We start from the raw sequence: 59,285 nt of genomic DNA, 5'->3' as shown, positions 1-59,285 counted from the left end.
TAGAAATAAATAAAATAATATTCATACAAAATCAATAGCATGGTGTCTTTGCATTAGCATTGCATTTCCTTACACAACTATATTTAGCAACTTTTCCAGTTGTCTTAATTTTATACCCTTAATCTTCCCTTTCCCATTTAATGAAACAGTTAATTGGCACATACATGTTTAATGCCCTTTTTCCTAGCGTGTAGCCAGATGGACTCAGGACCAATCAGTATTGTGCTCTCCTGATAGCAGAAGGGAGATGGAGTCAGATTTCAAAGCTGACGTCAGCCTACATATATCCATGCAGCATGCTTAGCTCTTCAGTATTTCTCCGTCTCCATAGTAGATGAGGATACTATCCCAAACAAGAATAGTGTTACATTTACAGCAAGAAAGAAGAAAGAAAACTTACCTGAAGAAGAGAGCCCCGCTTCTCCTGCTGTGAAACAAACGGTTCCTCCCCCAGGTGAGACTTTCCTGAGGTTAATTCTTGATATCCCTCAGAGGCGAGCCTTGGTCTGACGACCGACTCCTAGCGTGGACTTAGCCCCTAGGGTGGCTGAAAAGCAGCGGGTGCAGATTCGAGCGCGGCGGTGAAGGTATTTCCCTCTCCCCCTGCAGCTGGAAACCGCCTGGCATGCGACCGGTAAGCACTGAGACCAGGTAAGGTAGAAACCTTTACTTCTAAGTCTCCGGTCTCCAAGGCTCAAATAGCCGTACCGTCCTTCCTCCGAGGCTTTAAAATCGGGTTGAGCAGCCCTCCTTGGGCAGGGCCCGATTCTGTACTAGGGTCCACACATGTGGAGACCCTCCGGGGGGGGGGGGGGGGTCACCATCTTGCCTTCGGGTTCGGCACCATTTCCCCCCTCGACCGGCGGTACGCGCGGGGCAGGCCGAAGGCCCGAAGCACCTAACTTAAACGCTCATCTACGGGGTGAGCGCACAGTGGCACGCACAAACTCTGTAGCCCGCATGCATAATCTGGGCGCAAATTCGTACAACCAAGCGCATCCGCGCACATAACTCACGCGTGGGCGAGTTTTTTAAGCACTAAAGTGCACAAACTATGGCACCGCCATCCAAGAAAGCCAAGGGCCCCTTCCTTTGCCCAGCTTGCCACTTAAGAGCCACACAGCCTGGATTGGAATCCCTCCTGTGCGATGGAATCCCTCCTGTGCGAACAGAACCAGGGTGAACTGAATCAAGATCCCTCTACAGCCAGGAGAGGTATCCGGAACCACTGATGATGGTATCCCAAACCTAAGTATTTCCAACTGTGCCCCCACAGGAAAATTCCTCAGAGGCTACCTCTACAACCCCTTCTGGGATCAACATGAATCCAGGAACCTTCTCTTGGGTGGAATTTTTCAAAGGGCTACAAACCTTTGTCCAGGCACAACCAGCCCCTGCCGCCCACCTGACTCAAACCCAGCTGGAAGCACAAGCCCATCCCAGCACCTCTCGGGCTTCTCGAGACATGCCTCTCCTAACCAAGAGCCTCTCTGATGGGGATCCAGATACCTCAGAGGACGAAACAGACTCCCTGGAAGGAGAAATTCCCCCAGGGATGGAGCCATATCGAACCGTGCTCTGATTCTTCCACAAGGACGAATTACCATCCCTAGTGTCCCAGACTATGAAGACACTGGGCCTTCCAGGCACGGAACCAAAGAAGAATCCCATGTTGGTGTACCTCCGTAAGGCCTCATGCTATTTTCCCATGCTGAAGCCCATTAAGGAACTGATTCACCTGGAATGGAATGCTCCAGAGGCCACTTTCAAAGGGGGATGGGCACTAGAAGCCCTATACCCGCTGGAATCCACGGCTAAGGAACTTCTATGTTTCCCCAAAGTGGATGCAATGATCTGTGCAGTCTCAAAAGGCACTACAATCCCAGTGGAGGGAGGAGCAGCACAGAAGGATGCCCAGGATAGAAGGCTGGAAGCCATCCTTAAGCAGTCCTTCGATGTATCAGCAATTACGCTACAAATTGCTTCCTGCTGCGTCTTAGTGGCACATTCCTGTTTGATCCTGGCCAGAGACGCAACCACGCTCGGAAAAGCGATGGAGCCTGCGGACTCCTTCCTCACCGATGCTACCACAAACCTCGTGCACACTTCAGGGATGTCGCCGCCGCAGTGGCGGCAAGAAGACAATTATGGTTCCGGAATTGGTCAGCTGACGCGACTTCCAAAGCAAACCTCACAAAAATGCCTTTTAAAGGATCCCTCCTGTTCGGGAGTGAACTGGAGAAAGTAGCCAACAAATGGGGTGAATCTCCAGTACCCCGATTACCTGAAAACAGGAACAAAAGTACATAGTGCTCCTCCTCCAGAAGAACCAAGGGCAGAGGATCGCAGCGCTTTAAACCATACAAGAATACACAGTCCCAGGCACCTCCTCTTTCAAGAAGATCTCAGTCCTTTCGGAACAGGCATATTAAAAGAGGAGCAAGCTCAGGGGCAGGCCCCGGCCGTACCCCACAATGAGAAGTCGCAGACCCATCCACAGGAACAAGACATAGGGGGCAGACTTACCCTATTCTACCAAAGATGGGTCGAGATAACTTCAGACAAGTGGGTCCTAACTATCATTCGAGAGGGGTACTCTCTGGAATTCCAAAGCATCCCCCAAGACAAATTTATGCGATTGCCGTGTCACTCCCACTCCAAGTGACTGTCAGTGGAAACCACACTAGCAAGACTACTCAGCCTGAAGGCAATAGCTCCGGTGCCCATGCGTCAACAAAATACTGGCCACTATTCCATCAATTTTATCGTTCCCAAGAAAGAAGAAACATTTCGGACCATCTTGGACCTCAAGACTGTCAACCGTTACTTGAAGGTACCACATTTCCGCATGGAAACCCTACGCTCCGTTATAATGGCGGTACAACCGGGAGAATTCTTAACCTCCCTGGACGTATCCGAAGCCTACCTTCACATCCCGGTCCATCAACTTCACCAGCGCTTCCTGCAATTTGCGATACTGGGCCATCATTATCATTATTAAGAAGTAAGATGGGAGAATTAGAATGTATAGCAGTTAAGAAGTAAGATGGGAGAATTAGAATGTATAGCAGTAAATGATGACATAGACTTAATTGGCATTCAGAGACATGGTGGAAAGAGTATAACCAATGGGACAGTGCTATACCAGGGTACAAATTATATCGCAATGACAGAGAGGAGCACTCGGGAGGAGGTGTGGCACTTTATGTCCGGGATGGCATAGAGTCCAACAGGATAAACATCCTGCATAAGACTAAATACAAAATTGAATCTTTATGGGTAGAAATCCCATGTGTGTCAGGGAAGACTATAGTGATAGGGGTATACTACCGTCCACCTGGTCAAGATGGTGAGACGGACAGTGAAATGCTAAGAGAAATTAGGGAAGCTAACCAAATTGGTAGTGCAGTAATAATGGGAGACTTCAATTACCCCAATATATAGACTGGGTAAATGTATCATCGGGTCACGCTAGAGAGATAACGTTCCTGGATGGAATAAATGATAGCTTTATGGAGCAATTGGTTCAGGAACCGACGAGAGAGGAAGCAATTTTAGATCTAATTCTCAGTGGAGCACAGGACTTGGTGAGAGAGGTAACGGTGGTGGGGCCACTTGGCAATAGTGATCATAATATGATCAAATTTGATTTAATGACTGGAAAAGGAACAGTGTGCAAATCCAAGGCTCTCGTGCTAAACTTTCAAAAGGGAAACTTTGATAAAATGAGAAAAATTGTTAGAAAAAAACTGAAAGGAGCAGCTACAAAAGTAAAAAAATGTCCAAGAGGCGTGGTCATTGTTAAAAAATACCATTCTAGAAGCACAGTCCAGATGTATTCCACACATCAAGAAAGGTGGAAAGAAGGCAAAGCAATTACCGGCATGGTTAAAAGGGGAGGTGAAAGAAGCTATTTTAGCCAAAAGATCTTCATTCAAAAATTGGAAGAAGGATCCAACAGAAGAAAATAGGATAAAGCATAAACATTGGCAAGTTAAATGTAAGACATTGATATGACAGGCTAAGAGAGAATTTGAAAAGAAGTTGGCTGTAGAGGCAAAAACTCACAGTAAAAACTTTTTTAAATATATCCGAAGCAGAAAGCCTGTGAGGGAGTCAGTTGGACCGTTAGATGATCGAGGGGTTAAAGGGGCACTTAGAGAAGATAAGGCCATCGCGGAAAGATTAAATGATTTCTTTGCTTCGGTGTTTACTGAAGAGGATGTTGGGGAGGTACCCGTAATGGAGAAGGTTTTCATGGGTAATGATTCAGATGGACTGAATCAAATCACGGTGAACCTAGAAGATGTGGTAGGCCTGATTGACAAACTGAAGAGTAGTAAATCACCTGGACCGGATGGTATACACCCCAGAGTTCTGAAGGAACTAAAAAATGAAATTTCAGTCCTATTAGTAAAAATTTGTAACTTATCATTAAAATCATCCATTGTACCTGAAGAATGGAGGATAGCAAATGTAACCCCAATATTTAAAAAGGGCTCCAGGGGCGATCCGGGAAACTACAGACTGGTTAGCCTGACTTCAGTGCCAGGAAAAATAGTGGAAAGTGTTCTAAACATCAAAATCACAGAACATATAGAAAGACATGATTTAATGGAACAAAGTCAGCATGGCTTTACCCAGGGCAAGTCTTGCCTCACAAATCTGCTTCACTTTTTTGAAGGAGTTAATAAACATGTGGATAAAGGTGAACCGGTAGATATAGTATACTTGGATTTTCAGAAGGCGTTTGACAAAGTTCCTCATGAGAGGCTTCTAGGAAAAGTAAAAAGTCATGGGATAGGTGGCGATGTCCTTTCGTGGATTGCAAACTGGCTAAAAGACAGGAAACAGAGTAGGATTAAATGGGCAATTTTCTCAGTGGAAGGGAGTGGACAGTGGAGTGCCTCAGGGATCTGTATTGGGACCCTTACTTTTCAATATATTTATAAATGATCTGGAAAGAAATACGGCGAGTGAGGTAATCAAATTTGCAGATGTTACAAAATTGTTCAGAGTAGTTAAATCACAAGCAGATTGTGATAAATTGCAGGAAGACCTTGTGAGACTGGAAAATTGGGCATCCAAATGGCAGATGAAATTTAATGTGGATAAGTGCAAGGTGATGCATATAGGGAAAAATAACCCATGCTATAATTACACAATGTTGGGTTCCATATAAGGTGCTACAACCCAAGAAAGAGATCTAGGTGTCATAGTGGATAACACATTGAAATCGTCGGTACAGTGTGCTGCGGCAGTCAAAAAAGCAAACAGAATGTTGGGAATTATTAGAAAGGGAATGGTGAATAAAACGGAAAATGTCATAATGCCTCTGTATCGCTCCATGGTGAGACCGCACCTTGAATACTGTGTACAATTCTGGTCGCCGCATCTCAAAAAAGATATAATTGCGATGGAGAAGGTACAGAGAAGGGCTACCAAAATGATAAGGGGAATGGAACAACTCCCCTATGAGGAAAGACTAAAGAGGTTAGGACTTTTCAGCTTGGAGAAGAGACGACTGAGGGGGGATATGATAGAGGTGTTTAAAATCATGAGAGGTCTAGAACGGGTAGATGTGAATCGGTTATTTACTCTTTCGGATAGTAGAAAGACTAGGGGGCACTCCATGAAGTTAGCATGGGGCACATTTAAAACTAATCAGAGAAAGTTCTTTTTTACTCAACGCACAATTAAACTCTGGAATTTGTTGCCAGAGGATGTGGTTAGTGCAGTTAATATAGCTGTGTTTAAAAAAGGATTGGATAAGTTCTTGGAGGAGAAGTCCATTACCTGCTATTAAGTTCACTTAGAGAATAGCCACTGCCATTAGCAATGGTTACATGGAATAGACTTAGTTTTTGGGTACTTGCCAGGTTCTTATGGCCTGGATTGGCCACTGTTGGAAACAGGATGCTGGGCTTGATGGACCCTTGGTCTGACCCAGTATGGCATTTTCTTATGTTCTTAATTCAGTGCCTTACCCTGCAGACTAGCCACCACCCCCAGAATCTTCACCAAAATCATGGTGGTAGTGGCGGCAGCACTGAGGAAAGGAGGAGTCCTGATACATCCTTATTTGGATAATTGGCTGATCAGGGCAAAGTCTCCAGAGAAGAGTCGCCACGCGATCACCAGAGTCAAGAATCTACTACAAGAACTCGGGTGGATCGTGAACACAACCAAGAGCTGTCTGCAGCCCGCCTAGTCACTAGAATACCTGGGAGTCCAGTTCGATACAAAACAGAACAAGGTCTACCATACTCCTCCACGGAAAAGGAAGCTGATGGGTCAATTACAAAAACTGTTGACCTCTGAGCGCCCCAAGGTATGGGACTACCTTCAAGTCCTCGGCCTCTGACATCAACTCTGGAAATTGTTCCATGGGCAAGGGCTCATATGCGGCCGCTACAACGTTCCCTACTGTCACGATGGAACCCAGTGTTCCAGAACTACTCACTTCACCTCCAGCTACCGACAGAGGTTCGGGAATGGCTTCAATGGTGGCTACAGGAAGAACACCTAAGCAGAAGCGTAAACCTATCCGCACCGAAGGATCTTGCTCACCACAGACGCAAGCCTGCAAGGATGGGGGAGCCCACTGTCAGGAACTGATGGCCCAGGGACAATGGGACAAAGAAGAGGCAGGGATGGAACATAAACCACCTGGAAGCTCGAGCCTTCAGACTAGCCTGCCAACGATTCAGCCACAGACTCCGAGGTGAATCCGTCAGCCATGTCTGACAACGCAACGACTGTTGCCTACATCAACTGCCAGGGCGGAACCAAGAGCCAGCAGGTGTCTCTGGAAACAGACCCCCTCATGGAGTGGGTGGAAATAAATCTACAAGGGATCTCGGCCTCCCACATTGCAGGAAAATACAACATCTCTGCGGACTACCTCAGCCTAGACCCGGGGGAATGGTCGCTGGCAGACAAAGCCTTCCAGCTAATAGTAAATCGATGGGGTCTCCCAGCAATGGACCTACCAGCAACTTATCACAATGCCCGGGTCCTCAGATTCTTCAGCCACAGATGAGAACCACAATCTCAGGAAATCGACGCTCTCATCCAGACCTTGCCGGAGGAAAGCCTTCTGTATGCCTTCCCACCCTGGCCACTACTGGGCAGGGTCATCCGCAAGATAGAACACCACAGGGGACTAGTCCTACTAGTCATCCCGGATTGTCCAAGAAAACCAGGGTATGCGGACATGCAAAGACTATTGGGGAATCCTCTGCGACTACCGCCACACAGGGACCTGCTTCAGCAGGGACCGATCTCCCACGAAGACCCTTCTCGATTCTCTCTTACGGTATGGCCCTTGAGAGGACTAGCCTAAAGAAGCGCGGCTACTCAAAAGCCATGATTGACACCCTGCTTCAGGCACACAAGTTCACCACATCTCTGTCTTACATACGGATCTGGAGAGTTCAAAGCTTGGTGTGAAGACCCGCGGTCTCCTTCCAAGGACAGCCAAGATTCCCATGATTCTACAATTCCTACAGGACGGCATGCAGAAGGGGTTGTCCCTCAACTCCCTCAAGGTCCAAGTCGAGGCACTGGCCTGTTTCAGGTGCGAAGTGGATGGTATCAGACTATCAACTCATCCTGATGTCTCGTTTCCTGAAAGGGGTCAAACAACTCCGACCACCACTAAAGTGGCCAGTGCCTCTATGGAACCTCAACCTAATACTAGACTTCCTAGCAAGGGAGTCCTTCTCTACGCCCTGTCTCTACGTCTCCTGACCTTAAAGACAGTGTTCTTGATTGCAATATGCTCAGCCTGGCACATCTCTGAGTTTCAAGCATTATCCTGCCGGGAACCATTCCTCAGATTCACTCCGGGCACCATACAGCTGCGTACAGTACCATCCTTCCTTCCGAAAGTGGTTTCCCAGTTCCATATGAACCAGACCATATCCTTACCATCACCAGATAAGCACAGGGATTCGGAAGACTCACGACTCCTTCGCCACCTGAATGTCAGCAGCATCCTAGTCCAATACCTGAAGAGATCAGAATCCTTGTGCAAAACTGACCACCTGTTCGTTCTTCACAGCAGGAAGAAACAAGGGGAAGCGGCATCGCGGACCACCATAGCCCGCTGGATCAAGGAAGGTATTAATGCTGCCTACATAGAGGTAGGAATACCATTAACTCTACAGGTAAAGGCGCATTCTACAAGGGCCCAGGCAGTCTCATGGGCTGAAACCAGGCTGCTGTCACCAGCCGAGATCTGTCGGGTGGCAACATGGACCTCCCTACACACCTCCAGATTCTACCGCCTGGATGTTCAGGCCAGGGAGGATACAGCCTTTGCAAGGGCAGCACTAAGTGGGCCTCGGGTAGCCTCCCACCCAGTAGGGGAGTAGCTTTTGTACATCCCATTGGTCCTGAGTCCATCTGGCTACACGCTAGGAAATGGAGAGATTACTTACCTGATAATTTCGTTTTCCTTAATGTAGACAGATGGACTCAGCATCCCACCCACGGTTGCTCCAGAAATAGAGAACTTCGGATATCAAATCTTGAGACTGAACAAGTACTGGTAAGCCACGGCCTACCTCTAATCCAAGACACCCGCAGTTGCCTAGGTGTCGGCGTTTATCGTTTCAGTACACTGGCAATCTCCAGTTTCAAAAGTTTTTTATATATATTAAAAATATATATCAACCTAATAAACGAAGGTTGACCGACGTGCCGCAAATGCGCAGTAGACAGCAGCTCTACCGCGCATGCGAGCACGTCGGTCACAGTGTGCCTCTTAAAAATAAAAATGGCGCTGTAGGAGCAGCGGCCCGAAGACCCGGAGCGGCAGCGGCACCGGCCCGAAGACCCGGAGCGACGGGAGCGGCGGCCCGAAGACCCGGAGCGGCGGGAGCGGCGGCCCGAAGACCCGTGCAGGAGCGGGCGGCACCGGCCCGAAGACCCGGAGCGGCGGCGGCATGCGCACGAGGGAGGGACAGACGGACGGAAGTCTGTCCCTCCCTCGCGCGCATGCCGCCGCCGCTCCGGGTCTTCGGGCTGCCGCTCCGGGTCTTCGGGGGAGATCGACTGAGGGAGGGGGGAGGGGGAGAGAGGAGTGACTGAGGGGAGGAGGGAGGAGTGACGGGGGGGGGGGGGGAGAGAGGAGTGACTGGGGGGAGGGGGAGAGAGGAGTGACTGGGGGGAGGGGGAGAGGGAGGAGTGACTGAGGGGAGTGACGGGGGGAGGGGGAGATAGGAGGGAGGAGGGAGGAGGGTGGAGGGGGGAGTGACTGAGGGGAGAGGGGAGAGAGGGGGAGGTGGGAGGGAGAATGAGGGGGAAGGAAATGATCCAAAAAAAATGTTAATGTAGCCCGTTTTAACGGGCTTAACGGCTTGTATATATAATAAGTTGAACCAGTTCAAGGTTAATCAAATATTAAGCACTATATATCCACACTGGCTTTTCGAAGACAATACTGAAGAGCTAAGCATGCTGCACGGGTATATATAGGTTGACAGCTTTGAAATCTGACTCAGTCTCCCATCTGCTATCAGGAGAGCCCAATACCCATTGGTCCTGAGTCCATCTGTCTACACTAAGGAAAACGAAATTATCAGGTAAGTAATTTATCCCAGGACAAGCAGGATGCTAGTCCTTGCATATGGGTGACGTCACTGACAGAGCCCTATCACGGAAAACTTTCTGTCAAAGTTTCTAGAAACTTTTGACTGGCATACTGAGCCCACTGAGCAAGCCCAGCATGACATGATCCCTCGAGCCACAGGGGTCTCCCTTCAGTCTTCGTTTTTCTGCACTGCAGTTAGCAACGCAGAGAAGGAGCCCTGTTTGAACTTCTTCACACAAACTTGTGTATAAAACAAATTTAAATCCCTCATTTCTCATTCCCCACATCGGGGTCTCTCTTCAACCACCAGCCGGTGAGTAAAATTTTTTCTTCGACTCGATTCGAGTTTAAAAAGTTTTTGGTCAGAAAACCATAGACGGCTGTCCTGGTTTTATTATGGCCAAGGTTTTAAAAGATGCCCTAACTGTAATCAAACTTTGTCGATTACTGACCCACACTTTGAGTGTGTCTTATGTTTATGGCAGTCCTATGACGTTTTTTCATGCTCAAAATGTGCGGAAATGATCGCCAAAGGAAGAAAGGCACGACATCCAGTTAATGACTTCCACGTCGACATCAACCCACTCGTCTCCGGCCGGAGCGTCGAAACGCTTAATTATCCGAAAACGTCGCGTGGAGGACTCGGGAGACTGGTTATCCCCGACCCCGTCTGCGGCATCGACAAAATCAACGTCCGGGCTTGAAAAAGCCACCAAACATCGTCTAAAGCATCGACATCGGCACACTTGGATTCCAGAGGTCCTGTTATCACCGAAACAACCAGTAGCCAAAAGACCTCGTCCACAAGAGCTACCGAGGCCTGCTACCCCAAGGCGTTCCCCCACCTCTAGAGGGGCCGGGCATTGAGCCCCCACAGGGCCCTGTGGTAGAGCCAATGACTCCTTCGCTGCCACCACCTATAGCTGCTCTGACTTCACCAGCTATAGCAGAGGAACTGAGCGGATTCATCCGCCAGGCAGTGCGAGAAGCGCTTCAGGACTTACATCCATCGACTCCGACTCCTCCGATGCCAGTGCCATCACCGAAGCCGACACCATTGTCAAGGCCGGTACCATCACAATTCCCAATGCTGTCCCCGATGCCGGTGCCTGTACCGCTACCAGGGACTCCAATACAACCAGATCTATCGATTTTTCAACCACTAATGGCAAAACTTGATGCCCTCATCGGTGCTATACCATTACAACCTGTCCCTACTAAACCAGCAGGTATGGGCGATACTTCTGGTACGTCCCCACTGTCTAAACCTCAGCCAGGACCTTCAGGACTCCAGACCAATTATACAAGCCTCTCCATCGATCCCAATTTTCTTACCACAAAAACCATTGATGCCACCGAGGCCTTCTCCTACTTCTCCTTCCAAGCATACACCATATGACTCCTGGGAGGATAGAGACACGGATTCCTCATCAGACAGTTTTATGTCTGAACCATCTCCTCCTGAAGGAAGAAAAAAGTCACCTCTAGAGGACTTATCTTTCACCACTTTTATAAAAGACATGGCAGACACTATTCCTTTTAAATTAGTGTCTGAAGAGGATACGAGACAGCAAACCTTAGAGGTTCTTCAATTTGTAGATCCCCCTAAGGAAGTCCTAGCTATCCCTATTCATGAGGTCCTGGTGGAGCTACAACACAGATTGTGGGAACATCCATGTTCAGTTCCATCAGTAAATAGAAGGATGGACACCACCTATCTAGTACAGCACATCCCTGGCTATCAAAGAGCACAACTACCACACCAATCAGTAGTGGTCGAATCGGCTCAGAAAAAATCTAAAAGAGTACAACCTCATTCATCTACCCCACCAAGGAAAGAACACAGATTCTTGGACACTCTAGGAAGAAAAGTCTTCCAAGGATTAATGCTTAATTCCAGGATAGCGTCTTACCAACTTTTCATGATGCAATACCAGAGAAATCTCTGGAAACAAATGCAACAACTCTCTGAATCCCTGCTTCAGCAGTATCAGGACTCAGCTAGTACAATTATCCATAAAGAATTAGAAGCAGGAAAACATGAGGTTTGTGCTGCATACGACAGTTTCGAAATTTCCTCAAGAGTGACAGCTACTGGGATCGGTGCATGCCGTTGGGCCTGGCTTAAAGCCTCTGACCTTAGGCCTGAGGTCCAAAACAAGTTGGTAGATTTACCTTGTGTGGGCGATTAACCTTTTTGGATCAAAAGTTCAAGACGCATTAGCCCAACTTAAAGAACATACAGAGACACTGTGTCAATTATCTGCTGTCCCACAAGAATCTTCCACTGTGTCACGCTGTCAGCCACATAAAGATACAAGGAAACCATACTATAGGCCACGGAGGTACTATCCACCAGCACCTCGGGGCAGATATTCCCGACCGCAACAAAGATCCCAGCCCAGACAACCTAGAACTGCTGGGCCTCAACCGCCACCGCAAACAGGCCCAGCTGCAGGTTTCTGAGACACAGCCAGAGAACAGCAGCCAACTCACCAACCCCAACCATACCAGTAGGAGATCGAGTCTCCTTCTATTATAACCATTGGTCAAGGATAACAGCAGATCAATGGGTACTCTCCATTATAGCAGGGGGTTACCAACTCAATTTCCTATCAATTCCAAAAGACTCTTCACCAAAGTCTCTTTGAATAAACAAAAATCATATCACTCTTCTGCAAGCAGAATTATCCACCCTTCTGAGAGCCAAGGCCGTGGAACCAGTTCCCTGGCCTCAGCAGGGCAGAGGATTCTACTCCCGTTATTTCCTCATTCCAAAGAAAACAGGAGGCCTATGCCCCATACTAGACCTTTGAAATCTCAACAAATTTCTACAGAAAGAGAAATTCAGAATGGTCTCCTTAGGCACCATGCTTCCCCTTCTTCAGACAGGAGACTGGCTCTGTTCTCTGGATCTACAAGATGCTTACACTCACATTCCAATATTCCCTCCTCATCGCAAGTTCCTGTGTTTCCTGGTGGGTCATCAGCATTTCCAATATCGGGTTCTACCGTTCAGACTTGCCTCAGCACCCTGAGTGTTCACGAAATGCCTAGCAGTAGTAGCAGCACACTTACACAAGGAAAGTGTACACGTTTTTCCCTATCTGGACGACTGGCTCATCAGAAGTCAATCTCAACAAGGAGCTCTTGCCTCTCTCAGACTCACAATCAATCTGCTCCACTCGATAGGTTTTCTCATCAATTACCAAAAATCCCACCTCATCCCGTCGCACCTACTGCAATTCATCGGAGCAGAATTAAACATCATACTATCAAGAGCCTTCCTACCCGAGGACCGGGTGGAAACAATTTCCTCATTGGCAAACTCGCTACAGCTCATCAGCTTCTAATTCTGCTAGGCCACATGGCCTCCACAGTTCATGTCACTCCTACGGCCAGATTAACCATGAGAATAACCCGATGGACATTAAGATCACAGTGAATACAAGCCATCCAACCACTGCCGTCTCCAATTCAAATAACCCACCAGCTACGTTCATCTCTCCTATGGTGAGTAAACAAGGACAACTTGTGCAAGGGCCTACCCTTTCAACAAACAATTCCACAGATAACTTTAATTACAGATGCATCCACCTTAGGTTGGGGAGCTCACATAGACAATCTCCAAACTCAAGGTACTTGGATGACACTCGAAGCAACCTTTCAAATCAATTTCCTGGAACTTCGAGCTATATGTTATGGTCTGCATGCGTTCAAGGACTGCCTTTCACACAAAACTGTACTTGTGCAACCGGACAACACAGTTGCTACATGGTACTTGAACAAACAAGGAGGTAGGGGCTTGTATCTCCTTTGTCAAGAAGCTGCACAGATTTGGGATTGGGCCCTGACACACTCCATATTTCTCCGGGCCACTTATCGGGTGGGCATTCACAACGTAGCTGCAGATCGCCTCAGTCGTCAGTTCCAACCTCACGAATGGTCTCTAGATCTATTAGTAGCGACCAAGTTATTCCAACGTTGGAGTCAACCAACAATAGACCTCTTTGCATCCGATCTGAATCACAAAGTGGACAAATTCTGCTCTCTGCACAAACACCAGTCAGCCAAGGATGCCTTTGCTCGCCCTTGGAACTCGGGACTTCTATACGCGTGTCCCCCGATACACGTATAGAAAACACTAGTGAAGCTACAACAGGACAAGGGGTCAATGATAGCCATAGCCCTGTACTGGCCTCGACAAATGTGGTTTCCCATAATTCTCGACCTCTCAATCACAGAACCAATTCGGCTGGGAATACATACCACTCTCATAACTCAGGATCAGGGCAGGTTGCGCCATTCCAACCTTCAATCCCTATCTCTGAAAGCCTGGATGTTGAAAGCTTAATCTTGCAACACTCACCCTTTCAACTCATGTCTCTCAAGTGCTTGTAGCTTCACGTAAGCCTTCCACACGAAAAAACTATATTTCGAAGTGGAAAAAATTCACCGTGTGGTGTGCACAAAACGGTATTGACCCTTTTTCCTGCCCCACAACCTCTTTATTAGACTATCTATGGCACCTTTCAGACTCTGGTCTCCAGACCTCATCAGTAAGGGTACACTTAAGTGCAATCTCAGCTTATCATCATACAATAGGAGATGCACCAGTATCCGTACAACCTCTTGTCAGTAAATTTATGAGAGGTTTGCTTCACCTTAAACCCCCAATTCGACCATCAGTCACAGAATGGGACCTTAATGTGGTATTAACAAGAACCATGCGTTCTCCTTTTGAACCCATGAACTCCTGCCATGTTAAATTTCTCACATGGAAGACTATTTTCTTAATAGCCATTATATCTGCTAGAAGGGTTAGTGAGTTACAAGCACTGGTCACATGCTCACCCTATAACAAAATTCCTGCATGACGGGGTGGTACTCTGTACACATCCAAAATGCCTTCCTAAGGTAGTTACGGAATTCCATTTGAATCAGTCCATAGTTTTGCCCACGTTCTTTCCAAGGCCTCACTCTCACCAAGGGGAGAGGGCTTTGCACACCTTGGACTGTAAACGTGCACTTGCATACTATTTAGACCGCACTGCAGTCCATAGGCCATCCACTCAACTTTTTGTTTCTTTTGATCCACATAAACCAGGTAAAGCAATGGACAAACAAACTCTATCCAACTGGCTAACAGATTGTATAGAGTTCTGTTATGAAAAAACAGGCCTTCTTCTCCAAGGGTGAGTAAAGGCTCATTCAGTAAGAGCAATGTCAACCGCAGTAGCACACTATCGTTCAGTACCAATGACTGACATCTGTAAAGCTGCAACATGGACTTCCCTTCACACCTTTGCAGCTCATTACTGTTTGGACAAAGAAGGACGACAAGATTCAGCCTACGGACAATCTCTCTTAAAGAACTTGTTTCTAGTATAATCCCAACTCCTTCTACATCCAACCTGCTGTGATTTCAGGCTGCCTCAATTTTTTCAAATACTTCACTGTGGTCCACTACAAAATGATTCAGCCTATAGCTTACTAATCACTCATATGCGAGGACTAGCATCCTGCTTGTCCTGGGATAAAGCAAAATTGCTTACCTTGTAATAGGTGTTATCCCAGGACAACAGGATGTAGTTCTCATGAGTCAAGTGCAATCTCTAATAGAAATACCTGGACACTGGTTAGATCTGCAAAATAAAACCCACAAATCACAGCAAAGGACCTGTTGAAAAGTTTTGCGGCCACTGGCATAGTTGTCAGGAGGCCCACAATACTGTGTTTACAGCAAAGATGAAGCAGGCCCCGGTGAGAGAGGGAGAGAGAGTATGTGTGTGTAAAAGACTGTGAGCTTGGGGGAGGAGGTAAGTGTAGATGCCAGAATGAGGGAGCCTATGTGAGGAGATTGTGAAGGTGAAGGAGTGTGTATATGTGTGAGAGACTGGGAGCTTGTGTGTGTGAAAAAAGAATTATCTGTATATGAGGGTCTTGTTTGTGTGTGTATGTGTGAGAGAAGGGGGCTGTGTGAGAGAAGGAGCCTGTGTGAGAGAGACAGAGGTAGCATGTGTAAGGGTGTATGCATAAGAGAGGGAGCTTGTATGAGGGGGTGTGTATGTACACTAGAGTGAGGGAGGGACAGAGAGAGCCTGTTTAAGGGGCAGGACTGAGAGAGGGTCAAACTCACCAGTGGAGATAGAGTGGAAGGGGTTGAGCCTGGAGGGGGAGGGGTCTGAGAGGACAAAGTGAAAGGAGACTAGCTAGGGGAGTGTAGAGAGACAGTGGAAGTGACACTCTTACAGTGAACTTCTAGGAAAATTCTGCATCTTTAAGTAATAACTTTTTTGTGTTTTATATTTTAAATGAATTACTTAGACTGTCATGTATATTGTGTTATTTTGACTAATATAAAATTTGCAGAATTTTAAGTTTTTGAGTGCAGAATTTTAAACTGATTTGCACAAAATTCCTCCAGGAGTAAGCGTTGCAATAATCTGCATGGGGGAGTACTCAGAAGGAAATCTTTACTAGGACCTCATCACCAGCTAAAGGATGCAAAATAAAACCTCGATAAGCCTGAAAAATTTTGGAACAAAGTGTTTTGGACTGAAGAAAATAAAATTGAACTATTAGGTCACAACCACATAAGTTATTAGAAATGACATTGTAGAATCAATTTCACAGATCGTTAACCTCTCTGTCATCCAATGTTTTGAGACAAGCATCAATTAGATCTACTTTAAAGAAACCTGTTGGTGTCAAGGATTGCTCGAATTTTCATCTGATCTCTTCTTTATCATTTCTAGTTAAAATAATTGAAAATGTAGTACTGAAACAGCTATCTCAATTTTTCAACAATAATTCAGTTCTCAGCCAGCACTAATTCAGCTTTAGACAATTCCACAGCACCAAAACTCTCTTGTCTAGTTGTGATTCCATACTGCATGGTTTTGAGGATGGGTCATCCTACTTATTGATACTATTAGATATCACATTGGCATTTGATATAGTGAATCATAACATCTTTCTTGCTTGTTTAAGTGACATTGGGATAGCTGGATCGGTGCTATTCTGGTTAAAGTCCTACCTACATGATTACTATCTACCTTGGGTGTTTCAAATAAACTCTATGCAGTTGACATACAGATTTATTTCTCTCTAAAAATTCACCTGGACAAACACTGCCAGAATTGCTTCTTTGTCTGTCTACAATTAGAGCATGGTTGTCTCACCATAAATTGTCAAAATCTTAAAAAAAAAAAAAAAAGACTGACATATTAATCTTTAGAATGTCCGATATATCAAATACCAATAATACCTCATTTCGACAGCAATGAGTTAACCATATCTAAGACTATCTGAAGTCTTGGTGTCATCTTGGATCCCTCTTCATCAATGCAACCCTGTATTAAAACTGTTTTATAGAGTTTATTTTCCAAGCTACATCTACTTAGACATATCAAACCACTTTTAGAGTGCCCCCGTCCCTGGAATTCAGAGCACTTTTACAATCTTTGGTACTAAATACCATTGATTATTGCAATTCACTATACATAAGCTTTCCCCTGAATACTAAAAAATCAAGTCAATTAATTCAGAATGCTGCAGCTCATTTCCTTACAGGAACCACTAAACATGAACATTCTTCCCCCATACTACACTCGCTTCCAGTGATTACCAGAGCAATGGCATAGTCAATACAAATTAGCTGTTCACAATCTTCTCAATAATGTAATATCTTCCTGGATCATTTCTATTTTGAGGCTATACCTTCCCTCTTGAGATTTCTTCCCCATGAGTTGCCTGCCTTTGTACTACAGGAGGAATATCCTTGCCATTGTCCAGGAACTCTGTGAAAAGGGGAGAGCAATGTATTGAAGAGTGACACCCCTTAAGAGGTGAAGAAACTCCATGGCTATCAATGTGTCCAAGAGAACTCCAGACATTGAGATGGCACCAACTTAGGCTTTGGCAAGTATAAGATGAATCCCAAACTGTGCATGAGGTGTACAATACCAAGGGCTCTGGACAGCGAAGCTTCGGAAGATGTCAATCATCTAGATATGCAAAGACGACAGCCAGTGTCAGGGTGTCCAACAAGACACCCTGACACTGGCTGTGTTTCGATAACTGCTTTATGACGTCAAACAGGTTCTAGCCTCCATAGCAAGAAAGCTCTGCAGCATTGTGTTTCTTTGTGCACCACAATGAATTCGTTTTTGTTTTTGTCTTTCAGAAGACTTATTGCGTAATATTTACAAGCATGATGTCAAGCAACATTTAAAGGTCTTTGCTCCATTGGCTCCCTGATGCAATTATTGAAACATGGCCAGTATTGGGGCATCTTTATGGACTTGCAGATGGCATCTTTAAGATAAGTTAGATCTAAATACCTATTGCCTTCTGAGGTGGACTTTAATATCAAATTTTATTTGCATAAGAAAATACAAAAGGAGGTGGAGGTGAGAGCGGTTTTCAATTAACTGAGGAGGTTGAAACAGGGCGCAGGAGCTACCTAGCCCAGTCAGAGCCTCTGAATTCTTTCCGGGACACTGACGTCATCGGGAAGGGACAGACCTGGGAGATATAAGGCCGCCCTCCCGTCCTAAGACTCTGAGGTGGAGGTGAGAGCGGTTTTCAATTACCTGAGAAGGATCCAAAAAATGGTGCCAATACCACGGTATGCAAGCCTGAGATGGTGACAAAGAATGGCACTGACAGTAAGGTCGCAAACCGGATAAGGCACCGAAGACTAGTGCCAATGCTAAACCACACAAGCCAGTGAAGGCGCTGAAGAATGGTGCCGATTTTCATGCCCACAGGTCTGAGAAGGTGGCAATGTTAAGGCGCATAAGTCTGCGAAAGCACCAAAAAATGGCACAAATGCTAAGAAATGGCAGTCTGATAAGGCACCGAAGGATGGTGCCGCTACCACGCTGACAGGAACTCATCTTCAAGGAACTCGTCCTCCCTTGGAGGCTGGGACAAGGCATGCTTTTGAGGGTTCAGTTTTCCTGCCTTTGACTTTTAAGTGCCTTAGTGTCCGGCAATGATACCATATGCCCAGTGGAAGACGAGGAAGGCTGGTGTGCAGAAGTGGACTTTTGCACCAGAATGTCAGTACCCTGTGAGTGCATCGATGAAGATTTCCATGCCTCCAGGACCTCAGAGGCTGTTAACTCCTTATCCCTGTTTTGAGACTTACTGGGGAGAGAAGGCGATCTATGGGAATGTCTGAGAGTAGACAAGCATGAAGCCAAATTGGCACCAAACTGCCTAGACCGGAAGATGCCAATTTGAAGTTTAGACACTGAATTCAAAGCCTATGTAAAAATGTGAAGAGTGTATGAAAACTCATTCAAAGTCCTTGATGATAATAAACAGATTTCCCTGGTACAGATCATGTTTTTCGAAACATGGACCTGTGTCGGGGTACTTTATGGAAGATCTGCTGACAACACTAACAAGATAAGTAGTTTTATGTTCCTAAAAAAAAAAAAAATGAAAAAAATATTATGGATGGACTGTACACAGAGACCTTATGATTATTTATAAGGCAATTGAAGGTATTTTTTAACCAGGAGAGCCTATTATGAAGGTCAGACCCAAGCCTTGGAGCCCAGGCCTTGGAGCACTCCATCTTCTTTCTTTGGTTCTTCAAGCTAACCAACATCATCCTTTGGGGGTCAAACATTTGCGAGCATTTTAAGATTGTGGAGCATTATTTGTTTCTCATACCTGGGAACTTTTGATTTCCAGTCATCCTGAGATTATCATGGAACAGGGGAGCAGGGCACGGGATGCAGACAAACTTGTTCATATGAACACACGCTAACACGCTCATATGTTCATCTTCATACTTTTTCACACGCATACATGCTCACTCTCACTCCTTTCATTCTCCCACACGCTCACTCCACAATCACGCTCATGCCAACAATCAAAGCAAACTATCTGCATTGCTTTGTTTTGCTTATTGCCATGGTGAAAAAATAGCCATAGAGCTTTGCACCCCCTTTTTCTGCGGGTATATTTTCCAGGGAAAATTACCCATTGTTGCCTCCATTCCCACGGGTATGGAGGCATATCCGTGGGAATGCCTCCATAGTATGTGGGTAAAAGAATACACAGTATATGGAACAAAACACATTCTTTTACCGGCGTACAGGGTGGGCGATTTTCAAAATGCCTATTTCCATATGTAAAACAGGTTTTAGCTACGGAAATGACTTTGTATATTGCTCTCATTATTAACAGGCATGAGGGTGGAACCAAAGAGCAAAGTATTAATCTGTCAGAACATACTGCACCATAAAATAAATCAACTGGACAGTACAACACTAAATAAACCCCGCAATTCTATACATTACAAAAATATAAAGACAAACTATAATCATTTAAAACTTTCAAGGCACATAATCCAGTATATAAAGTGAAAATAACATTTCATTTACCTTTGTTACTTTTCCTCTTCTTTCTTGACTCCTTTCTTGTTTCTCCTTTCCATTCTGTGTCACTTCTTCCTCTTCTTTCTATTCTTCCCTTCCATCTGTCAGACATTTCAATTCTTTCCATCTCCCTTTTCTCTGTATCTCTCTGTTCATTCCATTGCCACCTCTGTACTTCATCGTCTGCACATTTTTTCCTTCAGTTCCTCTCCTCTGACTCCCTTCCCCATCTCTCCATCTCCACCTCAAATCCACAATCTCCCCTTCCACTTGTCAGTGAAAGTGAGGATAAGCTCTGCTCCTATCCTACCTTTTCATAAGACCCTCCAGCCCTTAGGGAAGGAGTTTATTTTTTAGAGATGAGGGTTTCCCAATAGAGTTGTTTAAAAAAATAATTCAGTCTGGATGTATGAAAATAACAGTCTCTTTATTCAGATAACAGTTATAATCTTTTAAGGCATGGGATTAGCTTGAGAAGCACTACATTTTTCAAACATTATCTTAATCAAACAGTACATAGCTATAAGTAGAAGTATGATAACAATAGTTACTGAAATTATAGCAATCAGATAAATATCCACTAAAGATATTTTTCTTGTAAAATAAATTCTTTCTAGTACATGTCTTGCTAATACTAGCTAAGGTTAATTATACTAGCTAGGGTTCTCTTATGCAGAAAAAACTATAATCAGATGCTTACCAATATCATGAAGCGATTTGCCCTTTAATGTGTCTCTCTTGCGGTCAGACGGGGTTTATCTTGCTCCTCTCTCTTGTACTGTCCTTATCAGGGGTTTAAATAGACAGAATAGCCAGGTGGGGGCTAGTAACTGTAAGAAAGTTAACTTTTCTATACTTTTTGAGTCCCCCAAGGACAAGAATAGCCAGGTGTCTGAAGTTGGAAGCAGTGGCGTAGCCACGGGTGGGCCTGGGTGGGCAGGTGCCCACCCAACTTAGACCCAGGCCCACCCAACTGGCACCGGAACTGCAAAGCTGTCGCGGGATCCCATCCCCGCGACAGCGAACAAGAGAACCCACGCCTCGCGCGCCATCACGGCACACATGGGGAAGCGCTGCTGCGGCCGTATGGCCAAACGGTCTTCCTGTTCGGGGGGGGGAGCGGAAGCGCCGCGCGCAGCTTCCGCTTCCTCCCCCCAATGCAGGAAGATCAGCTGCCTCTTCTGCTGCCACCCGTTCTCCTGCTATCTTCGGACCAAACGGCCCGCCGAACTTCCTGTTTGGGGGAGCGGAAGCGCCGCGCACAGCTTCCGCTTTCTCCCCCAAAGCAGGAAGATCAGCTGCCTCTCCTGCTGCCACCGCCCTCCTGCTATCTTCGGGCATCGGGCAGTACTGCCCGCCGATCTTCCTGCTTGGGGGGGGGGGGGAGGGAGGAAGCGGACGTTGTGCGCTGCGCTTCCGCCCCCCCCCCCCCCCCGACAGGAAGTCTCACCCACACATGGGTGTGGGTGAATATGTGTGGGTGAGACTTGAATATGTGTGGGTGAGACTTGAATATTTGTGGGTGAGAATAGGAGTCTGGGTTTATGTGTGTGGGTGAGAATGGGTGCCTGGATGTGCGTCTGTATGTGCATAAGAATATAAGCCTGGGGAGGGGTGAGGAAGTGAGAACTTGAATGTGAGCTTGTGGGGGGGGGGGGGGGGAGAGCATATGAGAGTGACAGCTTGAGTGTGTGAGAGGGAGGCTGTGAGAGAAAGCGTGTATGTGTGTGTGTGTGTGTGTGTGTGTGTGGAAGGGAAGAAGACAGTAATAGAAGAAAGACACTGAAAAGGAATTAGGAAATGAGCTATAAGGGAAAAAATGGGAAAAAGAGACCAGGACCAACTGATTAGAAAAATACAAAGATCAGACAACAAAGGTAAAAATATATATCTATATTTTGAGATGTTAGTAATTTAAATATAAGCAACACAACCGCTCTCTCAAAATTTATGGACAGGTAGGAGCCGTGTATAAAATCGTAATAATAAGGCTAAAATACCACAAATCACTGTGAATTATGTTTGTATCATTAAGTAAACCTCATACTTAGGCGTAGATGTGAATGCTGTGCTGCATAATTTGGCATTATTTATCAGTAAAAAAACAACTAGTAGACCTGCATGCCTACAGCCCACCCATGTTAACCTTGTGCCCACCCAAAAAATCAATTCTGGCTATGCCACTGGTTGGAAGGCATCCCAGTTGAGGCCCTTATCTTAGTGGAAAAGTACAGGGAGTAAAAAAAAGCTTTCCTTATGCTTCAATATAAAACTGACTACACTGTTGTACAATTAGGACATTTTCTGACAAAGAAACACTTTTTCTAACACATTTTCTAACACACTATCCTCTATCTCATTGTCTCTTTCTCCAATCAGAATTCTCCTCTGTCCTTTCCTTAAGCTGTGTCCTTTCTCTCCCCCACTTTCTCTGCCTCCTGTTCTATCTTGTCCCTTCTGTTTTTTCCCTCACCTCTCACCTCAGCAGATCAACCAGGACCACCACAGGATTGCTGTTTCTTGAAGGGAAACCCCTAGCCCCAGTAGCAGAGGGAGGCTAGACAGGAGCAGAAATCCCTGGGCCTATGGCACCTCTGATTGGGGGAAGTATGGTTGTAGCCAGCAGAATCAGCTTCTCAGGCAGTGGTGGGTGCACGGGGACAGGGAAGGAGTCAGCGAGTGCTCCTCTTTCAGGCCCCGCCTCGAACCAACAAGGCCTAGAAAAAGAGCACACACTGAGTTCATTCCTGTTCCTGTGCACCCCTGCTGCCTTGAGAAGTTGATTTTGCTACAGTTGTTAAATTGAATGCCCTTGGCGTTGTCCCTGGACTCCAATTAAAAAAAAACAAAAAACATACCCAGGTGCCCATGCGTCTCCTCCTCTTGTGGCTGTGTGACTCGACGGATATCCTCCTGCTTCTTTCCGGTGCGCAGGACCCATGCTCCTTCTTCTGGCTGTATGGGCCCAACTTATCTCTGACTGCGCACCCAGGTGATTTTTTTTCCTGCAGGGTCTGCTTCTGCAGCAGGCCTGGGAATTTTCTGATGTTGGCCCAGAGACCCGGCAATTCCTTTAAAATTACAGAATCACTGGGCCAAATCCTGAGAGTTCCTAGGTATGCTGATTCTTATATTTTTTTTTACTAAATTAGATTATTTTAGTGGCAATATTATGAGTTGATTTCATTATAGAGTTGTTAGTTCTAGTTGTTTGCATTCTATTTGTTTTTTTCATTGTAAGCTGCCACTATTATATCTGTCCAAATCAGCAGGTAGGTAGACTTTGGGTTTAGTTTCCTTCATGATCCCGCTAGTCTCCATGCTCCCATGAAACTCCAGATAAAACCACAGGATTCACTCTCTTTCTCTGTCTCATATATTTTCTTCCACATAAATATCCACAGAAAGTGCGGGTTCCAGTTCAGAGGTAGTATGCGCCTTTCAATAAAGTTACAGAACTGCCTTCACATCAGTAAATGTTAATACTGTCGTATGCAATGTAATAATCCACCATCAAGCAGTGCTGCTCATACTCCAGAAACTTCACTCATAGCAGAACTATTGTAACCCCCATAGTACTCGCCTCAGGAAGATATGCCCCGTGCCTCAGCAAGAAAAGGAATCCAGGTAAAAAAAATTGGCATTTCCTCCCTGGAGCTTACAAGAACCCATTTGGGAGCTGGGTCCTCGTAAATTGAGCGTCCATTTTCCTAACCTGACCGCCGTCAAGATATTTTATTTATTTTTTCGCCTTGCTGCTTTCTGTGGTTCTTTCGACTTTATATTAAGTCGGAGGAACCACAGAAATGCAGTATTTTCTGTTTTTCTAAACAACTTTTGGGGCTCCTCAAAACAATGCCAGCTCCTGGGCTGGTGTTAACTTTTGAGGGTTAAAATGTGTGTCGGGCGCATGGTTATTTTTACATTTGGGTTAATAGCTAATAGCCTCAGCAACATGGCATTTTACATGTGATAAGCGCTATTAGCTACACCCTGGTTTGGATGCGCTAATCTCCTTATTGCATCAGGGGTTACGGACGTAAGTCCAAAATGCACGTCCAACCGTGGGTTATTCTGTGTGCTAGTATGAGTACACAGTATTGCATCAGCCTGAATGTTTTAACGCCCAGATGTCTGCATCAGCCTGTAACATTGGTGAATGCTGAGATAAAACTGAACAAAACATTAAACATGTCACAACAGGCCTCTTTAATACCATGTCACCTAGTAACTATGGGTTACATTACCATTCCTTTTTTGTTTTATAAGTTATTTTCTGTTACACATGTTTTTAACTTTATGCGGTAGGTTAGTCAATTTGTTTTGTTATATGGCAGTCTATGTAGTAAGATGTTTATTATTACTTTTATCTGGTGGTTCCAGTTTCCTATTAGTTTAGCCATATTTTTCTCATTTTAGGTTGGGCGCTAGTAGCTGCAGCTCTTCTCTAGTAAGCCATGTGTTAAATGGGACGATCGTTTGTTTCCGAGTTCTGCCTTTATCTGCTGCAGGCCCCTTTGAGCCTGCTCGGAGATTTGCGGCAAAAGAACCGAAAACAATAATTACAAAATAAAAACGAAGCATTTCCCCACTCACCCGCCAGAGGCCCGTAAGGCACCGGACGCTTTATCTGGCTCCGGGCTGGGAGAGGCCGAGGCTGCGTCACCTCCGCTTTCTCCGGGAGCGGGGGCCGGCGGGGATTAAGCTGAGGAGGGTCTCGTCGCACCGGAGGAGGAGGAGGAGGAGGCTGGAGGTAAGCGTGGGGATGGGCGCTGTACGAGGGAGGGAGGAGAGCCGGCTCCCCCCATAGCCGGCAGGGCCTTTCCTCCCCGTATGTCCCGGAACCGGGGAGTAGCGCAGGCGCCGGGCTTTCCTGCCCCGGCTCAGGCCCGGGAGCGGCGGTAAGGCCAGCGAGGTTGTACCGCAGGATATATTGCAGCCGGCGGCCACGTTTTTTTTAGGATGACTTTTCTTTTTTTTTTTTTTTTTTAAATCTAAAAATGCTGATCGAGGACTGGGAGCCACAAATAACCAGATCGGGCAACGCTTCCTTTCAATCAGGTTTTAAGTATTTATTGGCAATGTGGACATCGTTCCCCAAGTGTAAGGGTTTTTGGAAGCTTTCAGTTTGCCTGCTCCATCTCCTACAGAGACGTGAAGGGAAACCCAAGATCCTGCACAAGACTTTTCCTGCTAGTTCCATCTTCTTCTTTCCTTCATCTTTTTTTTTTTCTATAGTGAAAAGTTCATGATTTTTTTTTTTTGTTTGGTCTTCTTAGTTAGTGGCGAGGTATCAACCGCAACTTGTTTGCTAACCTTTTATTTCTTGTCAAGTTGGTATTTCTCTTCGTTCACTGTCCACCTAACTACCGTACTTTTAATTGATGAAACCTTATAGTACTGTACTGGAGGAGAGGAGAGAAGCTGCACTGCAACAACTAACCAGGAAGTGTGCAGCCCTGACCTGCATTAACCGAAGTTGCATAGAAACAGTGTGTGTAACATAAGAGCATTAGAAATTGCCATGCTGGGTTAGACCAAGGGTCCATCAAGTCCAGCATCCTGTTTCCAACAGAGGCCAAACGAAACTGGCAAGCGCTCAAACACCAAGAAGATCCCATGCTACTGATGCAATTAATAGCAGTGGCTATTCTCTAAGTAAACTTGATTAATAGCAGTTAATGGACTTCTCCAAGAACTTAACCAAACCTTTTTTGAACCCAGCTACACTAACTGCACTAACCACATCCTCAGGCAACAAATTCCAGAGCTTACTTGTGCATTGAGTGAAAAAGAATTTTCTCCGATTAGTCTTAAATGTGTTACTTACTAACTTCTTGGAGTGCCCGCTATTCCTTCTATTATCTCAAAGTGTAAATAACCGCATCACATTTACTTGTTCAAGACCTTTCATGTTCTTAAAGACCTCTTTCATATCCCCCTCAGCCGTCTCTTCTCCAAGCTGAACAGCCCTAACCTCTTTAGTCTTTCCTCATAGGAGAGCTGTTCCAGCCCCTTTATCATTTTGGTTGCCCTTCTCCATCTCAGCTATATCCTTTTTTGAGATGCGGCGACCAGAATTGTACACAGTATTTAAGGTGTGGTCTCATCATGGAATATATATGTATGAGAGAGAGAGAAGTCTGATCGGTTACACATTTTAAAAATATGTATACTCTCTCTCTCTATACATACATACATATGGAGAGAGAGAATACCTATTTAAAAAATGTGTAACGGTCAGACTTCTTTGTGAAGCCGAGGAAGTAGGTGATATTGTATGGAGAGCAATTATTTTACTTCTTGAAAGTTGTTTTGGTGAGAGCAGAGAGAAGGGTGACTAAGAGGATAAAGGGGAATGAAACAATTCCCATATGAAGAAAGGCTAAAGAGGTTTAGGACTCCTCAGGTTGGAGAAGAGACTGCTGAGGGGAGATATGATAGAGGTCTATAAAATGAATGGACTGGAACCAGTAAATGTTAATCAGTTGTTTATTCATTTGAAAGTACAAAGACCAGGAGACACACAATAAAGTTATTGGGGAATATATTTATTTATTTATTTATTTATTAAGGCTTTTATATACCGAATTTCTTGATACAAATCAAATCAATTCTTGATACAAATCAAATCAAATCAAATCAATTATCTTATTTAAAATAAATAAGATAAAATATTTTATTTAAAATAAATAAGATAAAATATTAAAATAAATAAGATAAAATATTTTTTCACTCAATGCATAAGTAAGCTCTGGAATTCATTTCCAGAAGACGTGATAAAAGCCAATAGTATGGCTGTGTTTAAAAAAAGGTTTGGACAAATTCCTGGAGGAAAAGTCCATTAACTATTATTAAGGGAGAATTTCAGAAATCCACTGCTTATTTTTGGGATAAGCAGCTTGGAATCTATCTACCCCTTGGTATCCTGCCAGGTACTTGTTTAACTGGCTTGGCTACTGTTGAAAACAAGATACTGAGCTTGATGGACCCTTGGTAGACCAAGTATGGCAAGCCTTATGTTCTTATGCCCAGATGAGCAAGACTCCAGTTGAGGAGGAATTGGTGCAGGTCTTTATGGCGATGGCTCAGTCCTACATCAGTGATGTGGGATCTAAAATCTGGAGCCAGCCGGCAGATTCTTTACTTTCAGCTTTTGTAGTCCATCCCTCTCCACGTTTATTAGTATTTACATTGAGGTTTGTGGATCCTGTAGCAAAAAGGTAAAAATATATTTTTAGGTATTTTAACAGCAAGTGAAGTGAACAGATTATATATATTTGGAAAGTGGATGGAATTGGAGATCCTCACCTATCATTGAATACAGTCAAACAGTTTCTGACAAAAATGATGATTGATTGAAGAAGCTGGTATTTATATGTCTCTAGCACTGGAACTGTCACAATTTACTTTTTTACACAGTGGGCATGTTTTGTCAAAGTTTGTCCTTTACATAGGAACACAAAGTTTTAGTGTTTTAGACAGGTGGATCCAGAACAAGTGGGTTATACACCTCTACCAGCAGATGGAGACGGAGCAAAGCAGACATCACAGTTCTCTTGCAATGGCAGCCCACCAGTATTCTCTGTCTCCAGCAGATGGTGGACGTGCATCTCCCTACTGGGAATTGCTTAAAGTTTTCAAAAGGAGAAAAGAAAGAGAAAATTAATTTGCCCTGCTGTCCTGTGGTGATACCATATGGTCCCTCCCACAGTTGAGAATTCCTGAGGTGATTATATATTGGATTTTCCCTCAGATGAGTGCCTTGGTCCAGTGGCATGGACTTAGCTCTGAAAGACAAGCAAGTGCAGGAAGCGGACTGCGGTGATCATGGTATATGCCCTCTCGCCCTGCAACCAAAGACAGATTCTGTACTCACCAGGACAGGCTGAGCTCAGGTAAAGCAAAAACAAAAAAACAGGAGGAGGGTTTTTTGTAGGGATTCCATCTTCCCCCGGTCTCCATGCTCGGCATGCCGATCCGACATTTGTTCCTGCCTCCGAGGGAGTTTAGGGGACATGAGCAACCTTTTTGGGCTAGGCCCCACTCTTAGGCTTATCACTGTGCACCGTGTGGTAGGCTGCGGCAGCGTTTTCACAAGTTTTCTTGCACATTGGGTTGCCCTCTTCAGGACCGTCAGTTCGTGAGAGTGCATCTGGTTGTGAGTCAGGTTTTTGGACGCTTAGTTGGGCGCCTGCTTGGGCAACCTGTTGGTAGTGGTGTCTATTTGAGGTGTGTGCTTCCCTATACGCACAATCTGAGTGGCAATGAGGGTGTTCATTTTTTGGTCGCTCATCAAGGCATAGAGTCATAAGCTTACGTTTTGGATGCTTAATTAGTTTGCAGTGTGAATACTGATAGACTGATGGTGCCTATAGCTAAGAAACCTAAGTGCTGCTTGTCATATTCGGGCATCTCAGCCTGGCGTTCTCTCTAACTTGTGTCAGAGCTGCATGGAAGCTCAGGGGGAATTGCCCTCGTCTGATTTTACTAAGCCCGGCTCTTCCCAGCCTGATGCGTGCCTGGGTAAAAGATGTGTAAGAAGGGGCACCTGACTTTGGAACTCCCCTAACTGGTTCATTAGTGGGAGAAAGTAATTCACTGAGCACAGGTCAGGTGCCTCCTGATTTTGGCATGGATCATGCTGCCTTTTCTTGGGTGGAATTCTCTTCAAGGATTACAGTCCTTTCTTCAGGTGCAGTCCTCGGCCCCGACCAATCTTGGCATATCAGTCGCAGGTGGTGAACTCTTGCACGCCTGGTGCTGCAGTTAAGTGTCAAAGTACACCTAGATTGGCGGCTGGTCTTCATGATAGGGACCCGGATGGCACAGATGATGAAGCCAATCCTTACTCCCTGGAGGATGGGGGAACAGGAAATAGGGGGGTCTCCTCTCTTTTATCAGAGGCGGGTTGAAATCATGTCAGACCAGTGGGTCCTGGAGGTGATACGAGATGGATTTGCACTGGAGTTTCACAGTGTTCCTCGGGGTGTGTTCATGGTGTTTCCCTTCCACTCCCTGCAGAAGAGGTAGGCAGTGGAGTGTGCATTGTCAAAGCTCCTCAGTCTGAGGGCTGTGGTTCCATTGCCCTCTTCTCAAGAAAATATGGGCTGTTATTCCATTTATTTTGTTGTGCCCAAGGAGGGCTCTTTGTCCTATCCTGGATCTCAAAGGGGTCAACCGTCATTTGCAGGTGACTCATTTTCGCATGGAAACCTTGCACTCAGTGATAATGGCCGTGCAGTTGGGGGAGTTTGATGTCCTTAGATTTGTCCTGTATATCCCCATTCAGCTAGAGCATCATTTTCTGCAATTCACGGTTTTGGGATGTCGTCATCGGTTTCGAATACTGCCTTTTGTTTGGCCACCACATCCAGAACCTTTTCCAAGGTTGTGGTGGTGGTGGCGGCAAAGTTGAGAGAGGATGGGATTCTGATACACCCTTACTTGGATGACTAGCGGATTCAGGCCAAGACTCTGGAAGAGTGCCTCTTGGTGCCGCACAATGTGATCTCCTTGTTGCAGGAGCTCAGTTGGGAGGTGCACCTGGCCAAGAGCAGTCTTCAGCTATCTCAGTTGCTAGAGTAGCTCGGTGTTCGGTTCAATATGAAGCAGGGCAGAGTGTTCCTGCTGGAGGGTTGTATTCAGAAGTTGATGGCACAGGTGTATCTATTGATAATTACAATATACCTGACAGTGTGGTCCTATCTAGAGGTGCTCGGATTGATAGCGGCGATCCTGGAAGTGTGCCGTTGGGGAGGGCACATATGCCTCCTCTTCAGCACACCCTGCTCTCTTGTTGGAGCCCACAGTCTCAGGAGTATTTGATTTGGTTTCATCTGCCAATGGAGGTCTGTGCTCACCTGCAGTGATGGTTAAAGGGGGTGAGGGGGATTTCCCTAAGCTCACCAGATTGGCTGGTACTCACGACAGGTGCGAGCCTCCAGGGTTGGGGGAATCACTGTTAGGAGCTGACAGTGCAAGGGCACTGGAGTATCAATTGGCTGGAAGGCTGTGTGGTCCAGTTGGCGTGCTTACAGTTCAGTGACCAATTGCAGGGTCGAGTGGACCGAATAATGTCAGACAATGCAACGACATTGGCTTACAACAATAAGCAGGGAGGAACCAAGAGCCAGCAAGTATCTCAGGAAATAGGCCAGCTTATGGAATGGGTGGAAGAGCATTTTCAGGAGATCTCAGCCTCGCACATTGCAGGAAAAGACAATGTAAGAGCAGACTTTCTCAGCTGACAGAGTTTGGATCCAGGAGAATGGGAATTTTTCAAAGGAGGTGTTTCAGCTAATAGTGTATCGCTGGGGCCTTCCATTTCTGGACCTACTAGCAACTTCTCGCACTGCAAATATTCCTAGTTTCTTCAGTCGCAGGAGAGATCCAAAGTCCTTGGGAATCGATTACCTTGTGCAGGAGTGGCCAAAATGCAAACTGCTGTATGCCTTCCCCTCCGTGGCCCATGTTGGGCAGAGTGATCCAGAAGATCGAGGGTCATAGGGGGATGGTGCTTCTGGTGGCACCAGATTGGCCCAGGAGACCATAGTACGCAGATCTGCGAAGGTTCCTGGTAGACTCCCCTGGCTTCCGGCGCACAGAGATCTGGTGAAGCAGAGGTCTGTTCTTCACGAAGATCTGACTCAATTTTGTCTTAAAGTATGGCCCTTGAGAGGGCTTGCTTACTGAAGCGTGGATAATTGCTACCTTGCTATGAGCAAGAAACTTCTTCACTTCCTTAGCTTATTTGCGAGTTTGGCGACTGTTTGAGGGTTGAGGAGTTGTGTGACTGTGTGAGGGTTGAGGAGTTGTTCCTCGTTCGGTTAAATTCCAAAAAGAGCGGGATCTTTTGCAGGATGGATTAAGTAAAGGGTTGGCCCTTAATTCCTTAAAGGTACAGGTAGCAGCTCTTGCCTGTTTAAGGAGTCAGGTGCATGTTGGACCCTTGTCAGCTCATCCGGATGTGGCCTGCTTCTTGAAAGGAGTAAAACATCTTTGTCCTCCCTTGCAGTTACCAGTGCCCTTGTGGAATCTTAATCTGGTTTTGGATTTTTTGGTGGGTCCCGCTTTTTGACAGAATCATAACTTCTCCTTGCGGTTACTGTCTTGAAAACTGTGTTTCTTGTGGCAGTTTGTCCTGCGTGTAGAGTATCCGAGCTGTGGGTCTTGTCTTGCCAGGAGCCATTCTTTCGAGTGACTCTGGGCGCAATACAATTGCGTACTGTTCCTTCCTTTTTGCCAAAGGTGGTTTCGGATTTTCACTTGAATCAGTCCATTTCCTTGCCATCTTTGGACAGGGAAAGAGATGCTGAGGAATATCGATTGTTGCGACCCTTGGATGTCAAAAGAAATGTTGTGAGGTATCTGGAGGTTTCTAAGCCTCTCAGGAAGACAGATTGCCTGTTTTGTTCTTCACATGGAGTTAATAGGGCGAGTTGGCCTCGAGGGTTACAATAGCTTGCTAAATTAAGGAGGTAGTCATATCCGTGCATGTGTATGTTCAACAGCCGTTGCCTAGTCAGATTAGGGTTCATTCCACTAGGGCTCAGGCAGTGTCATGGGCGGAGGTTAGATTGTTGTCTCCCATTGATGTTTGCCGAGCTGCAACATGGTCCTACTTACGCACCTTTTCCAGGTATTGTCTGGATGTGCAGGCTCGGGAGGACGCAGCCTTCGTATGTGCGGTTTGACTGTACCAAGGGAAGCCTTCCATCCTGTTCGGAAATAGCTACTACATCCCACTTGTTCTGGATCCATCTGTCTAAATGCTAAGAAATGAGAAATTACTACTTACCTGATAATTTCCTTTTCTTTAGTATAGACAGATGGATCCATCTTTCTGCCCTTGACTGCCGTGTGTTGTGCTGTTATCCTCCTATGTGGCTGCATGTTCCAGGGGTTACTGGTAAGTGTTAATCCAATCCCTAGACTAGTGTTAATACATTCTTTGTCTGAACTCAGTTTTTTTCCTGTTGGCTGAGTGCTGGAATGGTTATCTATTAATCAAGTTTTGCTAGTTTGTCCACAGTTGGCTTTTGCAGAGAATACTGGCGGGCTGATGTCACTGCAGGAGTATATATATACTTTGATGTCACCTTTGCTCCGTTTCCATCTGCTGGTAAAGATGTATAACCCACTTGGTCTGGATCTTCTTGTCTATACTAAAGAAAAGGAAATTATCAGGTAAGTAGTAATTTCTCAATTTGCCGTACTGAGTCAGACCAAAGTTTCATCTAGCCAAGTATCCTGTTTCTAACAGTGGCCAATCCGGGTCACAAGTACCTGGCAGGATCGAACAGTAGATAGATATCATGCAGCTAACACCCAAGGATAAGTTGTGGCTTTTCAGAAGTCTGTCTGGTTAATAACATTTTATGGACTTCTCCTTCAAGAACTTATCCAAGCCTTTGTTAAACCCTAACAGCTTTTACCACATCCTTCAGTATTGAATTCTAGAGTTTAATTATGCATTAAGTAAAACAATATTTTCTCCTATTTGTCTTGAATGTATTAATAACTTCATTCTGTGTCCCTTAGTCTTTGTAAACCGATTTGTGTTTACCTGTTCCACTCACTCAGTTTTACAGACCTCACATATCTCCCCTCAGCTGTCTCTTTTCCAAGCTGAAGAGCCCTAACCTCCTTCCTCTTTCTTAATAGGGGAATTGTTCCATCCCCTTTAGTTTGGTTGCCCTTCTCTGTACCTTTTCTAATTCTGCTATATGTTTTGGGATGCAGTGCCTAGAACTGCACACAATACTTTATTTATTTATTTATTTATTTATTTATTTATTTAAAGTCTCTTATATACCGATGTCCGTTCGCACATCACATCGTTTCACAAAGAACAATAACTTTTGGGCGGAGCCCTTACATAGAACAGATATAAACAGTTAATTTACATATAAATAGAGATAACACTAAAAATGGGGATGGGTGATATTGGCTAGAGAAAACAATATAAATGATTCAATGATACAAAAATCGATACAAGGAACTATAAATTATATAAAATAACTATGTACATAATTCGCAATAGTACATTGTACAAAGTAAGAGACATGCCATATTCCGTTATCATACCGTATTCATAGACGTAGATCGCAAATATACATTACAGATGAGATTTATGTGATGGGGGGTGACATGGGGTAGGCTTGCTGGAAGAGCCATGTTTTCAGTTTTTTTTTTAATTTGGGTGTGTATGTTTCCAGGCGAATATCATGAGGCAAGGAGTTCCAAATGGTGGGGCCGGCTAGAGAGAAAGCCCTGCCTATGGTGGAGGAGAGTTTGAAAGATTTGATGGATTGGGCACGTAAAGTTCCTTGCTGGGCGGGTGGGTCTATTGGAGGTGCGAGGAAGGAGAGGGGGGTTGATCCAATTGAGGTTGGAGTTTGATATACTTTTGTGGATGATGGAGAGTGCTTTATAAAGAATTTGTGAGTGTATTGGGAGCCAGTGTAGATTGATAAGTGTGGGAGTGATATGGTCCCTTTTTTTAGAATTTGACAATATACGAGCGGCGGCATTTTGTAATAGTTGTAATGGCTTGGTGTGTGAGGCGGGGATGCCAAGGAGGAGTGCGTTACAATAGTCTATTTTGGACAGAATAATAGACTGGAGTACTGTACGGAAGTCCGTGAAATGAAGTAGAGGTCTGAGTTTTTTTATCGTTTGTAGCTTAAAATAACATTCCTTTATGATGGACTTAATGAAAGATTTAAAAGTGAGATGATTATCAATAAGTACACCTAGACTGCGAACGTGGGTGGGAAAAGTGGTGGATGAGTGTGTAAGTGGAATGTCTGGAAGTGGTTGCTTATTGGATATGATTAATAGTTCGGTCTTGTTAGGGTTTAGAGCTAGGTGCATGCCATTAAGGAGTTGGTTGATGGAGGAAAGGCAGGATTCCCAGTTTTGTAGAGCAGTTTGGATAGAGTCAGAGAAAGGGAAAATGAGTTGCACATCATCAGCATAAATGAAATGCTTGATGTGTAGGTTAGTGAGCAGAGTGGTGAGAGGAAGCATGTATATATTGGAGAGGGAAGAACCTTGGGGAACACCCTGTGGCAGACTGATGGGGTCGGATTCATTGTTATCCACTATGACAGTAAAGAAGTGATTTTGTAGATATGATTGTATCCAGGCGAGGGCATTGCCAGTGATCCCGATACTCCTGAGGATGTTGAGGAGGACATTGTGATTGACTGTGTCGAACGCAGCAGAGATGTCAAGCATAGCAATCAGAAAATACTCAAGATGAGCTTGCACTATGGAGCAATACAGAGGTATTATCATATTCTCTCTTATTCTCCATTCCTTTCCTAATAATTCCTAGCATTCTACTTGCATTCTTGGCTGCCGACACACACTGAGCAGAGAATTTCAGCATATCCACAATGGCGCTTAGATCTTTTTCCTGGGTGGTGACTCCCAATGTGGAACCTTGCATTGTGTAGCTAGAATTTGGGTTCCTCTTCCCTATGTGCATCACTTTGCACTTGTTGACATTAAATGTCATCTTCCATTTGCATGCTCAGTCTCACAGTCCTCTTGTGATTTAACTACTTTGAATAACTTTTGTATCATCAGCAAATTTGATCACCTCACTCATTTTTTTCCATCTCTAGGTTATTTATAAATGTGTTAAAAAGCAGCAGTCCCAGTATAGATCCCTGGAGTACTCTACTAATCTTTTCACTGAGAAAATTAACCATTTAGCTAGCCCTACTCTATTTTCTAGCTCTAATCCAGTTCTCAATCCTTCATAAAACATTGTCTCTTCTTCCATGATTTTTTAATTTCCTCCAAAAGCATCTCATGAAGTACTTTGTCAAAACATTTTCTGAAAAATCCATACACTATATCAACTTGCTCAACTTTATCTACATATTTTTACTCACACCTTCAAAAATATGTAGCAGGTGGGATTTTAGACGAGAGCAAGATGGCAGCATGAGACCAGGTTAAGACACTGCTCCACATTTCTTAGTTGTTTGGGTTTTTCTTGGAAGCTATGCCATCAAAAAGGAAAGGGAAAGTTCAGGGTTTCCCTTTAGATGTACTCTTACTCGGGCAGCAATTCATTCCATCCTCCTTACCTGGTTCGGCAGGGCATTTGGGGACTGTTGGCTCCATTGCGATTTCAGGTGAGGGAGCACTTGCCAGGAGAGGTTACACCCTAATCACCTGGATCTTCAAATCCCACTGGCCGCGAGACCTCCCCCCGTTACCCATGGCGTCGCAGAATGATGTTCATTTGGTGCCGTTGCTATCTTTATTACCTGAAGATGCCAAGGAATTTGGTCTTGCTGACTGTTTGGCTTCCTCTTCCCCTCATGATTGGGAAGAGTTGATTGAATCGCCAGGCTTGGCACTTCTGTGACCTCGGATGAGTCGTCTTTTCTACTAGCTAAGCCGATGGTTGTTACTCTGGATGCTATTTGGGGCTTGATGGCAGGCTCTGGTAATTCTTTGAAAGCTTGCAGTATGAAGATGGACTGTTTATCATCTAAGGTGTACATTATGGGGAGAAATTACAATTCTTAACTAGGGGAAATGAAATCCAAGATTTTGGCTGTTGGGAATATCCAGATCTTTAATGCCGCTGTGGCTAAGGATCGGAACAATTTTTCCTCCTAGAATCAAATTTCTTGAGAACTGTTTCAGGCATATAAACTTACGGTTTTTGAATTTCCCTGGATTGGTGGGAGAGAATCCATATTACCCCCTTGTGGAAATATTTCCTGGAAGTTCTTCATTTCGATCCAGAAAAAATTCCCACTCAGTAAAGTTTACTTGCATCCCATTGTTAACACAGTGAGCTTTCAACAGTCAGTCTGCTCAAATACCTAATCCTATTGAAAATTTGACTGACTTTTTGGGAAATTCTGGTGCTGATATCATTGACTGCACCATGTTGCTAGTTTCTTTTGTTTCTGAACAGGATTTAAGTGAAGTGATGAAAAGATATATAAAAAATATTTCCTCTCTATTTCATGGACAGATGATTCACATTTTTCCTGATTTTTTTGCTCGCTTGTACCCAGGAGAGGAGAAAAGATTTTCTTGCTCTTAGTCCGCAGGCCATTTCCTTAGGCTGTTTTTTTTTGTTCTTAGATATCCCTGTAAATGTGTTGTTGGTTATCTGAACGTTTGCTTCGTGGGGGTTTTTTGGTTTGTTTGGTTGTTTGTGTTTTAACCTGAGCAACTTAAGTCTTTCATCAATTCCAGGAATATTTTAAATTCTTCTCCTGGATCCCAGTAGATCTAAGTTATCAATCCATGTTGGTGTATGACTGCATGAAGCTCATGTTAAGCTAGTTTCTGATCTTTTGGTTATTTATCCTTATGTCTCCTAATTTTTCTCTCCTTGTTTTTATATTTTCTTTCGAAGATACATGATTACGTGTTTTTTTTTATCTTAAACTTAATATTTTCTTTTATGTCTTTTTTTTTTTTTTTTCTGTAAGCAAGGAATATTCCTTTCTTTAATTTTGTAATTTCTGTAAATTCAAAAAAGAAAAAAAAGTATAAAAAAAAAAAAGTCTTGTCCCACCAATCTATACTTTGGCTAAATCCCTGTTGGCTTAGTTTAAATGAGACAATCTCTGTGTTCAATAATTTTGTTCTATATAATAGCTTCAACCATTTTTCTCAGCACTGAATCATGCTCACCAGTCTAGAGTTTCTTGGATCAGCCCTGGAACCCTTGTTAAAAACTGGGGTTACATTAGCCATCTTCCAATCTTCAGGTACCGTAGCTAATTTTAATGATAGTTTACAGATTACTAATAGTAGTTCCATATTTCATTTTTCAGTTCTTTCAGCGCTGTGAAATATATACAATTTGGTCCAGGTGACTTGCTAGTCTTTAGTTCATCAATTTACCCTATTACATCTTCCACATTCACTGAGATTTGTTTCACGTCTTCTTCTGACTCTTCACCTTTAAATATCTCTGGGTATCTGCCTTACATCTTCCTCAGTAAAAACCGAAGCAAAAAATTAATTTAATCTCTCGGCTATAGCCTTGTCCTTCCTTAGTCCTCTTTCACCCTTCAATTATCTAATGGTCTAACTGACTTCTTTCCAAGATTTTTGCTTCGAATGTACCAGAAAAACTTTTATTATGAGGTTTTGCTTTCAAGGCAAGCTTCTTTTCAAATTCTCTCTTTGCTTTCCTTATCAATGCTTTGCAACTAACTTGCCAGTGCTTATGCTGTTTCTTGTCGTCTTCATTCCGATCACTTTCCATTTTTTTTGAAAAAATGTTTTTTGGCTAGAATAATATTTCACCTCACCTTTTAACCAGGCTGGCACCCATTGGGCCTGCCTTCCAGCTTTTTTAAATATGTAGAATACATTTGGTCTGAGCTTCCAGGATGATATTTTTAAACAGTGTCCATGCTCGTTGTAAACTCAACCTTTGCAATTGATCTTTTCGGTGTTTTCCTAATCATTTTTCTCATTTTGTCATAGTCTCCCTTTTGAAAGTTAAATGCTATCACAGTAGCTTTCCTTAGTGTTCTCCCTCTAGTTATCAAGTCAAATTTGATCATTATTACTATTGCCAGGTGCCAACACTGTTGACTCTTGCACCGAATCATGCGTTCCACTAAGCTTTATTAAAAGCTTTGATAAATTGCACCTCCAAATAGCAATAGTGGTATTAGAAGAAGATGTGGCAGTTTGTATCAGACATTTCAGGGATTGGGCAGGAGAAGTGAATTAGCAGTCTGAATAGAAGGATGCCATGTCGTCATCTACTGTACCAACTCCTGATCAAATCTAGTAGAAGCATCATATTGTTCTCACAAATCTGCTACTGTTAGTTGTGTGTCATTCGTGGTTAACTAAAAGCTCTTTTATCATTGAAAGTATGTTAGGAAAGTTTTTTCCAATTCTAGAATGCTACTGAGTTTCTAAAAAAAAAAAAAAAAAAAAGGGTTTTGATGATTTTTTTTTTTTTTATGGCTGCACATAAACTTTTTGACATTTTTTAGTAGGAAGCCCTTCTAAATAGTGCTGGCCACCATCTCTGCACACTGAATTGATGAGCGGCAATGATGATGCCCCATTGGAGTCAACGTCTCCCACGTTTTAATATTTCTTGTGGCAATAACATCAACCAGAAGACTGGCAATCTTCAGACTTTAGATCATTATCTGCCTTAAATGCAGTTCTTCCACAACCACCCAAAGTTTCTGCATTCTTCCCGCGGCCACGTGCACATGAAGGTGAGGAAGTCCTTCATACATTAGAGTGTAAAAGAGCCTTGGTTTATTATAGAAGGTCTTGACCACTTCATCAGGCTTTGCAGCTATTCGTCTTTTACGATTCTAACAGACTGGACTTAGCAGTAGCTAAACGTAGATTGTTCAACTGGCTAGCAGACTGCATCATTCACTGTTATATGCAGATAAGCCAACAAATTACAGACACCATCAAAACTCAAGTCAGAGCTATTGCTGCATCAGTGGGATACAATTTGCATAGTCCGTTCACCCAGTAGTCTGCTCTCCACATTGGGGTCTGGGTTGCTTACTCAGTAAATGTTGCACTGCAACCCTTGTTTTGGGAATCTCCACATGTCCTGGCTAATTCAGCTCTGCTCATCGGTGGAGAAAGCGAACTTGCTTATCATAAACAGTATTCTCTGTAGACAGGATGAAGTGGCCATTTTAAATATCCATCTGCCTCCCTGGAGAATCAACTGTCTAGCTAGAATTGGCAATAAAATTGCCACGAGCCCCCTCAGTCAATGTCCACATATGCCTAGTAGAGCAGAAGTCCAACTAGCCAAGAGAGCAGTCCGCTTGGTGCTGCTGGATGATATCCAGACATCATGGCTGGCTATGGAGATTGCTATTTAGAGTAAGCAAATTTGCTTTCTTTATTTTATTTATTTATTTATTTTATTTAAATGCTTTTAAAATATACCGACATTCATAGGACATATCATGCCGGTTCACAATCAACATTGTAAAGGAGGAAGAGGAAATTACAAATAACAGGGAGGGGGGAGGTGGAGCAGTGAAGGAAAAAGGAGAGGATGGGGGTCAGGTGACAGTAAGCGCAGAAGTTGCGGGAAGGAGAAAGGTAGTGAAGTGCTAGGGGAGAGAGAAATTGATAGGAACTGTGTTAAAAAAACTGAGAATAAAAATTAACAAATTTACAAAATCAGCAATTCCCTAGGATGCATCAACGGATTAGAAGGGGTAAGGGAATTGGAAGTGGCAGTGGAGGGGGTTTAGGTCTGATTGGAGTCAGGGTATGCTTGTAAGAAAAGCCAGGTTTTGATGCCTTTTTTGAAGTTGGGTAAGGAAGGTTCAAGGCGGAGATATGTGGGGAGAGAGTTCCAGAGGGAGGGGCCGGCTATGGTAAAGGCTCTCTCTCTGGTAGTTGAGTGGTCTGCTATTTTGAGGGGTGGGATGTGTAAAGTGCCCGCCGTGGAGGCTCTGGATGGACGATTGGATGTACGGAAACGTGGTGTTTCCTTGAGCCATTCGTGGTCATTTTTGTGGAGCACGTTATGGAGTATTGTAAGGGTTTTGTATTTTATACGGAAAGGGATGGGGAGCCAATGCAGTTCTTTTAAAATGGGTGTGATGTGTTCTCTCTTACGAGTGTCTGTGATGATTCGTGCCATGGAGTTCTGCAGGATTTGTAGGGGTTTAATTGTGGCGTAGGGCAGGCCTAGGAGAAGTGAATTGCAGTAGTCTAATTTTGATAGGATTGTGGACTGCAATACAAGGCGAAAGTCTTGAAGGTGGAGGAGGGGTTTGAGCTTTTTGAGGATGTGGAGTTTATAGAAGCCGGTTTTAGAAGGGATTTGATGTGTGGATGAAAATTAAGGTGTTTGTCTAATACAACACCTAGGTCTCTTACAGATGGCAGGATGGGGAGGGTTGTGGGGGTAGTTTTAGTAGAGGCCTGTGAGGTAACCTCGAGTTTGTTGGAAATGAGGATGATTTCAGTTTTTGCTGTGTTAAGAGCGAGTTGGAGGCTGTCTAAGAGAGAGTTAATGGAGGCAAGACAGGATTCCCAGAAGTTTAGAGTTTCTTGTAGGGTTTTTTGCATGGGGATGAGGATCTGTACATCATCCGCATACATGAAGAAATTGAGACCGAGGTTAGAAAGTAGATAGCAGAGGGGAAGAAGAGATATGTTAAAGAGGGTGGAGGATAAGGAGGATCCTTGGGGGACACCCTGGAGGAGGGGTATGCGTGGGGACTCAGAGTTGTCAATGTTGACCAGGTATTCTCTATGGGTGAGATATGAGGTAAACCATGATAGTACAGTGCCAGAGATGCCGATTTCTGATAGCCGGGATAGGAGTATTTGGTGGTTGACAGTGTCGAAAGCAGCAGAGATATCTTTTCAGAGAATTTACTAAATAGTATTCATGGTGACCCATTGATATTTTGTAGTTAGTTGATTCAATTTGGGGGGAAGGGGGGTGTGAGACTTTCTGCAAAGTCTCTATTTAGATTCATGGCTACAATTCTGTGGCTTGTGCTAAATATGGTTGGAGAGAAAAAATTGATCTTAGAATGTAATCCCTTGCAGCTCCTCTCCCTTATTCCCCCATAAGAGAACTCTGATCCTCCCAACTGGCTCTGCTTTCTATCCTGCACTAGACTTCGGGCCTTCAGCTATTATGCCCCAGAGATCTGGAACATGCTTCCATTATCTCTATGCTTAAAGCCCAGCTACTTCACTTTCATGAAAAAAGCTAAAGTATGGCTTTTCACCAATAAAAGTTCCCATCCAGCGACCTAGTTAGCACAGAGGTATTCCTATTTCTAGAGCAGCAATGAAGAACCTAACTAGGAATCTGTCTTTAAACGTATAGATGCTCAGCCACTATTTTCTGTTGCTTTAACACTGTTGTAACTTGCATTAATTTTATTGTAATCCACTTTGAGACCATTCTTGATTTAAAAAAAAAAAAGAATATCAAATAAATAGATCTCAGGCCATTCATTTTTCGATGGTTCATGAAAGGTTGTAGTTTGCTACTGATTCTCTTAGAGGGCTGCCTTTTTCCATAAACTTTTCAGCTTGTACTGAGTGACTGTGATAAATAACTTTTTAATCATCTCTTTCCCATGGTAAAATGTGAATTCTGTTTCTGAGCCAACTGGAGCAGCGCAGTAAAGAGCTGAACTGCTAACCACTGGGCTGGAATGTTCTCCCCGGGTCTATGAGTTTACGCCAAGTGTCGGTTGAAATATGGCAGTACTCCCGGACTGTTCAATCACTTCATTTTTAGTGATAAAGATTCCTCCTCTGAAAAAAGCTTTATCCATTTTTATGTTCCCTTCATGGCATCATCCTTTTTGGGAACGGTACTTTCCATCCCATACCGAACACCCACCTGATTGTACTTGCTCCTAAGGAAATGCAGCTCGCCAGCCTGCGGAAAGGACAGGACCTAATGGTCATGGGGTGTTCTCCAGATCTCTTGACCCACTGGAAAACTGGCTATTTATTGAGGTCTTTGGCCCTTAGCGAAGGGTGGTGCCCCTGACTGTTCTTGACCATGACCTCCCGCACTATTGACTAAGTGACTGCTTGTTCCCTCCCAACAGTTTAACCCTCCTCCCCCCACACCTTGTTTCTCAGGTGGTGTCTCAGATATCTTGTTCTTCTTTCTGGTATTCATTGTTGTTGATTTAATATTCTATCTTTTGCTTTGTCATTGTCTTAGGTTATATCATTGTTGCTATTAGTGCACACCTCTTTTCTGCCGTTCTGTAGCATACTTTGATCTCACCTGCTTGAAAAGCATGTAATAAATAAACGATGACCACAGATTGCAGTAAAACATTAAATATTTGTGCACTCCAGATTTAATAGTGAGTTGTGTTTCTTTTTTTTTTTTAATGAATTTAGTTGCTAGCTGCAGTACATGGTATTTGTCCAGTCCGCAGCTGAAGGTCAAAGGCAGTTACTTCTGCTAAGGATGTTTAATGTTGTTGCTTCTAGCAACCCTCCCTGAAATTACAACTGAAGGAACTGTGCAAGTGTTGAGTGTGTTGTGTATTTTTTTTTTTTTTTAAACTGCATAGGAGCAGTAAATGTTAAGTACTTAATCTTTCATAAACAGATTTACCAGGGATCAAGATTTCTGCTTCCCAGATCAAGGTTTTCATATCCGCCATTAACACTTTTATGCCCATATGAAAGCAGTATACATAACTCCTTTTTTTTTTTTTTTTTTTTAATCCTCCATTTTTCTCCAGTTTTTAACCTCTCCTCCCATCCCCAACAAATAGCATGTTTGGATGACACAGAATTCCTTACAATCAAGAGCCCAAGAAATCTAGTGGATCAACTCTGTGCCTCTTTTTCCCCAGCAGAGTATGGTGCCCTAGCTGCAGTTGCATTTCCTGCCTCCTTTGGGGAACCTCTGGCCCTGTTACAGGCTGATTCAGTATGGTGCGCCCAGCCGAGCGCACCGTTTAGCACCCGTTTTGGCCGTGCTTTTTCGACGCGCATCTATTACCCCTTATACTGTAAGGGATAAAAGCGCCTTGAAAACGCGCGGCCAACCTTGCGAAAACTAATAGCGCTCATCACATGCAAATGCACGTTGATGAGCCTATTAGTTAGTCGCCCGGGATACTGAAAGTAAAATGTATTAACGCCTGCCCAAAGGCAGGCGTTAACCATAGAAAGCACCGGAAAAGTGTACAGAAAAGCAGAAGAAACTGCTTTTCTGTACACCCTCCGACTTAATATCATAGCGATATTAAGTCTGAGGCCCCAAAATAAAAAACAAAACAAAAATCTGCTCGCCCGTCGGTGGATTCGAAAACAGATACTCAGTTTTGCCAGCGTCCGTTTTCCAAACCCATGGCTGTCAGCGGGTTTGAAAACAGACACTCGTAAAATTAAGCATCTGTTGTCGGACCCGCTGACAGCCGCCGCTTCAACTAATAAGGAGGTGCGGGCCCTAATGTAAATACAAAATCGTGCACCCAGGAGAGGAGCCTGGGCGGCCGTCGGGAGAGTGGGTGCTCAACAAGGAGCGCCGGCTCTCCTGCACTTGTTAATGAATCAGCCTGTTAGGAGATTTGTGCATAGCGTTGCACCACCTGAGTCACAGTACTGGGCTTATTTCTTTATAGTTTTAATCAGATATAAGACAGTAACTTTCAAACTGGTGCGTGAGCGCACATGCACATATGCAAGAGCCTGCGCCCAGGGACGTGGCTATTTTATAACTTGTATATGTGTGCATGTTAAAAAAAAAAAAAAAAAAAAAAAATTGCCTGGCCGCATGCATGTGTGCACCAAAATTTAAGGGGAGTGCAAATGCCACTTCTAACCGCGTAAATCAGGAGATTTTAAAAGTGGCGCATGCAGTGCTATTCCCACTTTTACCAGTTTGTCCTCAGTTCGCCCAATTGAGAGAAATCTTCCAAACACCCTTAATTTAATAGTCTTTTCTCCCCCCAGTTAGCCCCAACCCTTAAAACACCACAGATCTTCCTAATTTTCTTTACATTTTTTTTTTTTGCACGACCATAGCAGACGTTAAGCTACGCAGCAGGGGACTTCGGTGCACGATGGATTGCGTCAGTATTTATGTGCACATCCCCGTCCCTTTTTTCAAAACTTTGAAGATGTACGCGCTCCAGGAGATGCACACTTATCTCAGAGGCTTGTAAAATCCGCTAGTCATGTGCGAGCCTGGTGTATTCGCTCATCCCCTAATTAATGTGAGCGTTGGGCTTTTAAAATTCACTTATGTGTGTTTTTGTCTGCTTTTAATGTTTAACCTATTTTTTTGAAAGAAGAGAAGTAGGCTTAGGCAATTGCCATGTCTCTCTGTGTAGAGTCTCCAAATTGATTAATTTTGCACATACTGTGACTGGCATGACCCTTTCCTTAAACCCAGGGTATCTTGGGTATGATCTTAATCTATGAAACGTCCTACTAATGCCCTTAATACTTGCATTGTGTGTGTGTGTGTGTGTGTGTGTGTGTGTGTGTGTGTCCTAATAACGTTTGTGTTTGGTGTCCTCTCTGCACCAAATTTTCAAGAGTGTCATGTTTAAGGTATTGTTTTGGATCCATGTCATCTTATTTATAGCAGTACACATTTTGATTAGAAAAACAAAATTACTTTACGAGTGTACTCTATACTTGAGTCTGAACTGCTCAGCTATGAAATACGATACTGTTTTCTGAAATGTATTCTTGAAGTAAAGAGGATTTATATTCAGACAACTACAAACAAGGACTGAATTGCACAGGCAGGGTAAACAAGCGTGGGAGTAGCTTGCTTATTACGGCGGTTACTACCCCAAACCAATTAGCTAGATACTTCACTTAGATGCAGCTCCAGCACTGCTGTCTGCATTGTTGGTGGGGGTGGAAGGGAATTGGAACCAAAAAGTTACAAATAAGGGCCCTGACCTCAGTGGTCAGAGTAACAGATAAGTATGAAAACAAATAGGTGTGAAAGCTTGCTGGGCGGACTGGATGGGCCGTTTGGCCGCCTTCTGCTGTCACTTCTATGTTTGTTAAAAATTTTGGCCTCTTTGTTTCCTGGAGAATTTGTGATAGTTATAGTATTCTAGTTAATTTGGATCTCATATAATCTGAAATTTTTATTTTTACCTGGAAAAAGGCAAGCTTTCACTGGGACCAGTGAAATTTACATTTTGTCTTGCTTGTTGAAACTTATGGGGTGAGACTTTTTTTTTTCCCCCCCTCCCTCAAGGTCTTATATGCCCACAATATTAAACATTAATTATGAATAGCAGAAAGAATGAGCTTCTAGTGGTGTGTGTGTTTGTTTGGTTTTTTTTTGGAATGGCTAACTTCATGTAAAAACGTTTTTGGTTTTTTTTTCTGTTACAGAAGTAATGTCATCAGTATGTCTGTGCATTCGATGCTTTGCGAAAGAATTGCTGTAGCCAAGGAGCTAATAAAGAGAGCAGAAGCCCTCTCCTGCTCTCGAGCTGGAGGCATTGAAGGCGGAGCCAAACTGTGTAGCAAATTGAAGGCCGAGCTAAAGTTCTTGCGGAAGGTGGAGGCTGGTAAAGTAGCCATCAAGGAGTCCCACCTGCAGAGCACCAACCTCACTCATCTCCGCGCCATCATCGAATCTGCAGAAAGCCTGGATGAGGTGGTCGGCGTCCTTCACGTGTTCAACTATGAAGATAGGTTTGGGGATAAGCAAACGCTGGTGGTGGATATTGTAGCAAACGGAGGCCATACTTGGGTAAAAGCCATTGGCCGGAAGGCTGAGGCCCTGCACAATATCTGGCTTGGCAGGGGCCAATATGGTGACAAAAGCATCATTGAGCAGGCCGAAGATTATCTACAGGCAAGCAGTCAGCAACTGGTACAGTACAGCAACCCTCATATCATCTTTGCTTTCTACAACAGTATTTCCAGCCCCATGGCTGAGAAGTTGAAAGAAATGGGCATATCTGTGCGAGGCGATATAGTTGCTGTTAATGCATCGTCACTTCACCCAAACGAAGACAGCTGCCTGAGTAACAGTGACTCTGATGACAGTCAGGAAAGCCTAGAGCTCATGCAAGTTAGTAAGGTAGATCGTGACAAAGTAGTGGCCAGCGTTGCTTTTCCTACCGAGATCAAGGTGGATGTGTGCAACAAAATTAATCTAGACATCACTACTTTAATTACTTATGTTTCTGCCCTTAGCCATGGAGGCTGTGGCTACATTTTTAAGGAACAAGTACTGACGGAACAAGCTACGCAGGAGAGGCGGGAACAGGTCTTGCCACAGTTGGAGGATTTCATGAAAGGCAAAGAGCTGTTTGCATGTGAATCTGCAGTTAAGGATTTTCAGTCCATTTTAGAAACCTTAGGTGGACCTGGAGAAAAAGACCGTGCCGCACTGCTTATTAAGAGAATTAATGTTGTGCCAGACCAGCCATCTGAACGTGCCTTAAGACTTGCAGCCAGTTCAAAAATCAATACTCGCTCTATAACCATCTTTGGGACAGGAGAGAATTTGAAAGCCATCACCATGACCGCCAATAGCGGGTTTGTTAGAGCAGCAGCTAACCAGGGAGTCAAGTTTAGTGTATTTATTCATCAACCCAGAGCACTTACAGAGAGCAAAGAGTCTGTTGCCACTCCATTACCAAAGGCCTGTGAAGCTGCTGACAAGTCATGAATGTATTATCTGGAAAATTCAGGACCAAACTGAGAGTGTCTAATAGAGCTGGCGACATTTTAATATATATTCAAGAAAATAAAAATCTATAATGTGCATAGGCTTTTGTATTTTTTTTTTCCCCCAGTGTGGTATAAATTCCCCAAATATTTTGCTGTGTCTCATTTAATAGGTAATACGAAAAAGTTTTATGTTAAGAGGGGGTAGTATTTTATTCACGTACCAAAGTAAATGCTTCCAGGAAATGTTTAATGGGTTTTCAGTTGCGGGTCCAATGCCTAATGCTGTCGCCGTTCCTGATGAGGGCTTTTCTGGTGTTTTAGTGAAGAATATGTGATTGAAATATATGAGAGAAGCTAGTATTGTACATGGAAGAAGCCTGTCAGGCTTACTTGCTGAAGAAAGCATGCATTCTAATTTAAGAACGCCAAATAGTGACAGTTTATATAGAAAATTAAGTGTCCATGGAGGGCAGAGTTTTTTTACTGACTTTTTAACTTGTCATTAAGAAAAAAAACTACTAGTGCAAACACTGTGAATGGAGTGCTACCAAAGTGCATAGTGCTTCTGCTGTGTATTATGTTCCTGTAAAAGACTACGGGAGAAAGCCGTAGGGCACCACTTTTTAAGCTGTGGTGTCATAAATTCTTAATTGAGCTCAATTTATTATGCTAAAATTCCGTTGTGATTGGCCTTTATTCTGTGAAGTTCAGAGATGTGCATAAAACTTATTCTCAGAAGTAAATCTTCACTGGACTTAGTCAACTATCCCATGAGCAAGCACACTTAGCATTTTTAAGCAGTGTGAAAATTCTGTTGACTAAATAGCCATAGTCACTAAACTATGGACATTGGTCAGGAATTTTGCTAATTCAAAGGCTCCTTATGCTTGATGTTTGCTAAAATTTCAAGAGTAATTTTAAGTTCTGACACATGGCTGGCTTGATGGCTTGACACTGACACGTGGAGAGACCTGGGTTTGATTCCCAATTGGGCTTCTGCTACTCAGACCTGCTGGAGACAATGTAGAGGGTCACTGAACTCTTGTTATGGTCATGACTGGTATAAAGTACCTCCTCTGGCAGCTTGGTCTGTAATATGGTACAGGCAGATGCTGCTTATGAGTGACACCAGAAAGGATCATTCACCAGCATGGGTTAAGGATGCAGTTTCTTAATTTAGTAGTGTAGTAAGCTATTTCTATGCTAATGCATTAGGAATTTAAAAATGCACAGAAATGCAATGATGTGTTTAAAAAAACAAACAAAATATATGATTCTTGTGCATGAAATATTGATTACAGGTCTCGGTACCAAAACTTCAGCTTTCCTAGCATGTAGCAGATGGACTCAGGACCAATGGGTATAGTGTAATCCTGATAGCAGTTGGGAGACGGAGTCAGATTTCAATCTGACGTGAGCCTACATATACCCGTGCAGGAAGCTTAGCTCTCCAGTATTTCTCCGTCTCCTAAGAAGTTAGGAACACTATACATGCTTGCACAGTGTTAGAAAATCCAAACCAAAGAAGAAAGAAAACCTTACCTCTACAAGACGAGCCCCGCTCTCCTGCAGTGATACCCAAGGGGTCCCTCCCCCAGTCGAGAATTCCTGAGGTGATTTCCAAGATCCCTCAAAGGCGAGCCCAGTCCCGTAGCTGGTTCCCGGCGTGGACTTAGCCCCCAGAGTGGCTGAGAGGCAGCGGGTACGATACCGAGCACGGCGGTGAAGGTATTTTCCCTCTTCCCCCCCCCCCCCGCAGCCGGAAACCACCCAACACGAGACCGGGAAGCGCCGAGACAAGGTAAGGTAGAAAACTTTCTTAACGTCTCCGGTCTCCTAGGCTCGGATAGCCGCACAGATCATCCTTCCGGCGTCTGTTAAATCAGGTTGAGCAGCCCCGTCCGGGCAAGGACCCACACGTGGAGACCCTCCAGGGAGGTCGCCATCTTGCCTGCATGGTCGTCGGCGCCATTTCCCCCCCTTGATCGCCATATTGTCTGCACAACTGAGCATGCGCACAGTGGCGAGCCGGACGCACAAACAACTGCGCACAACGGCGCGTGCATCTCTGCTAAACACACAAATAACGGCCTGCACGCACATTGTCGGCTCTCCCAGCGTGTGCACCACAGCACCACCGGTCAAGAAAGCCAAGGGACAAACCCTCTGCCCAGCCTCCTACCTGAGAGCTGTGCAATCCGAAGTGACATCTGCCCTATGCCTGCAGTGCGAAGAGGCTCAAGAAGAACCGAAGCAAGGCCCTCCTCAGACAATTGAGGAGTCCGGTTCCACCAACGATAGTACCCCGGACCTCTGTATCCCGGGAACCTCGGGGAATTCCTCTGGATTCAATATGGACCCAGGGAATTTTTCCTGGGTGGAATTCTTCAAAGGCCTGCAAACCTTTGTATAGGCGCAATCGGTTCCATCTGTGCCACAGCCTCCACCAGAAGAGCGCAATCGGTTCCATCTGTGCCACAGCGCAATCGGTTCCATCTGTGCCACAGCGCAATCGGTTCCATCTGTGCCACAGCCTCCACCAGAAGAGCAAAACCTTCCAAGCCCCTTTTGGATCCTTCCGGGCAAATACCTCCCCTTAGGGGACACAGACACCTCGGGGGAAGAGCCTGACTCCCTGGAGGAAGGGGAAATTCCTCCAGGGATGGAACCATACTGAATCATGATGCAATTTTTCTCCAAAGACGAGTACCAGATCTCGTGCCTCTGAGTCTGAAAGCGCTGGCCATTCCGGGCGCAAGTACCACAGCGGAGCCTAAGACGAACCCAGTTTTGGTCTGTCTCTGTCAGGCCTCATACTATTTCCCAATGCTACAGGCCGTACAACAACTGATTGACCTGGAATGGAATGCCCCGGAGGCCAGCTTCAAAGGAGGATGGGCCTTGAAGCCCTATACCCCCTGCCAAAGAACTCATAGGGTTCCCAAAAGTGGACGCCATGGTCTGCACTGTCTCAAAGCGCACTACGATTCCAGTTGAAGGAGGAGCTGCACTCAAGGATGCACAGGACAGACGTCAGGATCCATCCTTAAACAATCACTTGATGTTGCAGCAATATCCCTGCAGACTGCCTCCTGCTGCGCCGTGGTGACATGTGCCTGCTTGCTTCTATCCAGGGACACAAACACTTCCGCCGAAACATTAGAACCGGCAATATCTTTCCTCATGAATGCGACCTCTGACCTGGTACGCACTTCAGCCAGGGGTATCTCATCCATAGTGCCAGCCATAAGGCAACTATGGCTCTGGAATTGGTCAGCCGACACCAGCTCCAAAACAAAACTCATGAGAATGCCCTTTAAAGGATCCCTCCTGTTCGGAAGCTAACTGGAGAAGTTAGCCAACAAATGGGGCGAATCTCCAGTACCTCTATTACCGGAGGACAGGAACAAAAGAAACATGTCCCTCTCCCTGAAGAAACAAGGGCAGAGGAACCCAACATTTTAGACCTGTACAAAAACACATATACCAAGCATCTCGCCTCGCTGGCACAACACAACAAGAGGGGAGCCAGCTCAGGTACAGGCCCTGGCCACACCCCACAGTGAGAATCACCAGACCCATCCACAGGAAGACGCCTTAGGGGACAGACACCCTCTTCTACCAAAGATGGGTCAACATAAAGTCAGACAAGTGGGTCCTAGCCATCATTCAAGAGGGATACTATTTGGACTTCCACAGCATCCCTTCAGACAAATTCGTGAGATTGCCGTGTCACTCCCTCTCCAAGAGAACGGCAGTGGAAACCACACTGACAAAACTACTCAGCCTAAAGGCGATAACCTCGGTGCCCAAGCACCAACAAAATACTGATCACTATTCTATCTATTTTATCGTCCCCAAGAAGTAGGGCACATTCCGGCCCATCCTGGACCTCAAGACCGTCAACCGCTACCTGAGGGTACCGCACTTCCGCAAGGAAATCCCTATGTTCAGTCATAAGGGCAGTACAACCGGGAGAATTCTTGACTTCGCTGGATCTATCAGAAGCCTATCTCCACATCTCAGTCCATCACGCCCATCAGCGCTTCCTACGCTTTGTGATACTGGACCATCATTACCAGTTCTGGGCGCTACCCTTTGAACTAGCTACGGCCCCTTGGACGTTCACCAAAATCATGGTGGTAGTGGCGGCAACACTGAGGAAAGAAGGAATCCTCGTACACCCGTATCTGGATGATTGGCTGATCAGGGCAAAATCTCCAGAGGAAAGTTACCAGGCAACCACCAGAGACAAGAATCTACTACAGAATCTCGGGTGGGTCGTCAACACAACCAAGAGCTGCCTGCAGCCCTCCCAATCACTAGAGTACCTGGGAGTCTGGTTCGACACCAAACAAGATAAGGTTGTTCTTCCCTCTACAAGGAGAAGGAAATTGATGGACCAGTTGTGAAAACTGTTGAGCTATGGTCGCCCCAAGGTATGGGACTACAACCAAGTCCTCTGTCTCATGACATCGACCCTAGAAGTCATCCCATGGGCAAGGGCCCACATGCGCCCACTACAACGTGCCCTGTTGTCACGTTGGAACCCAATGTCCCAGAAATACGCCGTTCGCTTCTGGCAGAGGTCCAGACCCATCTCCAATGGTGGCTACAGGAAGACCACCACCTCCGATCTGGGTCTTGCTCACCATGGATGTGAGCCTCCGAGGGTGGGGAGCCCACTGCCAGGAACTGATGGCCCAGGGGCAATGGGCCAAGGAAGAATCGGGATGGAACATAAACCGGCTGGAAACCCGAGTGGTCAGACTAGCCTGCCTAAGGTTCAGTCAAGGCTCCGAGGCGAATCCTGTCAGTTATGTCGGACAACGCCACAACAGTTGACTACATTAACCACCATGGAGGAACCAGAAGCCAACAGGTCTCCCTGGAAATAGACCTCCTAATGGCGTGGGCGGAAGCAAACCTGCAAGGGATCTCAGCCGCCCACATATCAGGAAATGACAATGTCACTGCGGACTACCTCAGCAGAGAGAGTCTAGACCCAGGGGAATGGACACTGTCGCCCACAGCCTTCCAGTTGATAGTAAACCGCTGGGGAACACCAGCCATGGATCTCCTGGCACCCCGGTCCAACGCCCAAGTTCCCAAGTTCTTCAGCCGCGGACGAGAACCGCAATCTCAGGGAATCGACGCCCTCATCCAGAGCTGACCACAGGGAGATCTGCTGTATGTCTTTCCCCCATGGCCATTACTGGGCGGGATCATCCGCAAGATAGAACATCACAGGGGGCTAGTACTTCTAGTGGCCCTGGACTGGCCAAGAAGGCCATGGTTCGCAGACTGCGAAGACTTCTTGCAGGGAACCCTCTGTGCCTACCTCCACACAGGGACCTTTTCCGGCAAGGACTGATCCTCCATGAAGACCCAACTCCCATTCTTGCTTGCGGTCTGGCCATTGAGAGGACTTGCCTGATGAAGAGCGGATATTCTAAGGCAGTGATTGACATCTTGCTCAGAGCACTTAAGTTTTCCACGTCCCTGACCTACATAAGAATATGGAGAATATTCAAAGCCTGGTCTGAAGACCGCTTCATCCTTCCGTGGACAGTCAAAATCCCCATAATCCTGGAATTTCTGCAGGACGGCTTGAAAAAGGCGTTGTCTTTCAACTCCCTCAAGGTGCAGGTGGCCGCATTGACCTGCTTCAGATCCAAAGTGGATGGCATCAATCTATCATCCCATCCAGACATCTCTCGCTTCCTGAGAGGAGTCAAGCAAATCCGACCACCACTAAAGTGGCCGGTGCCCCTATGGAATCTCAATCTAGTACTAGACTTCCTAGTGGGAGCTTCCTTCAGACCTACACGTGGTCTGTTACTACGGCTCCTGACCTTGAAGACTGCATTCCTAGTGGCAATATGTTCAGCCCGTCACATCTCTGAGCTTCAAGCATTGTCCTGCCGGGAACCGTTCCTCAGGTTCACACCGGGATCCATACAGCTCTGCACTGCCCCCTCTGTTTTTTCTTTCTGAAGGTGATCTCTCATTTCCATCTAACTCAAACCATCTCGGTGCCATCTCCAGACGAGCATAAGGACTCTGAAGACTCACGACTTCTTCGCCATCTTGATGTTGGCCGACTCCTAGTCGGATACCTGGAAAGATTGGAATCTGTATGAAAGACAGACCACCTGTTCGTCCTTCACAGCGGGAAGAAACAGAGGGAATCTGCCTCGCAGGCAACCATAGCCCGCTGGATCAAAGAAGTTATTGAGGAGGCCTACGAAGAGGCAGGGAAGCCTCCACCTTTACAGGTCAAGGCCCATTCTACAAGGGTCCAGGCAGTGTCCTGGGCAGAAACCAAGATGCTGTCACCCGCCGAGATATGTCGGGTAGCGACATGGTCCTCCATACATACCTTCTCGAGGTTCTACCACCTGGATGTCCAGGCCCGGGAGGACCCATCATTTGCAAGGGCAGTACTAAGTGGGCCACGGGCAGCCTCCCACCCGGTTCGGGAGTAGCTTTTGTACATCCCATTGATCCTGAGTCCATCTGCTACATACTAGGAAATGGAGAAATTACTTACCTGAAATTTCGTTTTCCTTAGTGTGGACAGATGGACTCAGCATCCTGCCCACGGCTGCCCCAAAATCCGGAAACCTCGGGTGACAATCCCCGAGAGCAAGACAAGCACGGGTAAGCCAGGTATTACCCCTAGTCCAAGACACCCTAGTTATCAGGTGTCAGTGTGTTTCGGTTAAGTGCACTGGCGGTCTCCAATTGGAAATCAGTTTTATCCAGTCCTAGTTAATCAAGTTATTAAAACTCCTAGTTAATCAAGTTATTAAAACACACATATATCCTCAATTGCTTTTCGAGGAGAATACTGAAGAGCTAAGCTTCCTTCATGGGTACATGTAGGCTGACGTCAGGTTGAAATCTGACTCAGTCTCCCAACTGCTATCAGGAGTACACTATACCCATTGGTCCTGAGTCCATCTGTCTACACTAAGGAAAACGAAATTATTAGGTAAGCAATTTCTCCATTCTGCCCATAGACTAACATTAGTGCTGCAAACTTTTCTCCAGGTTGAAAACCCAAGGTGTGCTAGTGCCCCTCTTTCTAGTGGGGGTAATAGGAAATTTCAACATTTTCCTGCAGTTTGCATAAGAGGCCGCTAACCTGTGCCCAGAACTCTTTCCTGTAGAGGCAGCAAAGTTTGTGTATAAAAGTTTAAAAGGTGCCCTTAGTACAGCAGTCCCGGAACTATCTTTCAGAAATGAGGCACATCTTGTTTTGCCTCATGAATGAAATACAAACTGGGATCTTTTCTTTTTTTGCTTTACCGACCCACTGCATTCGTTCATAAAACATGGTGATGGTACAGTGCTGGTGCAAGGATATTCCCTGCCGCTGCAGCAACCTGTTCTCATGTACTCTGCATTGAATACTGTAAGCATGAGCACTCTAACCATCTTGTGCCCAAAGCAGAGGGCCACTGAACATCCAGCTCAGGCAATGTTAAGGAGGGCCAGGTGCTATGAAACTGCTCAGATACATTTCAAGCAGACTTTGGTACCTTTTCTGGTATTTTGGATTCCCCCCCCCCCCCCCCCCCCCCCCCCTTTTCCTTTTGTCATTAAATGAATGCAACTTTCATTTTAAGAAATGCTTGGAACAGAGTGCTAGCTCTGATTCTTCACTGGATTAAGTAGCCAGGGCCTGCCAGTTCTTTGTGGTTTGATGTGCCTTTTCCCACAGATGTGCTTGCCCTCAAATCCTGCAGCGCATTGTCCATTTTGCTAGTGGATCTTGAAGCTGAAGTCCTGTGAGCCTTCATTCACTCACTGGGAGTGACGGGGTGCCATTTTCATGTTGCTGGCCCAGCTATTGATCAATAACTGTATTTAGGAGTATGAAATGCCTTTTGGAAGTCCAGCCAGAAATCACTGTGGCCAATCCAGGCCATAAGAACCTGGCAATTACCCAAAAACTAAGTCTATCCCATGTTACTGTTGCTAGTAATAGCAGTGGCTATTTTTTAAGTCAACTTAATTAATAGCAGGTAACGGACTTCTCCTCCAAGAACTTATCCAATCCTTTTTTAAACACAGCTACACTAACTGCACTAACCACATCCTCTGGCAACAAATTCCAAAGTTTAATTGTGCGTTGAGTGAAAAAGAACTTTCTCCGATTAGTTTTAAATGTGCTACATGCTAACTTCATGAAGTGCCCCCTAGTCTTTCTATTATCTGAAAGAGTAAACAACGGATTAACTTCTACCTGTTCTAGACCTCTCATGATTTTAAACACCTCTATCATATCCTCCCACAGCCATCTCTTCTCCAAGCTAAACAGCCCTAACCTCTTCAGTCTCCTCATACAGGAGCTGTTCCATTCCCCTTATCATTTTGGTCGTCCTTCTCTGTACCTTCTCCATCACAACTATATCTTTTTTGAGATGCGGCGACCAGAATTGTACACAGTATTCAAAGTGCAGTCTCACCATGGAGCGATACAGAGCCATTATGACATTTTCCGTTTTATTCACCATGCCTTTTCTAATAATTCCCAACATTCTGTTTGCTTTTTTGACTGCTGCAGCACACTGAACTGATGATTTTAATGTGTTATCTACTATGACGCCTAGATCTCTTTCTTGGGTGGTAGCTCCTAATATGGAACCTAACATTGTGTAACTATAGCATGGGTTATTTTTCCCTATATGCATCTCCTTGCACTTATCCACATTACCGTATTTTTCGGACCATAAGGCGCATCGGATTAAAAGGCGCACCGGTAATAGGACCAGACCTCAGGCAAAGCCCCAGCAACAGGCCTAGCCTTTGACCTCTGAACCGGTTTTCAGACTGGGCACTGTTACTGGGACTAGGCCTAGAGGTCTAGGCCTCAGCAATGGGAACCAGGCCTTGGGTTGGTCCCTGGTATTGGGCATAGTCCTAGGCTTCAGTGCCAAGATCAGACCTCAGGTCAGGCCTTGATTACAGAACCTGATTTCAAGCAAGGCCTTGGGCTGTGCCCTGGAACTTGTCTGTGCCCTGGTTGTCCCAGATTGTGCCCAGGTTGTCTGGTGCTGGGACAACCAGGGCACAGACTCTGTCCTAAGCTGGGACATCCATGGCTGTGCCCTGGTTGTCCCAGCATCAGACTCTGTCCTTGGCCCCAGTAATAGGACCAGACCTCAGGCAAGGCCCCAGCAACAGGCCTAGCCTTTGGCCTCTGAAAGGGGTTTCAGACTGGGCACTGTTACTGGGACTAGGCCTCAGCAATGGGAAACAGGCCATGGGTTGGCACACCGGATTATAAGGCGCAGCGCTTAATTCAACTCTCAACAATGCATTAATAAGAAAACAAAACGGAAAAACTGTTCATTCCTCCACAAATCCATCAAATTCCTCATCTTCAGTGTCCGAGTTAAACAGTTGGGCAATGTCTATATCATGCATGCTCGGTTCCCCCTCATCATTATCCGAGTCAGTCTCATTGGTGCTGCGTAGCTCTTCAGCAATGATTCCAGCCTTCATGAAAGCTCGGATGACACTGGAGACTGATACCTTGTTCCAGGCATCCACGATCCACTGGCACATGATGGCATAACTCACCCGGCGTTGCCTCCCTGTTTTGGTGAATGTGTGGTCACCTTGTGACATCCAACGCTCCCACGCTGCTCTCAAGTTAACTTTAAATGACCTGTTTATTCCGATATCTAGCGGCTGGAGCTCTTTGGTTAATCCACCCGGAATTACGGCAAGCTCTGAATTAGTTTTCTTCACTTCAGCTTTGACATTATCAGTCAAATGGGCACGCATGGAGTCATAGACCAATAGGGATGGGGAGTTGTGAAGAAAGCCATCCATTCTCTCAACATAGACCTCCCTCAGCCACTCAATCATCTTCTCCTCATCCATCCAGCCCTTTGGGTTAGCCTTGATGGTGACACCAGCAGGAAACTTTTCCCTTGGCAAAGTCTTCCTCTTGAAAATTACCATGGGTGGTAGTTTCTGGCCATTAGCCTGACAGGCGAGAACTACAGTGAAAGCTGACTTCTCATTTCCTGTGGTACGTATACATACCGTACTGGTCCCTGTTTTCTCAACAGTTCGTTGTACGGGGATATCGAATGTGAGGGGGACCTCATCCATGTTAGTGATGTGTTCTGGCTTTATATTCTTTGATTTTAGCTTGGTTATGCAGTAGGTGCGGAAAATGGCCAGCTTCTCTTCATAATCCTTTGGCAGTTGTTGGCAGACAGTAGTTCTGGTGCGGATGGAGAGATTACACCTTTGCATAAAACGAAAGCACCATGAAGGACCTCCTCGAAAGTCCTTGATCCCCATGTCGCGTGCTAACGTTGTGGCTTTGAGTAGAATAGAGACCGTGGAGACGCTTCTACCTGCGGTTCTCTGTTCGATAACCCACTGATGTATGTTGTCCTCCAACTGTGGCCATCTTGCTTTGTTTCCTCGGAAACTCAGTTTGGTCTTTTTTACTTGGCATAAGGCATCTTCTTGTTTCCTCCACTTACGCACCATAGATTCATTAATGTTCAATTCTCTCGCAGCTGCTCTATTTCCATGCTCTACTGCACGAGTTATAGCTTTAAGCTTAAAATCTGCGTCATAAGCATGTCTCTTAACAGGAGCCATTTTGGGGTAGTACTGGAGCACAGATACTGCCCGGCTCAGAGCCTTCTTTTTGTTTTTTTAATCGGTTGCGCTCGGGTCAGGAGGAATCCGGGTAAACCCTTTAAAAAAGAGCCGGGTCCAAGTCACTGCCTGCACGGCTCAGAGCCTTTTTTTTTTAATCGGTTGCCCTCGGGTCAGGAGGAATCCGGGTAATGCGTCGGAGGAACAGCGGATTATTATCGTTGTTCCGTGAGCTATGTGCGCAGACTGACTCACCCACTGGCAGGTCAGTTGCGCTCAGTTCAGGAGGAATCCAGGTAAACCAAAGATTGTTATGCTTGGTGGTCCGTGAGCTATGTCCACAGACAGCCACACTCACACGCTGGCAGGTCGGTTGCGCTCGGTGCAGGTGTAAACCGTGTAAACCGTTAGAGGGACAGATGGTCCTCATTAGAACGTGCTGATTGATGCTCCTGCGCATTCCTTCCTGTGCTTCACCGGCACCTCTTGGGCAGGAAGGAGGGGAAGCATCAGCGCACAGAGGTGGGGCATTTACCCAACGAGAAGAGGCCCGGTAGCAGAGCCACTGCAGAGCCAATCCTGCAGCGAACGCAAAGAGGAGGCCTACAGGCAAGTGCAAGCCTGTGCTAGAGAAAACATCCACCAGGGAGATCCGCTCCTGCCTGCCCAAGAAGGGCACTCCCTGATCGGATACGCTCACCCAATCGGTCCCCCTGAAACTTACCTTCTCACGCCTGTTGTGAAAAGCGTGAAAGTACAAAACTGGCGGAAGGACGCCCCCCCTGAGGCAGGCAGGGGACCGGCTACCTCCTCGGGGCAGGGCACGGGGACTTCCCTTCGGCAGGACCGGCACCGGGGAGATCCGCTCCTGCCTGCCCAAGAAGGGCACTCCCTGATCGGGTACACTCACCCAATCAGTCCCCCTGAAACTTACCTTCTCACGCCTGTTGTGAAAAGCGTGAAAGTACAAGACTGGCGGAAGGACGCCCCCCCCTGAGGCAGGCTTGGGACCTGCTACCTCCTCGGGGCAGGGCACGGGGACTTCCCTTCGGCAGGACCGGCACCGGGGAGATCCACTCCTGCCTGCCCAAGAAGGGCACTCCCTGATCGGATACGCTCACCCAATCGGTCCCCCTGAAACTTACCTTCTCACGCCTGTTGTGAAAAGCGTGAACAAAGTACAAAACTGGCGGAAGGACGCCCCCCCTGAGGCTGGCTTGGGACCTGCTACCTCCTCGGGGCAGGGCACGGGGACTTCCCTTCGGCAGGACCGGCACCGGGGAGATCCGCTCCTGCCTGCCCAGGAAGGGCACTCTCTGATCGGATACGCTCACCCAATCGGTCCCCCTGAAACTGTTACCTTTTCGCGCCTGCTGTGAACAGCGTGAAAAAAGTACAAGACTGGCGGAAGGACGCCCCCCCCTGAGGCTGGCTTGGGACCTGCTACCTCCTCGGGGCAGGGCACGGGGACTTCACTTCGGCAGGACCGGCACCGGGGAGATCCGCTCCTGCCTGCCCAAGAAGGGCACTCCCTGATCAGATACGCTCACCCGATCGGTCCCGCTGAAACTGTTACCTTCTAACGCCTGTTCTGAAAAGCGTGTTGCCAGAAATCCCTGCAAACCGCACAGGGACGGTATGGTGGGAACTCGGGACGGCAGTGGGAGCCCCCTCCGGCATATTTTTACACGGGGCTGCCGGAACACTAGGGCGGCTGCAGGCAAGGAGGTCTATCCCCATGGAGGGCTCCGTACGGGGCGCCCCCTGGTGGCCGTTGACAGAATTTCTGGGGGGTTTTTATTATTATTTTCCCTTCTTCCCCATGAGGCAGGCATGGGACCTGCTACCTCCTCGGGGCAGGGCACGGGGACTTCACTTCAGCAGGACCGGCACCGGGGAGATCCACTCCTGCCTGCCCAAGAAGGGCACTCCCTGATCGGATACGCTCACCCAATCGGTCCCCCTGAAACTGTTACCTTTTCGCGCCTGTTGTGAAAAGCGTGAACAAAGTACAAGACTGGCGGAAGGACGCCCCCCCCTGAGGCAGGCAGGGGACCGGCTACCTCCTCGTGGCAGGGCACGGGGGCTTCACTTCGGCAGGACCGGCACCGGGGAGATCCGCTCCTGCCTGCCCAAGAAGGGCACTCCCTGATCGGATACGCTCACCCAATCGGTCCCCCTGAAACTGTTACCTTCTAACGCCTGTTGTGAAAAGCGTGAACAAAGTACAAGACTGGCGGAAGGACGCCCCCCCCTGAGGCAGGCAGGGGACCGGCTACCTCCTCGGGGCAGGGCACGGGGGCTTCACTTCGGCAGGACCGGCACCGGGGAGATCCGCTCCTGCCTGCCCAGGAAGGGCACTCCCTGATCGGATACGCTCACCCAATCGGTCCCCCTGAAACTGTTACCTTCTAACGCCTGTTCTGAAAAGCGTGTTGCCAGAAATCCCTGCAAACCGCACAGGGACGGTA

The 59,285-nt window shown here is 45.6% G+C and overlaps 1 protein-coding gene across 5 annotated transcripts; it reads left to right on the top strand.

The window, feature by feature from the left end:
• Positions 1 to 22,778: 22,778 nt before the first annotated feature.
• Positions 22,779 to 46,270, top strand: C2H7orf25 (chromosome 2 C7orf25 homolog). Of its 5 annotated transcripts, none has more exons than XM_029589542.1 (2): positions 22,779 to 22,990; positions 44,884 to 46,270. In XM_029589542.1, the coding sequence occupies exons 1-2, from the start codon at positions 22,938 to 22,940 to the stop codon at positions 46,172 to 46,174; spliced, it is 1,344 nt and encodes a 447-aa protein (XP_029445402.1). In that variant the 5' UTR covers positions 22,779 to 22,937; the 3' UTR covers positions 46,175 to 46,270. The 5 variants fall into 5 exon arrangements, with proteins under 5 accessions (XP_029445402.1, XP_029445399.1, XP_029445403.1 ...); XM_029589539.1 differs by lacking the exon at positions 22,779 to 22,990 and adding an exon at positions 23,094 to 23,114; XM_029589543.1 differs by lacking the exon at positions 22,779 to 22,990 and adding an exon at positions 24,443 to 24,751.
• The last annotated feature ends 13,015 nt before the right edge of the window (positions 46,271 to 59,285 follow it).

The sequence above is a fragment of the Rhinatrema bivittatum genome, chromosome 2 (assembly GCF_901001135.1).
Source record: "Rhinatrema bivittatum chromosome 2, aRhiBiv1.1, whole genome shotgun sequence".
In the NCBI taxonomy this organism is placed as follows: Eukaryota; Metazoa; Chordata; class Amphibia; order Gymnophiona; family Rhinatrematidae; genus Rhinatrema; species Rhinatrema bivittatum.
This window is presented reverse-complemented; position numbering and strand designations above follow the sequence as displayed.

Coding starts and splice junctions, on each gene's coding strand:
- C2H7orf25 (XM_029589541.1), top strand. CDS start 24,832: ATGTCCCGGAACCGGGGAGTAGCGCAGGCGCCGGGCTTTCCTGCCCCG. Junction 24,900..44,883: donor GCTCAGGCCCGGGAGCGGCG/GTAAGGCCAGCG, acceptor TTTCTGTTACAG/AAGTAATGTCATCAGTATGT.